This window comes from Lathyrus oleraceus, chromosome 7 (genome assembly GCF_024323335.1).
Source record: "Lathyrus oleraceus cultivar Zhongwan6 chromosome 7, CAAS_Psat_ZW6_1.0, whole genome shotgun sequence".
NCBI lineage: Eukaryota > Viridiplantae > Streptophyta > Magnoliopsida > Fabales > Fabaceae > Lathyrus > Lathyrus oleraceus.
In genome coordinates, this window is record NC_066585.1 from 540,545,424 (window position 1) to 540,617,512 (window position 72,089).

At 30.5% G+C, this 72,089-nt stretch overlaps 1 protein-coding gene across 2 annotated transcripts; it reads left to right on the plus strand.

The window, feature by feature from the left end:
* Nucleotides 1–11,721: 11,721 nt before the first annotated feature.
* Nucleotides 11,722–26,962, plus strand: LOC127107177 (histone acetyltransferase HAC1). 2 transcript variants are annotated; one of them, XM_051044470.1, is made up of 17 exons: nt 11,722–11,914; nt 12,306–12,589; nt 13,043–13,160; nt 13,347–13,644; nt 13,724–14,203; nt 14,346–16,144; nt 17,307–17,603; nt 17,681–17,959; nt 19,813–19,941; nt 20,030–20,230; nt 20,352–20,494; nt 20,616–20,928; nt 21,111–21,250; nt 24,201–24,279; nt 24,524–24,913; nt 26,093–26,310; nt 26,395–26,962. In XM_051044470.1, the coding sequence occupies exons 2-17, from the start codon at nt 12,393–12,395 to the stop codon at nt 26,504–26,506; spliced, it is 5,193 nt and encodes a 1,730-aa protein (XP_050900427.1). In that variant the 5' UTR covers nt 11,722–11,914; nt 12,306–12,392; the 3' UTR covers nt 26,507–26,962. The 2 variants fall into 2 exon arrangements, with proteins under 2 accessions (XP_050900427.1, XP_050900428.1); XM_051044471.1 differs by having other exon boundaries at nt 12,332–12,589.
* Nucleotides 26,963–72,089: the final 45,127 nt, after the last annotated feature.

A 72,089-nucleotide genomic window follows, 5' to 3' on the forward strand; every position in this document is an offset into this window, starting at 1 on the left:
ACTGTTTCTGTAATCCATAATGATGTAATTGAACTTGATTCCGATGTTTCGGATGCTTGCATTTCAATGAATGAGATTTCTGAGTACGACTGTGATATTGCTACTATCACTATTTTCTACCCAACTAATCAGATAAGTGCGCCAGAAGCGCAACCCGTACCACCAGTGCGACGATCTACTATGACCATCACAATCCCTGGTCCTTTACCTTTCACCAGTGAAATTCCGTGGCATTATGGGGGAAGCGTGTATACGCACGATCATAGGGTGGAACGGCCACTGAAAGTAGAAGAGGGTCAGAAGCCTGAACTTGAAGGTCCCGTAGTGGATAATGTCGGTGGAATTGGGCGATTCACCAGGAGTGGTAGACTGTTCTCACCACCGATTACCCAAGCTGATAATGCTGATGCTGTGGCGAAAGCCATGGGCAAGCAAGCCGTGAACGGGGATACCTCTGCACCCCAGGGAAGTTCTGAGCCCACTTTTGCAAAGGATGTGGACGAGCTTCTGAGAATCATAAAGAAAAGCGATTACAAGGTAGTCGATCAGTTGATTCAGACTCCGTCCAAGATATCCATTCTTTCACTCCTATTATGTTCGGAGGCACACAGAGAGGCACTTCTGAAGATTCTTAATGCTGCTTATGTACCTCAAGAGATCTCGGTAAACCAACTAGAAGGGATCGTCGCCAATGTGCATACAAGCAACGAGTTAGGTTTTACTGATTCTGACTTAACACCAGCCGGACGCAATCATAACAAGGCTCTGCACATCTCGATGGAATGCAGAGACACCGTGTTATCGCATGTTCTGGTGGATACAGGCTCCTCTCTCAATGTGCTACCCAAGAGAGCCCTGACAAGGTTAGAAGTAGAGGGTTTGGTCTTGAAACCTTCAGATCTTATTGTGAGAGCCTTCGATGGCTCTAAGAGATCGGTGTTTGGAGAGGTAGAATTGCCAATTCTGATTGGATCACAAACCTTCAACACTGTCTTCTACGTGATGGATATCAGTCCTTCCTACAGTTGCCTGCTGGGTCGTCCTTGGATCCATAATGCTGGGGCAGTCTCTTCAACTCTACATCAGAAGATTAAGTTTCCGGTCAACGGACGAATTATCACCGTCTGTGGTGAGGAAGACATCCTGGTCAGTAACCTGTCTACGTTCAAGTATGTAGAAGTAGAAGGTGAAATCCATGAGACTCTGTGTCAGGCTTTTGAGTCAGTTCAAGTCAAGGATACAACTCCGGTGGAAGAGGTTAAAGCGGGTGCCTCTATCTCATCCTTTAAGCAGGCACGGGCCGTGGTGGATTCAGGTGTTGCTCCCGGTTGGGGGCGTCTGTTGAAATTACCAGTGAAGGAAGATAAGTTCGGGATTGGGTATCATCCAGTTTTGACTTCTACAACACTTCAAGGGCCGATCACTTTCTCCAGTGCTGGCATCATTCAGTATGGTCAAGTCTCTGCAGTCGACGAAGAAGATGGGGATAGTGATTGTGACATTGACAATTGGGTGCGTCCGAGGATCCCGGGAGAAGTCATCAACAATTGGTCTTCTGAAGAGATTATCCAAGTCACTCTTCTTGAAGAGTATTTTTCTTTGTTTATTCATGCATATCCAAGTCTTACGTTCCGCCCAGGGCGTAATGACTCATTGTAGGGCCCGTCTATGTGACACTTGCATTTTTATCATAAATAAAGGACGTATTTTTGCATTCAAATATTTCGTTCCCTGTCTTTCTATTTTTGCAGTTTTTCAAAATAAAAAAAATGGCAATGTTTTGTTTAGTTTTCACTTCTTGTTCACACTCATAAGCACATACCATCACTCGTGCAGATGCACATCACCGGATCCTATTGATAACGGTTCTGCTATGGCTCGCTTCGACTTTGAAAATCCAATCTTTCAAGCTGAAGAAGAGGGTGATGAAGACTGTGAACTCCTTGAAGAGCTTACCAGGTTATTAAAACAAGAGGAAGGGGTTATTCAACCGCATCAAGAGTCTGCTGAAGTGATTAATCTCGGCACCGAGGACGCCAAGAGAGAAATCAAGATAGGGGCTGCTTTAGAAGACAATGTGAAGAAAGGGCTGATTGAATTGCTGCAAGAATACGTTGACATCTTCGCCTGGTCTTATCAGGACATGCCCGGGCTGGACACAGACATCGTGGTACACCGCTTGCCTCTCAAAGAAGGTTGTCCTCCGGTCAAGCAGAAACTCAGAAGAACAAGACCAGAGATGGCTGTCAAGATAAAGGAAGAAGTGCAAAAGCAGTTGGATGCAGGGTTTCTAGCAGTCACCAATTATCCGTCATGGGTTGCAAACATCGTCCCAGTACCTAAGAAGGATGGAAAGGTACGGATGTGTATCGACTACCGAGATCTGAACAGAGCTAGCCCTAAAGATGATTTCCCATTACCTCACATCGATGTTTTGGTGGATAATACAACTCAGTTCTCGGTATTCTCCTTCATGGATGGCTTTTCTGTCTATAACCAAATCAAGATGGCACCAGAAGACATGGAAAAGAGAACTTTCATAACCCCTTGGGGCACCTTCTGCTACAAGGTGATGTCGTTTGGTCTGAAAAATGCCGGAGCAACATATCAGCGAGCAATGGTGACTCTGTTCCATGATATGATTCATCATGAAATCGAGGTTTATGTGGACGATATGATTGCCAAATCTCAGACAGAAGAAGAACATTTGGTGAATTTGCAGAAACTGTTTGAGCGTTTGAGGAAATTCAAACTAAGACTTAATCCGAACAAGTGCACTTTCGGGGTGAGATCGGGAAAATTGCTGGGTTTTATTGTTAGCGAAAAAGGGATTGAGGTGGATCCTGACAAAGTAAAAGCGATACAGGAAATGCCAGAGCCAAGAACAGAGAAGCAAGTATGTAGTTTCTTAGGGAGGTTGAACTACATTGCAAGGTTCATCTCTCACCTAACAACCACGTGTGAGCCAATTTTCAAATTGCTGAGGAAAGATCAGGCTATCAGGTGAAATGAAGATTGTCAAAGGGCTTTCGAGAAGATAAAAGAGTATCTACAGAAACCTCCAATCCTTATACCTCCAGTTCCTGGGAGACCTCTGATAATGTACCTGTCAGTGACCGAGAACTCGATGGGGTGTGTATTGGGACAGCATGACGAGTCTGGTCGAAAAGAGCATGCCATATACTACCTTAGCAAAAAGTTTACCGACTGTGAAATCAAATATTCGCAGCTTGAGAAAACTTGTTGTGCTTTGGCCTGGGCTGCTCGCCGACTGAGACAGTATATGTTGAACCATACTACCTTGTTGATTTCTAAGATGGATCAAGTGAAGTACATCTTTGAGAAGTCGGCTCTCACCGGACGTGTTGCCCGTTGGCAGATGATTTTAACAGAGTATGATATCCAGTATACGTCATAGAAGGCCATCAAAGGGAGTATTCTGTCAGACTACCTTGCTGAGCAACCGATTGATGATTATGAGCCAATGAAGTTTGAATTCCCTGATGAAGATATCATGTTCCTCAAGATGAAAGACTGTGAAGAGCCAGTTGTTGAGGAGGGACCTGATCCAAACGAAAAGTGGACTTTGTTGTTTGATGGGGCTGTCAATGCTAGAGGTAGTGGAATTGGCGCTGTCATTACTACTCCGAAGGGTGCCCACATGCCTTTCACCGCTCGTTTGACTTTTGAGTGCACAAATAATGAAGCTGAGTACGAGGCCTGTATCTTGGGCATTGAGCAAGCCATTGATCTGAGAATCAAGACTCTGGACATCTTCGGAGATTCAGCTCTGGTGATTAATCAAGTGAATGGTGATTGGAATACTCTCCAGCCCACTCTGGTCCCCTACAGAGATTACACGAGAAGACTTTTGACTTTCTTCACAACAGTAAAATTGTATCATATACCTCGTGATGAGAACCAAATGGCAGACACACTTGCTACTCTATCCTCCATGATCAAGGTAATTCGTTGGAACCATGCTCCCAGGATCGATGTGATGCGCCTTGACAGGGCCGTGTATGTGTTTGCTGCTGAACTGGTAGTCGATGACAAGCCCTGGTATCACGATATCAAGTGCTTTCTGAAGAATCAAGAGTACCCTGCAGGGGCATCCAACAATGACAGAAAGACTTTGAGAAGATTGGCAGGCAGTTTCTTCTTGAACAAAGACGATGTGTTGTATAAGAGGAACTTCGACATGGTTTTGCTCAGATGTGTGGACAGACACGAGGCAGACATGTTAATGCAGGAAGTTCATGAAGGTTCCTTCGGTACTCATGCCGGCGGACATGCAATGGCTAAGAAATTGTTGAGAGCGGGTTATTATTGGATGACCATGGAATCAGATTGTTTCAAGTATGCTCGGAAGTGTCATAAATGCCAGATTTATGCTGATAAGGTGCATGTACCGCCGAATCCTCTGAATGTGATGTCTTCGCCGTGACCATTTGCCGTGTGGGGCATTGACATGATTGGAAAGATTGAGCCGACTGCTTCCAATGGGCATCACTTCATCCTTGTTGCCATCGACTATTTCACCAAGTGGGTCGAGGCAGCGTCGTTCGCGAATGTCACCAGACATGTGGTTGCCCGTTTCATCAAGAAAGAAATCATTTGCCGCTATGGGATTCCCGAAAGAATCATTACTGATAATGGTTCTAATCTCAACAACAAAATGATGAAGGAGTTGTGTTAGAACTTCAATATTCAGCATCACAATTCTTCCCCTTACCGCCCTAAGATGAACGACGCTGTTGAGGTGGCAAATAAGAACATAAAGAAGATTGTGCAGAAGATGGTCGTCACGTACAGAGATTGGCATGAGATGCTACCCTTCGCCTTGCATGGGTACCGTATTTCAGTACGTACATCGACCGGGGCAACCCCTTACTCCCTGGTGTATGGTATGGAAGCAGTCATACCTGTTGAAGTGGAGACTCCTTCTCTAAGAGTCATGTTGGATGTCAAGTTAGATGAAGCTGAATGGATTCAGACAAGGTTCAATGAGTTGAGTCTTATCGAAGAGAAGCGAATGGCAGCCATTTGTCATGGGCAGTTGTATCAGAGTCAGATGAAGAGAGCTTTTGATCAGAAGGTGCGTCCTCGTTGTTTCCAAGTCGGAGATTTAGTGTTGAAAAGGATCCTTCCTCCTCATACAGATCACAGGGGCAAGTGGACTCCTAACTATGATGGACCGTATATTGTCACCAATGTTTTTGATGGTGGGGCTTTAATGCTTGCAACTATGGATGGTGAAAACTTCACTTCCCCTGTGAACTCAGACGCAGTTAAAAAATACTTCGCATAAAATAGACCCGCTGGACAATAAAAAAGAGTAGTCCAGGCAAAAATGGGCGTCCCGGCGAACCAAGAAAATGAAAGGGTTCGGGCAAAAATTAGGGACAAAAATAAAAAAAGATTGTACACCCGGTAAGTTGAAAACCTGAAAAGGCAACTTAGGCAAAAATGGGTATCCCGGTGGATCGAAAACCCGAAAAGGGCGATCCAGGCAAAAGTTAGGGATTAAGCGAATGACTGTGTTCTGAGTCGTTCTGAATCTCATCTCGTGCCAATGACTGGAAATTTTTGAAGGATAGGATACAGTGCCAATGACTTGTGGTTTATTCATAACAGATACCCTCGGGGCATTTCCTTAAAATTCCCTGCAGATGATCGTGAATATCTTCCCCAGTGAAGTCGCCAACAGACGAATCCGGTGTCTTATCCCTGCAGAGCTGATCAGAGTGTTGGATTCTTCAATCCCCAGCAGGTTCTCACCACTGTACTTCCCCAAGCATTTGTTTCAGAATATACACTCCCCAGTAGAGTTGACAGTACCAGACTACATATCCCCAACGGGGTTGACAGTGCCAGACTGTATCTTCCCATCAGAAGTGGCTGCTCCTTAGAGTTCGATGCCAGATCGATAATCCCAATGCCAGATCCATGGTTTCTTTCCTTGAAGCAGAACCTCGGTACCATATCAGTGTTTGCTCCCCCTGTTGAGTCATCTCTCGCAAATCGTGGTTGCCAGAACCATTGTAGCTTTCCTCAGCAGCAGGCTTCCAATGCCATTCTTTCCCCGATCAGAGCCTCGGTATGGCCAGAACACCGCATGGCTAGTCATCTCCCCACAGAGTTCATTGTGGTGTGTATCTCCAGCAGCCTGGCCAGAGCACAGAGGATGGTAATCATTTCCCCAGCAGATCCCCTTGCCTCGGCTTGGCATTCTACCCAGCATTTCGCATCCCTGCATGTAGAATCATATTGCATTGCATCCTTCCAAATCGCGTAGCATTTCCATTTTCATGGAGCATTACGCCATTGAAAAATTCAAACATACGCATGTAAGCATAAAACATTCTCGGTATCCCAAGTGATAAGCTAGAAGTTGTTTCCAGTACTCAGACTGAAGATTGTTCATGACTTACCTTTGTTATCCCCAGCAAGTGTCATTGGCCCATGCGCCGCCTCTATTATCATTCCCTATTTCTGCCAATGCTGACAGGCATGAAGTTTTCCGGTATCCAGACCGAAGTGGCATTCATGCCAGTTTTCCGGTATCCAGACCGAAGTGGCATTCAGGCCAGTTTTCTGGTATCCAGACCGAAGTGGCATTCAGGCCAGTGTTCTGATGTTCAGATCGAAGAAGTTTCCGACGTTCAGGTCGATGCGACTTGTGGCATTCAGGCCAGTATTCCGATATTCAGATCGAAGTGGCATTCAGGCCAGTTTTCCGGTATCCAGACCGAAGTGGCATTCATGCCAGTTTTCCGGTATCCAGACCGAAGTGGCATTCAGGCCAGTTTTCCGGTATCCAGACCAAAGTGTCCATAATCTTTATGCCTTTAATTTGAATGCTCTAAATGTATGAGGTATTATGGGTGAATTTGATACTTTTTTTGTGAGCCTTTTGTGAATTTTGATGGAATTATTCATGTGGTTACATTTTGATTTAGGGGCAACTCTGGGTTACCCTATTTTGTTTCTCTAACCTGTCTTTGCGTTGCCATGGCATTGTTTTCCCTGGATTTCACCTTGTTTGTCTAACCTTTCTATTGAGTTTTCGTGAGGGCTCACATACTCTTGCAGGGATACCATCCGGAGGTTTATCCTGATTAATCGTATTGACTGATTTTCTTTGATGGTCTAGCTGGAGAGATCTCAGGGTTGCTAATCCTTTAATTGCTGTAACTTCAGATCTTTATCCGTGTGGTAATTTTTTCCTTTTCTCGTACTTTATCGCTTTCTTAGCTGGAAGACCTCGGTAGGAGGCAATGTTTGGGCCCCTTGGTGGCATTTTACTTTGAGATACATGTTTTGTGTTTTGTATTCATATCCCCACATGTAGCGCGGTTCCTTCGTCAAGGACTGTCTGTTTGCCCTCGAGCATCCCAAACCCTAAAACCCAAAGCAACACGTTTACTCCTTCTACTACAGGCGAGTAAGTCTCCAAAGGTCGAGCATCCGGTAGATTGCGTAGTGACGTCGTTCGTCCAAAACCCAATCCATAACCCCGTAGTTAGCCGAACTACGACTTGCTCTGATTCTCATTCCAGATGAGATACGTAGGCATAAGACGCGATGTCTTAGCGAGCACACATCCCCCAACCCATAGGTCAGCCGAGCTACGAAGACTCTGATTCTCATATTCAGATGAGATACGTATGCAGTGGATGCAACATCCGCGCGAGTCATTTTCATGTAACCCTTTTTTGTTTTTTTTGGCAAACAACACAAGATAAACCCACACCCTTTAGACAAGAACTAAAAAAGTGGATCCCGTAGAGTACTACGGATGCGTAGGGGTGCTAATACCTTCCCTTCGCATAACCGACTCCCGAACCCAAGATTGGGTTGCGAGACCCCGTCTTGTCCTTTCCTTTTTCAGGTTTACTTCGAGCGTTTCCTTCCCCTCCCTTGGGATAAATAACGCATGGTGGCGACTCTTCTGTCATTTTCTTTCGCCGGTTGTTTTTTCGCACACTGTATTTTTCAGGTTGCGACACATCACTTCACACTCCTTAAATGGGGCATAGTGCAAATGAGATATCTTATGCGCGTAAAGAATGATTAACAATATACCTAGCCTGAAAATGCGAGCCCGTGAGCAAGATTATGCCTTGTTGTGAGCATTGGCCATAAATGTGACGCATTAACATTCTCCCCTTAGTTAGGGGTTAAAGACCTTAGATCTTTTATTAAATTATTTCATTCCTAAGGAGTTGGTACTTAGTGATATGATAGTTTTGGATAATCTTAGAGTCGAGAGGACTCATAGGATAAATGCACTCCATTGAGATAGTTGTATCTCACCCCATTCATGTTGATAATTTTTTAGTTTGGGGCAAAGTAAAGGTAAAAGAAAGATGCCATGAAGGTTTTGAAGACTCAGTTGTCTAAGTTGTATTCTGACGCTCTTGTTTTATCATATGTTAATGATATTCGATCTTAGTTGTATTGAAATTTTAGATCTTATCATGTATCATATTTTAAAGTATTTAAGTTGTACATATAATCAAATATCTTTTAGTAACTATGTTGTATTCAATACCACTTATTAACGTTTCGATTTAATGCAATTATAAACATGCATTATGCCGAGGTTTTACATAACGATAATAACCATTAACAAAAAAAAAGAACGATAATAACAATTTAAACTAACTTAAATTCTAAGCTTACCTAATTCATGAAATTGATTCTTCTTTTTAAAATTTAAACAATTTTGATCTCGTTTAATACTTTTACACTTAAAACTAGTAAGAGACCCGTGCGTTCGCATGGGTCGAGTAAAGTCAACAAAATATTAAATAAAATAAAAATAAAAATTATATAATTGTGTTTAAGAAGTTTAAATTAAAAAAAATATGTTTAAAATGATGATTATTATGTAATTAAAATAAATATTTAGTAATATTTGATTAAATATTTTGAAATGGTAACAAATAAAAAATATATTGATTAAAATAATATAAAATGAAATGCATTATATTTTTAAAATTAATGAAATCATCTATTAAAAAATGATAAATTAAAACGGATGATATGAAATTATTTTCTAATATAAAATGATCCACAGCCCACTTGATATGTATTCATGGTCCAAAAGTTCATAATGGTAACAATCAATGTGTAGTTCATGAAATAAAGGTTTTCTACTCCAAGCATCGGGACATTTTCGAACATATTGCAACGACCCAGCTGTTTCACTACTAACTGGTCATAGAAATCGCTCACAGAGGAGTGGAATCATGTCTAGTCTAAGCAAGCTAATTCATGGATACATATCAGATGATTGTTTGTCAGATATGAGGTAAAACTTGCTAAATTTTCTTGCTTGAAATGTGTAAATTGTTTGAGAATGTATTTTGATTTTCCCGCCTATGTTGCAATAAAACATCAATATATTGAGTTCAATATGTTTGTAAAAAGGAATTATACTCATTGAAGATAACTGCTTGCAAGGATTTCACTGTTTGGAAGTTTGCTTTTGTTTCAAAAATTTATAATATATTGTGTATATATATGTAAATCTGGTATATTGATGCTTCATAATACTGATATCGATTTTTCAGTGGGGAAACAACTATGGTAATGATTAAGCACATCTACTAAGAAAATGTGAATGTTAATTCAAGGCTTACAAAGACCGCCAACATCGTAGTGATTGCCAAAAATATGAAAATTGCACCTTCAAATTTGGAAAAAGGAAAGGTTGTTATGAAACCGATTGCCAAAACCGTAGTGGCTGACAAAAATGTTGAGTTTGAAAAATCAAACATTGGAAAAGGAAAGGTTGTTATAAATCATATTAAGGTAGAATATGACATCAACGTCACTAACAATGTTTTAGAAAACATAATGAAGGAAAATCGGAAATAAAAACTGGTTACAAAGAATGCACATGTTGTGCAAAACAAACTTGTTGGAGGTAATGTACTAGGTACGAAAGAGATGAGACAAATTGCTTTTAACAATGTTGTTCTAATTAGAGTTCATCAGGAAAGCGAAATGGGGAACAATGTCTTTGTCTGGGAGATCATCATATTCAATGCAAAAAGCAAAGCAAGAAACATACTGGTAAACATATATGTATAAATGATTTATTCTTGTTAAAATTGGTTATTTAGTGACATTCGGTTATGTGGAGTTGTGATATTTTGCAACACTTTCCTAGGGTGATAGCTAAGAAATGCCTTCGACAAAATCAAAATGAGATAAAATTAATTGATGTTGAAGCTGTCATTCACACGATCACACGTAAGAATAAGTCTAACATATATGTGAAGTACATGGCGCAAGGATGATATGAATATGTTGACAGGAAAAATTTCTACGACGGAGATGCATTGGTTTTAAAAATGGGAAGTTTTTCCCCTTACTTGTATGCTACATTGAAGATGGTTTGATGAACTCTGTTATTTTTGTGTGTTTTCTATAAACAAGTGAATAAAATCATTTATGGGTATGTACTTCAATTTATTTTGCAGATGTTTTGGGTATTTTTTTAGTTGAAGTATAACTTTATGTATGACAAATTATATTAGTCAGTATTTATGCATAGAATACACTTCTCCGATTGGCTTTTTTTTTGTTATCATGCAAAGTTTAACATCTTATTATATCAAAAATTTATATATTCAATTACCTTACTTATATATGCAGCGATATATTCATAATGCAAATATTGAAATAATACGTCGTATAATAATTTGGTAACATTATGCAGTTTGCAAAGTCTGAGTCATCTGCAATATGCATAATCAAGATTGCAAGGTTTGAAATATGAGAAAAAGGGTCATACACTGACATTGTAAATTTATTTTACACTATCAACCAATGACGGCCATGCATCGTCAAATCAGACTGAAAATTTTAAAATACTAGTATGACATGACGAAATGATATATTCTTATTGGATGACAGTGTAAAACTATTTTACACTGTTCAGTGTATCACCGTTAAACCTTTGAAATATTATGCAGATGTAAAATTTCTACACTTAAAATTAATGATGTTTTCATTTTTTAAATATCATTTTTTTTTTGTGAAATATCACAAATCATCGTATATAAATCTATTGTAAAATTTTGTAAATAAAAATATAACTTAAAAAACAAATATCTCATCGACTTTCTCTAAAAAAAAACAAAAAGGAGAACCAAAAATCATTAAATTTAAAATTAAAAGATTAATTTCGTAAATCAAATTAAAATAAAAAACTAAAACTTTAGTTTAACATAAATTCAAAAAAATATTTATTTAATGAACATATAAATAAAAAGACATTAATGTACATATAAACAAAAAGACACGAATAAAATATAAGTTTAATAATTCAATTTTTGTTTTAAATAGATTTAAACTATTGATTAATATAACATATTTGAAAGACGTTTATGGAATAAAATTGAAGTTTTACTTAACACGGGCAAACTGGGCGTAACGGGATTAAAAAACAGTTTTTAAATGTAGTTAAGATAAAAAAAAAGTTTAAATTAAATGAAAATTAAAGTTTAGATCGAAAAAACTGTAACCTAAACAATTCCGGTGCTCGACCAATAGATATCTTTGATCCCGTCCGCCTACTTAGTACTTACGGTTTATTTTTTCTTACTCTTTTTAATTTTAATAATCAATATAATATAAGATATGATCTTTATTTAAAAAAATTACGATATGATGTATTTATCGATTTATCGGTTCTTTTTATTTTAGTTATTATAGTTCGTTCGTGGCAAAATTTCGCACGTGCCTTTGGTTGGAGATGTTGTCACCGACCTTTCTCTCTTTCTCCACGGCAAAAGCATCGTGAATCTTCGTCGTCGCGGTCGTCGATATTTTGCACCTTCTTTTCCAATTTCCTACACTCCCATTTCATTCCGCAACCGATTCTTCACCGTTTTAGGTTAGCCCTAAGTCATCAATCTATTAGGGTTTCCTTCTTCCTTAACTTGTATTTGTTGATTTCGTTTAATATCTAGGGTTTCTTATACTACTCATGCTTGACTGAATTTCTATAATCAATTATCCACAACAACTATAGGGAATTCCTTTTGCATCAATTTACACAAACTTATTTTGCTCATACACTTTAACCAAATTTATAATCATTTTGCCTCTTCTTTTCAAATTTCATATATTCTGATAATATGTTTCTTCCTATCACTTTTTGTTAGTGCCTTTAAAATTAAATTGTTGATTTTAAATTCACATTTAAATGGATTTTGACATTGAATTTGCACATGAAATTGTTGACTTTACATTGATTTCGGTATTGGATTGGCGCTACTCATCAGGTGTTTGGTTTGTACCTGATTACAAGGGCGAAGTACTAGCTGATGGTGTAATGCTTGGAACATTTTAAAGTTATGTGAAGAATAAAGATGAAACTACAGGCACATATTCCAGGACAGATATCTGGACAGGTACCCAATCAAACAGGAACTCAGTTGCCTGGACTCACCCAGCTAAATGGGAATGCCCTCCCATCACAGATGTCATCTTTAGGCGGTGTATCACGATCATCAAATAACATGGACACTGAATTTCTTAGAGCACGGGCATTTATTCAAGAGAAGATGTAAGTTATTTGCTTCTTTAACCCCTCCTTAAGGGGGTAATTTGACTATATTAAGTCCTTTGGCGAATTTTATCAATAGGTGTAATACTTGGAGATTGATATTTCTTGAAACTAGCTATTGACATGCCAATATATGTTATAATTTGGTTCAAAAAGAAATAAATAGTTGGATTTATATAAAAAAAAGGAAAGATATTTTTTTGGCACTTGGTCAATGTAAACATATTTGAACTAGCGAAATCATTCTATCAAAGTTATTGATTAGGACCACTGCAGTATATATGCCATTAAGTCAATTCGATTGCTCTGTCTCTGAGTGCTCCACCTGGTTCGTTTTTTTGACTGGGATATAATATAATGCTTGCATACGATATGTTATGGTATTCTTTTCATTCTTGTCGATTTCACTTTACAGCAAATAATATATATTTACATTCTACCTTCACCTTCCAGCTGTGATGTGTTATTGCACCGGCATCATCATCAGCCAATTGATGATATTCAGAAAAGGAGGATTAAGGATCTTGCAAAACGCCTGGAGGAGGCCATGTTAAAAGCTGCTTCCTCTAAGGTTTTTTCTTGATCTCATGTTAATTATCTTATCACTATTCGGAGGGATTTACATCTTCCTTAATTTTAATTTTTAAATACCCAAGATTTATGATTCTGGAAGTAATAACAAGGTGCATTCAAACTTCTTCCTCCTTAATTTCGAAGATTATTATTGTATTTACAATGTTTTGGACTTGTATTTTAGGAGGACTACATGAACTTGGAAACACTAGAGAGTCGTTTATCTAATTTCCTTCGACGAGCAACTATGAATAATAACAGCCAACAATATCCTCAGTTTATTAGCTCCTCTCCCATTGGTACAATGATACCAACCCCTGGTTTGTCGCATGGTCCAAATTCAAGCATGGTGGCTGCATCTTCTATAGATGCCTCAATGATATCTTCCAGTGGGGGTAATAGCATGGTATCAACATCTTTCAATAGTGTAAATATGTTACCAGCTGGTGGCATGCTCGGCAATTCCATAAATAGATCTGATGGTAATAAAATGCTTTAGTGCTTTACCAATCTTTTTCACTTTTGTTTCCTTTTTTTCATTCTGGAGCATATTTATTGTAGGTTTGTCAAATGGATATCAGCAGTCTTCTACCAACTTTTCTGTTGGCTCGGGAGGGAACATGTCATCAATGGGTGTGCCGAGAATTTCAAGCCAAATGATTCCTACGCCAGGATTTACAGTTAACAGCAATCACTCACATATGAATGTAGATTCATCTTCTAACGGTAATATCTTTTCTAGTGCAGAGTCTACTATGGTATCACAGTCACAGCTGCTGCAGCAGAAACAGCATGTTGGTGACCAAAGTCATGTATTGTCGAACCTTGGCAGCCAAATGAGTAGTGGAATGAGATCTGGTTTGCTGCAAAAACAATTTACAAACTCAAATGGTGCTATAAATAGTGGGCTGGGCTTGATTGGTAACAATGTCCAACTTGCTAATGAACCAGGCACTTCTGATGGTTATGCCCCAACTTATGCTAATTCCCCTAAACACATACATCAGCACTTTGACCAGAATCAGAAACCAGTAGTGCAGGGTAATCTTTCTTACCCGTGTTTAGTTGTGTCACCGTTTTTAGTTAATATTATTTATTGGTATGTCTATCTGTTTGTGTATGTGTATATTTTTTGTCCCTAGAAATTGACATCTGTCATAATGAGTAACACTTTTATTATCAGGTGATGGATATGGAATGAATAATGTTGACCCTTTTGCTTCTGGAAACTTTTATGGATCTGTGGCATCTTCTGGGTCTATGATGAACACTCAGAACACAAATTCAGTAAAACTGCCATCGATACCCAAGACTAATTCATTGATTAGCAGTCACTCAAATTTGCATGGTATGCAGCAGGCTACTCATATGAAATCTCAAGCAGTCAATCAATTGGAAAAGTTTCAGTCTTCATCGGCTTCAAGAGATGCCTTTCTGCATTCTCAACAACAGTATCAGCAAAGGCCCCAGCAATTTCAACAGCTAGAACAGTATTCACAATCACAGCAACAATTTCAGTTGAAACTACATAGTCAGCAGCCTCAGCATTTGGTCAATGACGATGGATTCAATCAGTCTCAGTTGTCTTCCAATCTAGAAAACCAAGTGAAGATAGAGCCTGGAATTGAACACCATAAAGAAGTGCTCAATTCTCATGTTCCTGAACAGTTCCATATGTCTGAGATGCAGAATCAGTTCCAGCAAAATTCATCTGAAGATTGTTCTAGGAGTGCTCAATACCTTTCCTTTCCATCTGGTCAGCACGATTTATCGTCATCAGCACCTCAAAATTCGCAACAAATGTTGCATCCACACCAATTAGTTACAGAATCTCAAAATAAGTTCAGCTGTCTTACAGTTGGTGCACAATCCAATTCTAAACCAGTAGTTCTAAACCAATGGCCTGACTCACAAGATGGTAACCACATGTCTAACAATATTTCACACGACCAGCATCTCCATGTAGATTTTCATCAAAGAATATCAGGAAAGGATGAAGCTCATTGCAATAACTTATCATCGGATGTATCAATGAGTCAAGCTGTTGTTCCTAGTGGCGCAGCTGCTCCACAAGACCCAGGAAGTGATGTCAAAAAGGCACACAAAAATCAACAAAGGTGGCTCTTATTTCTACTTCATGCTCGACGATGTTCTGCTCCTGAAGGACGATGCCAAGAACGCTTTTGTTCTAGTGCACAGAAGTTATGCAAGCACATAGATGAATGCACCGTGCGTCATTGTCCATACCCTCGTTGTCATCATACTAGGGTATTGCTTCATCATTTCATGCACTGCAAGGATCCGTGTTGCCCTGTTTGTGTTTTTGTAAAAAATTACCGGCGTGCATTTCAACTTAAGGCTCAAATTCAGCCAGACTCTGAATCAAGTTTGCCAAGTGTGGTAAATGGATCATGTAAATCTTACAATATTACAGCTATGCCATCCAGATTGATCTCGAATCCTACGTTAGTTGTGGAAACTTCAGAAGGCTTGCACCCATCTCTAAAACGCATAAAGATTGAGCATTGCACCCAGTCTGTTAATCTTGAAAAAGATAATTCTGTTTCATCCTCTATTTCAGCAAATTGTGAATCTCTTGTTTCCAGGGATGCTCAGTCCCAAATCTATCCCAATGCAGAGAAGTCTATCTCAATTAAGTCTGAGCTTACAGAAGTAAAAGCTGAAGTTCAGTCTCATGCTAAGCTTAGCGATATGAAGATGGATTCCAATAATGCAGATAATAAAATTCCCAGTGGTGAGCCTGTCAAGAATGATGATCCTGGTAATTTAGCTAGGCCAGAAAATATGAAAAATGAGAAAGAAATTGGGCAAGATAGGCAAGAAAATGTGATGCAGCACTGTGAAAATGCAGCTGGAACAAAGTCTGGTAAGCCAAAAATTAAGGGGGTCTCTTTAACCGAGTTATTTACTCCAGAGCAAGTCCGGGAACATATTACTGGTCTCCGGCAATGGGTTGGCCAAGTAAGTATTTGTATATTCCCATGTTATCGTTTTCATAAAAAAAGTTAATTTAATGCCATTAGTTTAATAATACTAAACATTTCAATTGTAAGTTAAAATATACTGAAACTTTTTTCCTGATATAATAGTCTATGGACTTCAAAAAGCACATGTTGCTTGCGTGAAATTCATTAGTAACCTCTGGTTTGATTATACATCCTTTATTTTATATTAGTAGACTGGGATGTCACAAGCTGAAAGAAACCATTTAGTTTCAGCCTTGAGGCGGTGTCATAACAAACTAAATAAACTTTGAAATTTAGATTGAACGAAAGAACAAAATAGACCCTGTACTGATCATGTTTATTTTGGTGTCAACAAATTGACAACTCTTTTCATTTATACAAGAGGAAAATTTATATGAATGAGTACAAAGAAAAGTTAACTGAACTCCACTCTCTTAACAAGTCTACCTCTAGGATTCTCTGAAAGGAAGTATGTGCTGAATGTCATGCTGAGATTGATAACTACTAGTCTAGTGACATATATATATTTTCCTTTAAAGCGGCAGGCACTTTACTCTAGCCTAAGGCTGGCACCAAAGAACAACATACAGATCACACTGCTTCAAGAATATACCCTCCTTTCTACAGAAAAAGCGCGTGAATCTAGTTTAGAGAAAAATCAGCAAATCTTTGGGGCATTCCCGAAATTCATCAGTCAATTCCACCCAAATAAATAGCTGGATACTATGAATATTATGCTAATGAATAACTAGGGTTTGTAGTTACTTTTAAGGCTCCAACTCATACTTTGATATACCCTAGGCTGTCTCTGTCTCTTTAATAGCCAGTTTCATGATCTACGGAACATGGTGTTAGTTACATATATGATGTATGTCTATTATGCATTTCATTATTTGAATTATTTCTGTCATCAGTTTGGCTATGTTTTGATTGATGAAAAGAGATATAGTGAAATCGAACCTAATGGAATGCACTCCACGCTATTTAACACGCTAGGTTATGTTGCTTATCTTAGAGTCAAGGTTTATTAACATATTGAAGTCTGGTTGAACATATTCTACTATTTTTATTGCTCATTTTCTATATCTTATGCACACATTTTTTCTATCTGTCTTCTGTACTAACCTGTTACTATTATGCATCATTTTCTGTGACAGAGCAAATCAAAGGCTGAGAAGAATCAAGCAATGGAGCATTCTATGAGTGAGAATTCCTGTCAATTATGTGCTGTTGAGAAGCTTACATTTGAACCACCACCTATTTATTGCACAACATGCGGGGTTCGCATCAAACGGAACAATATGTACTATACCATGGGTACTGGTGATACTCGGCATTATTTTTGTATCCCATGCTATAATGATGCTCGTACAGAACACATTGTTGTTGATGGGACTCCCATTTCTAAGTCAAGATTGGAAAAGAAGAAGAATGATGAGGAAACTGAGGAATGGGTGCGTGCCATATGTGCCATATTGTTGCTTGATTAGTTGTTTATTTGTTTTATTAACCATCAATGTTTTGTCTGCAGTGGGTTCAATGTGATAAATGTGAAGCTTGGCAACATCAAATATGTGCTTTGTTTAATGGAAGAAGAAATGATGGTGGACAAGCTGAATACACTTGCCCTAACTGCTACATTGAAGAGGTAGAACGGGGTGAGCGCAAGCCATTACCCCAAAGTGCTGTTCTTGGGGCGAAGGATTTACCTAGAACTATTCTTAGTGATCATATCGAACAACGATTGTTTAAGCGGCTAAAGCACGAAAGAACAGAGAGAGCAAGGTTTCATGGGAAAAGCTATGATGAGGTGATTAATATATTGGTTATGAGAATTACATTCAGTTCTATTTTTTAATTCATAATTACCTTTTATGTTTTATTTTTTTTATTTTAGCTCTTCACTTTTTTACCTTGTATTTTATATCAGTTAGATTGTTAGGTATCCAGTATCCCTGTAAGTTGAATGGTTAGTTAGTTGGTTGGTTATAACTTATAACTAGTAGAAGGGGAATTTGAGGGGGATTAATCTTTTGAAAAAAAATCTGGTGGGAGAATTCTAGGTCTCTCAAATACCTGGGTGTAATGAAGATTTTCTATAAAGCTCCAATACTCCTAGGTTTAGATATATCGTGTGTCATACACATGTTGAACACTGGAATTTGTACGACATGTGTGAGGAATCTCAAACAAATGTACCAAAAATCCTTTTTTACACTTTGACTAACCTCCAACACTCCTCAAACACAAAATCAAGTGAGAATAAAAACATCTAAATTTAATAAAAACCATAAACAAAAAATCCGGCTTTGAAAACTACTTATTAAAATGATCTAGGCCAATTTCCTGTCCTAAGTGTGGGTGGCACCCACATTAGTCTAGGCAAATAACACGGAACATTAGCGTCGTCATATGCCAGTGGAATAACAAAGATATGGGCTCATAAACTTATCTACTAGGAGGCATAGGTATGAATACAAGATATATGTCGTTTTAAAAAGAATTAAGGTATGTGTACGTTGACAAAGAACACGAGTTATTTATATAATATAATATGATACATCTAAATTGTTCAATTCACAACAAAACATCAAAACGATTTTTTTGAAGGCAACACAATAAAAGATTAACTAACAAGTCAAAAATTGTATTTTGTTACAACAATATAGAAAGTTAGAAACTCAAATGCACAAATACTAGTATATAATTATAATTATTATATTAATATGTGAGAAAGTCATTTATTCCAGTGTTATTCATAGGAGATCACCAAGAATCCGATATGAGAAATAGTGGATAGAGTAGCTGGTAAATAGTGGAAGCCGCAAAGCGGTTGAAATATAAATAATTGTACAAAAAATAAAGCACATAGTCAAACAAATAAAAGCTGCATAAACATAGATTACAAAAGTAGTGAGGTTTTATTCCTTTAGGTATTATCTATAGTACCCACCAACTGACTCACCACTTCAGGTTTATACTTTAAAGTTTTAAAAAGTTTGGCCACTGCTAAAACACTCAACTACGCTTTTCTTTACGTACCGCTATAACTGATATATCAAAACGCGCCACTATAGTGAAAATAGTAGAGTTGACATATCATATTGGCTACCCCGAATTCCGATTTTTTAACAACACTGGTTTATTAAAAAAAGATATATATGAGAAAGCCTCAAATTTCACCCACAGCAGATTAATGAGGAAAAAGAGAGTATCGGCCAGTACCGTACACATAGCGGTATTGGATACATCACGGTTTCACGAGTAAGCATCCTAGGTTTTGGGATTGAGCTTAACTCATGCCCAGACAATTAGGTTGCAAGGTGAGCGCTGTTCAATGTCTAGACCCGGGCATGCCTATATTGAGATCCATGTTATTCTACTCATATAATTTCACACTTTAGATGTTCAATCCTGAGCATGAGAAGGTGTTTTGAGAGTTTCACACTGATTACAAATATGACCTATATCATGCTTATAACGTTTGGGTGGTTCTCACATTGCAAGCCAGTTTTGTGAGGATGATTTAGGCCCAAAAGTTTAAGATGCTATCAGTCTCCTAGATCTGTTATTAGGCCAAGATCACTGTTATTCCACCACTACTTGTCCATGTTCTTGGTTTCTAATGGATTGCCAATTTTGTTTTCATTTGGGTGTTACTAGGTGCCTGGAGCTGACTCCCTAGTCGTAAGAGTCGTGTCATCCGTTGACAAGAAGTTAGAAGTGAAACAGCGCTTTTTGGAAATTTTTCAGGAAGAAAATTACCCAACAGAATTCCCATACAAATCCAAGGTAATCAAAAGGTTGTTTTAAACTACATGGTTGTTATTAAAACCTTATCTATTATCTTTGATAATGATGTCTTAGCTTTCATTTCCAGGTGGTTTTGCTGTTTCAAAAGATTGAAGGTGTGGAAGTATGCTTATTTGGCATGTATGTTCAAGAATTTGGAGCTGAATGTCAATTTCCCAATCAGCGCCGGGTGTATCTTTCATATCTGGACTCTGTGAAGTATTTCAGGCCCGAGGTTAAGTCAGTAACTGGAGAGGCTCTTCGAACATTTGTTTACCATGAAATTCTGGTAATCTTTGGCAGTGTCTTACTTTGGAACCCTCTCTTGGAGAATTACAGCTCTGCCTTTTAATGATACTGTAACCTATATTCTATATAAACAATTTTTCATTTCATTCTATTTCTTGTAGATTGGATATCTCGAATATTGTAAGCTGCGTGGTTTTACTAGCTGCTATATATGGGCCTGTCCTCCATTGAAGGGTGAAGATTATATTTTATATTGCCATCCAGAAATTCAGAAAACACCAAAATCTGACAAGCTTCGTGAATGGTGAGCACAAGAGAGTTGATATTAGCAAAAAAGAAACAGAAACTTGTAATATAATTGTAGTTGTATAATGTGATATGTTTATTCATCTCTAACTTCTGCATCTGTGAACATGTTTCATCAGGTATCTTGCCATGTTAAGAAAAGCTGCAAAGGAGAATGTTGTGGTTGATATCACCAACTTATATGATCATTTCTTCACATCTACTGGTGAATGTAGAGCTAAGGTTACAGCTGCAAGACTGCCATATTTTGACGGTGACTACTGGCCTGGGGCTGCAGAGGATTTGATTTATCAGCTACGCCAAGAGGAAGATGGAAGAAGACAAAATAAAAAGGGAACAACAAAAAAGACTATCACAAAAAGGGCCTTGAAAGCATCTGGCCAGTCAGATCTTTCAGGAAATGCTTCGAAAGATCTGCTCCTCATGCACAAAGTAATTCATCATTTTAAATATGCAACAATATAAATATCTTTTAGCAATTTGATTGTACCTCGTGTGATCATGCTTCCTAACATTATTATCTTCTCCTTACTTCACCGATTTAAACTTTTTTTTTGTTAGGTTTTTTTGTGATAATTTTATTTATACGAAGTTCTTGATCATTCTTTCTCCAGCTCGGTGAAACCATTTCCCCAATGAAGGAAGATTTTATTATGGTTCACTTGCAGCATGCATGTAGCCACTGCTGTATTCTAATGGTGTGTGGCAACCGTTGGGTTTGTAGCCAGTGCAAGAACTTTCAGATTTGTGATAAGTAAGGCTCTTCAATTTTATCTCCATGTTTTGGCTTATGACATGTCAGTTACTATTTGTTAAACTAAATGGATATACCAGTAGAAAATTCTGGCATCTCCATCTAATTAGAAAAGAGTAATTTCAACTACTATTTATCTGCTGTGGATATTTCTACAATAACATTTCTTCATTGTCCCAACATCATATGTCTTATCTCATTAGTATTATTTGTTTTTATCCCTTGTGTGATCTTTCAATTTTTCTTTTATCTATTGCCAACTGAAAAACTTTCAAACTCGACAAATCGATTTTGGCAGTCACACGTTTTGTCTTGCCTCTCTTTAGGTGTTGTTAGAGATAAGTAGTAAGCTACAAGCTTTGTATTTCTCTCTTATTCTAAAATTATAACTAACTTGCTGAGCTGTAAGTTAGTTAGTTACTCATGTCTCTATATAAAGAGATCTTTTGTACTCTTTCAATTAATGAATACACAATATGAAATTCTGAACTGAGCATAACAGAATTCTCTAACAGATTTCTACTATTCTATCATTATAACTAACTTGCTGAGCTGTAAGTTAGTTCCTCATGTCTCTATATAAAGAGATCTTTTGTACTCTTTCAATTAATGAATGCGCAATATGAAATTCTGAACCGAGCATAACAGAATATTTCTACTATTCTATCATGGTATCTAGAGCTTCTTTCTTGATCCAATAACCTGCATCCATGGAGAATTCTTCTCCATTCATCACTGAGGGCTCCTTCGCTCTTCTCATGTCAAACTTTCGCATCTCATCTCTGTGAAACTTGATGACAAGAACTTCAAGCAGTGGAAACAACAAATTGATGGAGTTATTGTCACAAGCTTCAGAGATTCGTCACTGCACCTTCGGTTCCTCAGCACTTTCTTCCTAGTGTCGATCCTATGCCTCACCTAGTTCTCCTATGCCTACCTCCCCTGCCTCTTCTCCCTCACTCTTCTCCCTCACCAGCTCCTGCTTTCTCTGATCTAGCTGAAGCTAGTACTATCTCACCCTCATCCTCAACTGACACTATCTCCTCTGACAGCCCTTTAACTATTCCTACTCATGCCTCTGCACTTCTCATCAACCTCTCAATGTCCATGCTATATAAACTAGGGCCAAGAGTGGTATCCTTCAACCTAGACTCTATCCTACCCTTCTTCTTACTCACATGGAACCTACCTCAGTTAGTCAAGCCTTGACTGCACCTCATTGGTTACAGCCTATGAAAGAGGAGTATCAGGCTCTTTTGAAGAATCAGACTTGGACTTTGGTGCCACCATCTGCCACTAAGAAGCCTATTGGCTGCAAGTGGGGTTTTAGGGTGAAGGAGAACCCTGATGGCTCAATCAACAAGTACAAGGCCAAACTTGTTGCTAAAGGGTTTCATCAGCAGGCTGACAATGATTTTACTGAAACATTTTCTCTCGTTATAAAGCCTGTCAATGTCAGAACTGTTCTGACACTTGCAGTCACAAACAGGCGGACTGTTCAGCAGATTGATGTGAACAATGCCTTCCTCAATGACATACTTGAGGAAGAAGTTTATATGCACCAACCCCCTGGCTTTGAGGTTTCAGATAAGATTCTAGTTTGCAGGTTAAACAAAGCTCAATATGGGCGTAAACAGGCGCCTAGGGCCTGGTTTGACAGACTTAAAGGGTCTTTGCTGCAGTATGGTTTCCAGGCTAGCAAGTTTGACCCAAGTCTGTTTTTACTACACACAAGCAGTCTCAATATTATGATATTGGTCTATGTTGATGATATAATCATCACTGGAATTTCTTCATCCTTTATTGCTACCTTGATCGAGAATCTTAATGACAAATTTGCTCTAAAGCCGCTAGGCAACTTAAACTATTTCTTGGGGATTGAAGTCACCCACTTCCCAAATGGCTCTTTGCTTCTCTCACAAGCCAAGTATGTGAGTGACTAGGCAAAGTAAATATGTCTTCTGCCAAGGGGATGCCTACACCAATGGTTTTTAGCAGCAAGCTTTCCAGAATTGGGTTTGATACAGTAATTTATCCCACTCAGTTTTGCTCTGTTGTTGGTGCTCTTCGATATGCTACCTTAACCACCAGGCTGAAATCTCTTTCTCTGTTAATAAGATGTGCCAGTTTTTATCTAATCCATTGAAGGAGCATTGGAAAGCAGTGAAAAGGATCCTCAGGTACCTAAGTGGCACTCTACACTATGGGCTCCTCTTTCAACCTGCTCCAATCCATCAACCTTTGTCACTTCTAGGATTCTGTGATGCTGACTGGGCATCAGATCCTGATGACAGAAGGTCAACCTCAGGTGCTTGTGTGTTTCTAGGTCCTAATATTATCTCTTGGTGGTCAAAGAAGCAGCCATTGGTGGCCAGATCTAGTGCAGAGGCAGAGTATAGAAGCATGGCTAATCTAACTGCAGAAATGCTTTGGGTTCAGTCTCTTCTCAATGAACTTCACTGCAAGTTTCAGACTCCAAAGATTCTGTGTGACAATCTTAGCCAGTTACATTAGCTCACAATCCCATTCTTCATAACAGAACCAAACACATGGAGTTGGACATCTTCTTTGTGAGAGAGAAGGTGCTCAACAAGAGTTTGGTTGTGGCTCATGTCCCTGCTCAGGATCAGTGGGCTGAAGCCCTAACTAAACCACTGTCTGCTGTTAAATTCCTTCCTCTTTGTGACAAGCTTTAAGGTGTTTAACAAACAAAGTTGATTAACACACCTTCAACTTCTAAGGGGGAATGTTAGAGATAAGTAGTAAACTACTAGCTTTGTATTTCTTTCTTATTCTAAAACTGTAACCAACTTTCTGAGCTGTAAGTTAGTTAGTTACTCATGTCTCTATATAAAGAGATCTCTTCTACCCTTTCAATTAATGAATACACAATATAAAATTCAGAACTGAGCTTAACAGAATTCTCTAACAGATTTTTCTATTCTATCAGGTGTTATGAAGCAGAACTACAGCGTGAAGAGAGAGAAAGACATCCTGTTAATCAGAGGGAAAAACACACTCTTTATCCGGTAAGTAGGTTTATTTTGCGTAAAAAGTGTCTGGTTATAAACCAGTTCATTACTTTTATACTTCTCTGTTAGATTCTATTAGCACTTGACTGTTAATCATTTAATGTCTGCCTAATTCCTGGTTCCAACTCTCAAAAGATAAGGTCTTAGACAAATTATTGAGTTCTAAATTTGAATTTACTTTAAGTTAATCATTTTACTAATTAGTGAACTGTTAATAATTTTAATGAGCTTTATCTTGCAGGTTGAAATTACTGATGTACAAGATGATACAAAGGATAAAGATGATATTCTTGAAAGTGAATTCTTTGACACTAGACAGGCATTTCTAAGTCTCTGCCAGGGAAATCATTACCAGTATGATACTTTAAGGCGGGCCAAGCATTCCTCAATGATGGTCCTATATCATCTTCATAATCCAACTGCTCCTGCGTTTGTGACCACTTGTAATATATGCTATCTTGACATAGAAACTGGTCAAGGTTGGCGTTGTGAAGTTTGCCCAGAGTACGATGTATGCAATTCTTGTTATCAAAAGGGAGACATTGATCATCCTCATCAGTTGACAAATCACCCGTCAATGGTGGATCGTGATGCTCAGAACAAAGAAGCAAGGCAGCATCGAGTATTGCAGGTACTGTACAGGATATTAATACTTCTGTGGATTGTGTTATATCAATGGACATGCTTATATCTCACTTACTTATATTATTCATATATTATTGTGCCATAAATATACAACAAGGGCTTTTAGGGTATTTGCCAATTGTTTAAGTCAACCCTCCTTAATCTAAGTTTGTGATAGAAAGTTACCGTTCAAGGCTGCAGAATTTTAAGACATGTGATGTTTGGTGGTGGTAAAGAGAAAACACACGCAAGCTTAGTTTTATAAAGGTAAAAATGTTATGTTAGACAAGTGATTGCATCTATGAAAGAAAGGGAATCCAGGTTAAACTAAGGAGATGCAGGAAGAGGTAGAGAAAAGTGGCCTCAAATGAATCAAGGGATGCGGGTTTATGAAAGGAGGAAGGGTCGAAATGGAAAAGGCAGGGGACAGATGGAAACCAAGGCATCGGAAGCATTGGGATAAGAGATAAAATTATAGTGAAATTTCAACATTTCATGACAGTTGAGAGAGGGATTTGGGAATCAAGAAAGTGAGGGAGGATGCGGTAAGAGAGGAGTATTTGAGAGGGAGGGAGGTAACTTGTTTGGAAGAGTTTGCAAAAGTTGCTTATGATATGCCAATAAGTTTTCAACTTATTTTCATAAGCTTTTGAGTGGGTTGTAAAATCATATCATACTGAGCTCATGCAGAATTTTCTCTTATTTCTATGTTGGTTGCGGAAATTGCTTATGCATAGACTCTCGAATGCTAAGTGGTCATTCAATAACCTTTAATTAAGTTGCTTACTAAAATGTTCCTTTTTACTAAAACAAGAGGAACATGTTAAAACTACTTAATTTGAACTTAGAGTTCTACTGAAACTTTATGGCACAGAAACTTGGATTTCATGATGTATATCAATGACTGGCATAAAATGGATGATTAATGACATGATAATTCTTAATTTGTTCAACATTTTAAATTAAAAAGAATCTAAGACAAAAATTGTGTAAGCCATATTATTAAATCGTATATGACCTGTTGTGTTTGAAGCATCATCACTTTCTTTCAGTCAGTGTCATGTTTCTAAATTTTTGTTGGTATTATGTTTATAAATTTTTGTGATGCTATTGTTTGCTTATCATCATCATACGTGCTGTGAAATTTCTGTAATAAATTCTGATTTAAACGGTTGTGTAATTACAGCTAAGGAAAATGCTCGATCTTCTAGTGCATGCATCCCAATGTCGTTCTGCACATTGCCAATATCCTAATTGTCGCAAAGTGAAGGGACTGTTCCGCCATGGTATGCATTGCAAAACACGGGCTTCCGGAGGCTGCGTTCTTTGCAAGAAAATGTGGTATTTGCTTCAACTTCATGCTCGGGCATGCAAAGAATCTGAATGCCATGTGCCACGATGCAGGTTTGTGGAGCATTATACTGAAGTTAGTGTTTCGATTTATTATTGAATGTTCATGTGTTAATGTGTGGTTTGGGATAAAACCAGGGATTTAAAAGAACATCTAAGGAGGTTGCAGCAGCAGTCTGATTCACGGCGAAGAGCTGCTGTAATGGAGATGATGAGGCAGAGAGCTGCAGAAGTTGCTAACAATGCTTGATGAGCAATTTGTACATAGAAATACAGGGGCGCTTGAAAGAAGAAATGTTGTACACAGTTTCACCTATGCTTGGACAGCAGTGGTTGTTTTTGTGAATGCATAGGGTATACGTAGCCTACCAGCCTTGCAGGTTTGCTTGTCAATCTCCACATGATTGACGGCCCGGATTAAGTTGAACCGTATACTGCATGGGACTGACCAAGGTCCAGCGGGGGGGATTCAGTGATTCTTTAATTTTGAGAAGTTATTTGTATTATTATTAATGTCAAAGGCCATTCTTGGGTGGCAGGTGTACTATAGTCCTAATTAGTTTCACTTTTCTTTACAAATATTTGTGGGAGGGAGGATGCTTTTAATTCTTCTTAGTTTTACCCTTTTCAAGATTCACTGCATTTTGTAGAATCATTTTATTTAAACAAGAAAGTAAATAATTAGATTCATACCGTATTTTCTGAACCATTTTTTTTACTAATTCTAACAAAGATAAATTGACGAGCTATATGAGCAGTAAATTTTCGTAACTGAATGAAAACCTGTTTTGCTTTTCTCGGAATTGTTATTGGAAATAAACTTTTTGACAAAAATCAGTTTTCTAGAATATAACACAAATAAGAATCAAAAGGGGTGTCATAAGAGTACACTACTAAATTAAACTAGTCCAAGGCACTATGACATGTTTTAAAGTTGAGGTTTGCGAAGAATCACCTTGTAAAATTTAAAATTATCCTTCAATAATTCGGAAATGTACACTTCCTAAATATCTTATATATACCACATTCTTTTGTTTTAAATTAGTTTGGAGATATATTTAACAAAAAAAACGAGAATATACTTTCCTAATTATTTTTAGGCAGTTTTAATAATTATTTTTAATGATTTTCTACATTATGGATAATTTATAATTATTGTAATAAATTTATTATCAATTAAATCATATATTAATTTAATAAGATTAAAAGGATATATATATATATATATATATATATATATATATATATATATATATATATATATATATATATATATATTTGAATAAACCAGGAATCCATAATATTTTAAATGACAATTATAAATCATAATACTATCCAAAATACAAATACTATAAAATACTATTAGGTATATCTGACCACCCTGTTTCTTCTATATCTCTTGTATTGTAATGCCGTATGTGGCTCAGATAGAATGACATAGACAATGGCTCTCTTAGAAGTGTTTTTCAAAATTTTTTATTTTTCTATACCCGCTCACATAATGACCTTTATACGATAACATGCAGGTAAAACATCACCGACATGATCTTCCATAGTCTTCTCCTCCTCTAATATCTCTTGACGAGTCGATCTAAGTAGATCTCCATGAGTATCTGGTGTCATATAAGGATGTGACACTCTAAAATATCATTTGATGTAATTAAATGCATTACTCAATTGCCGAGGAGCTGACACACTCTGTGCTTCTTCCTTTGGTACTAGATGATTATAAAAATTATTTTACATCGCATCAACATCTCTATGGACCATATCAGGATGAGCAAACACGAAGGGGTCTCTTGAAACATCTTGTAAATATCCGAATTGGCGCATGACTCAATCAGGATACATCAGGTGTGTCCCACAAACTAACTATCAAGAATATAAGGCTGCATCATCTAAGGGATGTGTATGACGGTGATTGTCATACGACATGTATCATATATCATCTGCTGCAGTGCGATCAAAGGGATCATACTTGATAGTTGTCATGCAGTTTCCATATTCTCAGTGGAAAAGATTAAGGTATACTTTTCGCACCCTTAGTATTGTTGTAACAACCCGTATAATATTTATCTAGAATAATATCATACAAGTGTTAATAATTGGTACTGATCCAACATAAGTGCCTAATGGCATCAATATATATATATATATATATATATATATATATATATATATATATATATATATATATATATATATATATATATATATATATATATATATATATATATATATATATATATATATATATATATACATGTCCAAACTAAAAACATCAATGGAACATGTTATACAATAGTGCCTAAACAATAAAAAATCTAAGAACTATGTGCAATATCTTCATTGCACACAACTCCACAACGGAAGATCATGATAAACAACATCCCTTGAAACATCCATAAACAGGTTCTCTTAGATTCAACCTGCAAGGATTACCTGAAAAATAACAACAATAATGGGATGAGATAATAATCTCAGTGAGTTCTCCTATCCTATGGGTCCACTCGGCTCTACAGGGTTCCTACTCGATTCTAACTCAAGTATTCACCTTCCGTTACTTGTGCATCACTCGCACCTTGTAACTAGGACTTGCTAATAGGGGGATAAACATAATGTATGGAAACATGTCACTTGAGTTCACATAACTCAATAAATCATTATTCGGATTCACACAACATCGATCCCCAACCGGACCTACGTCTAGGCCAAGGCTTGGTTCCCGCATGTTCGTATGATTCGACTTTCACGGTGGATATCAGGTTCCCCTATGGGACTCAAACCCACTTTTAAGAACCATCCCTTGTATGGGACTCAAACCCACTTTTAAGAACCATCACTCATATGAGACTCAAACCCACGTTGAGTATCTTTCACCAAATGGGACTCAAACCCACTGTTAAGAACCATCACTCGTATGAGACTCGAACCCACATTGAGTATCTTTCACCATATGGGACTCTAACCCACTTAGGTGACCACCTTTCCTCGATGTCTGTCATGGTTGGGACTCAAACCCAATTGAGGCGCGAATTATTGGTGCCACATCCCCACTTACCGCTTTACCGAAGCCTTTTTAAGTGGTATGTGCACGATTACAAATAATTCCGAATACATGATTAATTCTCAATAACCAATAGGGACTTCGGAGCAATGCTCCTCACCAAAATAGGACCTTTGGAACAAATGTTCCTCACCAAAAATATCAAACGATTCTCATGACATCATATTAATTCTCATGGCATCATAACATGATCCATTCTCATACATAAATCACACATGTTCCATACAAAGCATATTGATTCACTTACCAAGTGAATACTTGTCCACGATACACACCTAGGTACCGTTGCATCCAAGCATCACCGTATACTCATTTCCATAACCTAGATTGTCTTTCTAAGTTATTAATCAAGTTATTCTCCTAGGTTTCCTCACTCATCTTTGTAAGGTTTTTAATCATGTTATTTCACCTTCAACATAACAATAATATTTAACTTTCATCATAATATAATTCATAGCATTTATAAATCACATAATATTTTATAACATGGAACAATAATAATAGTCCTTTACGTTATCTTTCTAACGCACCCGTCTGTGTCCAAAACGGAGTAATAGCCCTCAATTAATTCATTAATCTATCTTAATCAAGATTTAGATTAACATTTATTCATTGCATAAGTATTCAACAACAACATCCTTGGCCTAGTGGTAAGGCTTGTACCATACCAAGGAGGTCATGGTTTTGACCTCCATTGGTGACATATTTTAATTCATCAAATAATTAATTCATGTCAATAGATTGATCAAATGAATCAATAGATTGAATGTGAATTTATCTCAAAAATTTCACTAAATCAATCGATTGGTTGGAACTCCATACTCACAAAAAAACACCTCTTATAAACATTCTTCCTTTCATAATTAATCATACCCAACCATTCTAAAACATATATTATCATGAATCATGTGGTTAACCTCCATAATTCAACAAGTTCATCACAAATTCTCATAAATCCTAACCATTCTAAAACATATATTATCATACGATTCAGAGTGAAGATGACATGAAGATGGTGGTGAAGATGATGATTCTCCATGGTTTTTTCTTCTTTTCCTCTAAGCTCTTCTTTCCTCTTTCTCTCTTCTTCTTTCTTCTCTTTCTTTTCTTCTTCCTTTCTGATATCTCTCACTCTCTCATACTTCTTCTTATCATTTTCTTCTTCTTTCAATCCCCACCACACAAAATACATAATTAATATATATATATATATATATATATATATATATATATATATATATATATATATATATATATATATATATATATATATATATATATATATAATATCAAGTTGTAATAAAAATATCTCAATTGATATTTTATCTTCCAGCACCAATCGACCAATTATGAATGTTATCAAAAATGTCCTTTCTTGTATTTATTAATATTGGTATGTCTCTTTTATTAATAATTAATCTCTTCAGAGTTCACTGGTTACTCTATTGATCTCAACTGACAATATTTATAGCACATAGGATCTCCAATTGTTACACTGATAATATATAGAGTACATAAGAACTCAATTGGTCTTGACTGACAACTAATTGAGCATTTAAGCAAATTTGGGATATTACAATTGTTCACACACCCTTGTGAAAAATAAAAAATACTCCTATAATTCGAAGATGTGTTTCCTGATGCATCTCATCCACACCACATCCATTCGTAAGTCACTCCCTTGTTTTGTCAAAGATTAGTATGGATATACATCTCCATAACGAAATACGAATATATATATATATATATATATATATATATATATATATATATATATATATATATATATATGAATGAGGAAATTCAAAGAAATGGAGGATGCTAACAAAGTCGAGATAGAGGTGAAGGACGAGGCAACAATCGAGGAAATTTTGGACGTGGAAACTATGGACAAGTTTCAAATTTCACTAGTGATATATATGAGAAAGTAGAAACCTCAACAACAAGATATGGAAGAGGATACATAAACACATGGATTCATAAATATTAAAATCAATGCTACAATTTTCAGAAGTTTGGCCATTACACTTCAGAATGTTGATCTTTCAAGAATAAAGTCGAGGAGAAGACTAACTATGTGGAAGGAAAGAATGAGAAGTTTGAAACACTACTGCTAGCACATGGAAATAATGAAGGAACCCAAGAGAGCTCATGGTACCTTGACACTGGTGCAAGCAACCATATGTGTGGAAAAAAGGAGCATGATAGTAGAACTTAATGAATCACTCAATATGAATGTCTCATTTGGCAATGATTCTAAGGTTATAGTGAAAGAAAAATGTAATATATTAATTCGTTTAAAAGATGGAAGACATCAATTTATTTGAAATGTTTACTACGTTTCAAACAAGAAGAACAATATTTTGAGTTTGAGATAACTTTTAGAAAAGGGTTATGATATTCACATGAAATATTTAAGTCTCTCCATCAAAGATTGGAAGAATAATGTATTCATAAAGGTACAAATGTCGAGGAATAATATGTTTTTGTTGAATATCCAAAATGAAGTGGCAAAATGTCTTAAAATATGCTACAATGATGCATCATAGCTTTGACATCTTCGATTTGAGAGCTTAAATTTTAGAGGCTTAAGTTTGATGTAAAAACAAAATATGAGAAAAGGTCTACCACCAATCAATCATCCAAATCAGCAGTGCAGACGGTGCTTACTCAGAAAACAATTAAGGCCGAGTTTTTCAAAAGAGTCAAGCTCAAGAGCCAAGAAGCCATCAAGCTTATACATACTGATGTGTGTGGGCCAATCAAGCCAAGTTCACTAGGAAAAAACAATTATTTACTTATTTTCATCGGTAATTTTTCAATAAAAACTTGGTTTATTTCTTGAAGCCGGAATTATAAGTATTTACTACCTTGAAGAAAGAAGTCCAAAGCTATTGTGGAGAAAGAAAGTGGTTGAGAGATAAAATCTATGCAAACAAACCAATGTGGTGAATTAACTTCAAAGGAGTTTCAAGAATTCTGTTAGGAGAATGGAATTAGACGTCCCCTAACAGTTCTAAGACCCCAAACAAAAAAATGTTGCAGAAAGAAAAAAGAGAATAATTTTTGACATGGCTAGAAGCATGCTCAAAAGTACGAAACTTCCAAAAAAACTTTGGGAAAAGGAAGTGTCGCGTGTAATATATCTATCAAATTGATCTCCAAATAGAAGTGTATGGGGAAAGAAGTCACAAGAAGCATAGAGCGGAAGAAAGTCTGATATTTCACACTTGCGGGTCTTCGGGAGTGTAACACATGTTCATATTGCAGATGAGAAAATAACCAAACTTAACGAAAAGAGAGAGAAATTCATCTTTGCCGGTTATGACCAAAGCTCAAAGGGCTACAAATTGTACAACCCAAACAACAATAAGATTGTAATCAATCGAGATATGGTTTTTAATGAAGAAGGAGAATGGAACTTTGGTATTGAGAAAAAGGAATATAGTTTATTTCCATAATTTGAAGAAGAAACATTTAGAGAAGTTCAACAAGAGTCTCACTCACCAACACTATCCACTTTTGAAGACACTAAATTAAAGGATCGTGACACCTATACAAAGTCTGCAAGATATATATAAAAACGCAGAGGCATTATCACCACGATGACTTGAATATACCTATGAAGAAAATGAAGATATGAATAATCCCACACTATTGTGTTTTTCTATAAATTATGAATCAATAAACTATGTAACTCTTCAAGATGAGAGATCAAGAAAAGAAATGGACAGAAAAATAAAATCCATGAAGAAGAAGGACATATGAGAACTCATTTCACTTATGAAAGAGCATAAGGATATGAGCGTGAAAAAATGTGCAAGTCAAGGAAGAATATCACGGGAAAAGTTAAAAGAGTCCGATGAAAATCGACGTAATCACGGCAACCACCAAGGAAAATCTTGCTGTTCTTAGGTGAGTTGCTCCAAGTTCATTTGAGACTCTCACACTGTAATGTTTAATCCATTCGATTTTAATGGCTTATAGTTTTTGTTTTTTATTTATCAATAAAAATAATCTTTAGGTTATTTTATGTGATGAATCTAACCTTATGCCAACATTCATACCAAAAGAAACCATGATGGTCCAACCCAATATATTCATGCTACAAAGCAAATTAATAAGAATATGAATGTGTTTATTTACATCTTATTTTAAATTTGAAAAGTCTTATCTCTAATTAATGATTAAGAATACACTGAATATATAAATGCAAGAGAAATACTTTAAAACAAGGGTGATGCTAACTTGTGTCCCGGACACAAGTTAAGAATCAAATGAAGAAATGTTATCTTGGAAATTGTATATTGATTTTAATAAAAATATTTAATTTTTTAATTATTTTTTCCAATACAAACTTTCTATAAATAACTTTCTTAACTTGTGCACTTAGGGCACAAGTTAACATTGCCCTTTCAATTAATCAAACTATCCATACCTTATAGAGAAGCATCTACGAATACTTCTGCATTTTTAAGATATCCCGCGAACAAAATTAGTGCCATAAAGTACCACGTTTCCAAACTGCATTTTATAGAATTATTATGTTTATATTCTTTAATATATGAAAGAAAATCAAATTTAAATCAATATTAACTATTTTGTCCTAATCTAGATTCATTTTATGAACTATGATGTCATTTATCGTGTCTCAAGTACTTAAATAGACAAACATAATAAATTGTTGAAACTATTTTGAAATGCTAGGTTTTTGGGAACAAAAGCTTCTTAAAATATAATCGTGTATTTGCATAATGAATCAATACTTATTAAGTTAATATAGAAATAATGAAAGATTGAAAACAATTTTTAGATGATATATTAGAAATTTAAGAGGTGACGATTTAGGGCTCGTTTGATTGAGTTTTGATTTTCTATTTTTAAAAATGATTTTATAAATTAGTTTTAAAAAATTGTTTTTAAAAAAACTAATGGAATAAAATCTGTTTGGTAGCTCTGTTTTTAAAAATCGTTTTAAAAATTTAAAAGTTAAAAACTTGTTTGGAAAAATTGTTTTTGGTTTCTAAAATCTAAAAATTGAAAAATTTATAGTTTTTAGAAACTATTTTATAAATCAATTTTAAAAGAGTTTTGAAGAAAAACAATAAAATAAAATATGTTTGGTAATTCTACTTTTAAAAATCGTTTTAAAAAATGTACCACTTTTCCTTGTTTTTTCCTCTTCATAATTTCCAAAACTAAAAACCAAAAACCAAAACCTCTAAAACCTGTTTTAGTTTTTTAGTTTTTAAAACTCTCAATAGAAAATAGTTTTCAAAAACAATTTTATAAAATTAGACTACCAAACAAATTTTCTTATTTTCAAATTTTAAAAACTAAAAAACAGTTTTACAAAATCAAATCAAACAGGCCCTTAATGAACACGATTATAGCATCGAGAATGTTAAAGCGAGTATTTATTAAATTACTAAAAACATGGAAAAATGGAAACAATTTTTAAAGAATGCATAAGAAATTTAAAGGAAAACAAATTAATGCGGACCATTATTTAGGTTTTTTTTACAAAAATAATCCACTTTTTAAAGGAAATTCCCAAAATACTTTCAATTTCAAAAAAATTCCCAAAGTACCCCACTTTTAGGAGGAGTCTTCAATTGAATTGGCGACTCCTCTTAAAACTTGAACGGAGGCGCCAGTTGGATTGACGCCCCTGCGTAGGTTTTAAGAGGAGTCGCCAATTTAATTGGAGACTCCTCCTAAAAGGGGGTACTTTGGATTTTTTTTTGAAACAGGAGGTATTTTGGGAATTTCCTTGAAAAAGTGGGTTATTTTAATAAAAAAACCTCATATTGTATTATGGTATATAATATGTAAAAAAAATTAATTTTTTTCTTCTTCATCACCAAAGTTTATGTTTCTTCATCACTAAGCAAAAAAGTTAAAAAACTAAAAAATCAATGATTCATATTATATATAAATGGATAACAATTGAAATTACAAAATCAAGCTTAATATTATTTGTATTCGCCATATTTACATTGTATTATGGTATATTATATTTAAAAGATTCTATAATTTTCTTCTCCATCACCAAACTTTAGGTTTCTTCATCACAAAGTAACAAAGTTCAAGAACTATAAATAAATTAATTATATTATATATAAATGGTTAGTAAGCGAAATTACGTAATAAAGGCCAATATTATTTGTATATGTCATATTCACAATGTATTATGGTATATTATATGTAAAAAAAATAAATATTTTTCTACTCCATCACCAAATTTTAAGTTTCTTCATCACTAAGAAACAAAGTTAAAAAACTAAAAATGAATGATTCATATTATATAAAAATGGGTAACAATTGAAATTACAAAATCAAACTCAATATTATTTGTATTCGCCATATTCACATTGTCTTGTGCCATATTATACGTAAGAAATTCTTTAATTTTTTTCCCCAACACCAAATTTTAGGTTTCTAAATCAGTAAGTAACAAAGTTAAAGGACTATTAATTAATGATTCATATTATATATAAATGGTAAATAAGTGAAATTACGTAATAAAGCTTAGAATTATTTGTATTTGTCATATTCACATTGTATTATGGTATATTATATGTAAAAGAAAATTAATATTATTCTTCTCCATCACCAAATTTTAGGGTTCGTCATCACAAACAACAAAGTTAAAAAACTATAAATGAATGATTAATATTATATATAAATGGGTATCAACTGAAATTACAAAATCAAGCTCAGATTTATTTGTATTCGCCATATTGACATTGTACTATGGTATATAATATTTAAAAAGTTCTATGATTTTCTTCTCCATCACCAAATTTTAGGTTTCTTCATCACTAAGTAACAAAGTTAAATGACTATAAATTAATGATTCATATTATATATAAATGGTTAATAAGTGAAATTACGTAATAAAGCTTAACATTAATTGTATTTGTCATATTCACGTTGTATTATGGTATATTATATGTAAAAAAAAAATTAATATTTTTCTTCTCCATCACCAAATTTTAGGTTTCTTCATCACTAAGCAACAAAGTTAAAAATCAATAAATGAAAGATTCATATTATATATAAATCACCAATTTTATTTGTATTTTCTATATTCACATTGTATTATGGTATATTATATGTAAAAAATTCTATAATTTTCTTCTCCATCACCAAATTTTAGGTTTCTTCATCACTAAGCAACAAAGTTAAAGGACTATAGATGAATGATTCATATTATATATAAATGGTGAATAAGTGAAATTACTAAATAAAACTTAATATTATTTGTATTCTCCATATTCACATTGTATTATGGTATATTATATGTTAAAAATTCTATAATTTTATTCTCTATCATCAAATTTTAGGTTTCTTCATCACTAACTAGCAAAGTAAAAGTTCAATTTCATTTTTATTTATCATATTCATATTGTATTATGGTATATAATATGTAAAAAAATTAATATTTTTCTTTTTCATCACCAAAGTTTAGGTTTCTTCATCACTAAACAAGAAAGTTAAAAGACTAAAAAATAAATGATTCATATTATATATAAATGGATAACAATTGAAATTACAAAATCAAGCTTAATATTATATGTATTCGCCATATTTACATTGTACTATGGTATATTATATTTAAAAAATTATATAATTTTCTTCTCCATCACCAAATTTTAGGTTTCTTCATCACAAAGTAACAAAGCTAAAGGACTATAAATAAATTAATCATATTATATATAAATGGTTAATAAGAGAAATTACGTAATAAATACCAATATTATTTGTATATATCATATTCACAATGTATTATGGTATATTATATGTAAAAGAAAATTAATATTTTTCTACATATCACCAAAATTTAAGTTTCTTCATCACTAAGAAACAAAGTTAAAAACTATAAATGAATGATTCATATTATATATAAAAGGGTAACAATTGAAATTACAAAATCAAGCTCAATATTATTTGTATTCACCATATTCACATTGTATTATGGTATATAATATGGAAAAAATTCTATAATTTTCTTCTCCATCACCAAATTTTAGGTTTCTTCATCACTAAGTAACAAAGTTAAAGGACTATAAATTAATGATTCATATTATATATAAATGGTTAATAAGTGAAATTACGTAATAAAGCTTAATATTATTTGTATTTGTCATATTCATGTTGTATTATGGTATGTTATATGTAAAAAAACTTAATATTTTTCTTCTCCATCACCAAATTTTAGGTTTCTTCATCATTAAGCAACAAAATTAAAAATCTATAAATGAATGCTTCATATTATATATAAATGGGTAACAATTGAAATTAAAAAATCAAGCTCAATATTATTTGCATTCTCCATATTCACATTGTATTATGGTATATTATATGTAAAAAATTCTATAATTTTCTTCTCAATCACCAAATTTTAGGTTTCTTCATCACTAACAAACAAAGTAAAAGGACTATAAATTAATGATTCATATTATATTTAAATTGTTAATAAGTGAAATTATATAATAAAGTTCAATTTTATTTTTATTTATCATATTCATATTTTACTATGGTATATAATATGTAGAAAAATTAATATTTTTCTTCTTCATCACCAAAGTTTAGGTTTCTTCATCACTAAGCAAGAAAGTTAAAAAAATAAAAAATGAATGATTCATATTATATATAAATGGATAACAATTGAAATTACAAAATCAAGCTTAATATTATTTGTATTCGCCATATTTACATTGTACTATGGTATATTATATTTAAAAAATTCTATAATTTTCTTCTCCATCACCAAATTTTAGGTTTCTTCATCACAAAGTAACAAAGCTAAAGGACTATAAATTAATTAATTATATTATATATACATGGTTAATAAGAGAAATTACGTAATAAAGACCAATCTTATTTGTATATGTCATATTCACAATGTATTATGGTATATTATATGTAAAAGAAAATTAATATTTTTCTACATATCACCAAATTTTAAGTTTCTTCATCACTAAGAAACAAAGTTAAAAAACTATAAATGAATGATTCATATGATATATAAATGGGTAATAATTGAAATTACAAAATCAAGCTCAATATTATTTGTATTCGCCATATTCACATTGTATTTCGGTATATAATATGTAAAAAATTCTATAATTTTCTTCTCCATCACCAAATTTTAGGTTTCTTCATCACTAAGTAACAAATTAAAAGGACTATAAATTAATGATTCATATTATATATAAATGGTTAATAAGTGAAATTACATAATAAAGCTTAATATTATTTGTATTTGTTATATTCACGTTGGATTATGGTATATTATATGTAAAAAAAAAATATTTCTCTTCTCCATCACCAAATTTTAGGTTTCTTCATCACTAAGCAACAAAGTTAAAAATCCATAAATGAATGATTCATATTATATATAAATGGGTAACAATTGAAATTGCAAAATCAAGCTCAATATTATTTGTATTCTCCATATTCACATTGTATTATGATATATTATATTTATAAAATTCTATAATTTTCTTTTCCATCATCAAATTTTAGGTTTCTTCATCATTAAGTAACAAAGTTAAAGGACTATAAATTAATTAATTGTATTATATATAAATGGTTAATAAGTGAAATTACATAATAAAGCTCAATAATATTTCTATTTGTCATATCCACATTGTATTATGGTATATTGTATGTAAAATTATTTTAATATTTTTACTACTCCATCACCAAATTTTAGGTTTCTTCATATCTAAGAAACAAAGTTCAAAATCTATAAATGAATGATTCATATTATATATAAATGGGTAACAATTGAAGTTAAAAAATCAAACTCAATATTATTTGTATTCGCCATATTTACATTGTCTTATGGTATAGTATATGTAAAAAGTTCTATAATTTTCTTCTCCATCACCAAATTTTGAGTCTCTTCATCATTAAGTAACAACGTTGAAGGACTATAAATTTATGATTCATATTATATATAAATGGTTAATAAGTGAAATTATGTAATAATGCTTAATATTATTTGTACTTCTCATATTCACATTGTATTATGGTACATTATATTTTAAAAAAATTAATATTTTTCTTCTCCATCACCAAATTTTCGATTTCTTCATCACTAAGCAACAAAGTTAAAAATCTATAAAGTAATGATTCATATTATATATAAATGGGTATCAATTGAAATTACAAAATCAGGATCAATTTTATTTGTATTTGCTATATTCACATTGTATTATGGTATATTATATGTAAAAAATTCTATAATTTTCTTCTCCATCACCAAATTTTAGGTTTCTTCATCACTAACTAACAAAGTTAAAGGAATATATATTAATGATTCATATTATATTTAAATTGTTAATAAGTGAAATTATGTAATAAAGTTCAATTTTATTTTTACTTGTCATATTCATATTGTATTATGGTATATTATATATAAAACAATATTAATATTTTTGTTCTTCATCACCAAATTTTAGGTTTCTTCATCAATAAGCAACAAAGTTTAAAAAATATAAATGAATGATCCATATTATATATAAATGGGTAACAATTGAAAGTACAAAATCAAGCTCAATATTATTTGTATTCGGGATATTCACATTGTATTAGGGTATATTATATTTAAAAAATTCTATAAGTTTCTTCACCTTAACCAAATTTTAGGTTTCTTCATCACTAAGTAAGAAAGTTAAAGGACTATAACTTAATTAATTATATTATATATAAATAGTTAATAAGTGAAATTACGTAATAAAGCTCAATATTATTTGTATTTGTCATATTCACATTATATTATGGTATAATATATGTAAACTTTTTTTAATATTTTTCTACTCCATCACCAAATTTTAAGTTTCTTCATCACTAAGAAACAAAGTTAAAAAACTATAAATGAATGACTCAGATTATATATAAATGGGTAAGAATTGAAATTACAAAATCAAGATCAATATTATTTGTTTTCGCCATATTCACATTGTCTTATGCTATATTATATGTAAAAAATTCTATAGTTTTCTTCTCTATCACCAAATTTTAGGTTTCTTTATCACTAAGTAACAAAGTTAAAGGACTACAAATTAATCATTCGTATTATATTTAAATGGTAAATAACTGAAATTACGTAATAAAGCTTAATATTATTTGTATTTGTCATATTCACATTGTATTATGGGATACTATATGTAAAAAATATATATTTTTCTTCTGCATCACCAAATTTTAGGTTTCTTCGTCACAAACGACAAAGTTAAAAAACTATAAATGAATGATTCATAGTATATATAAATCGGTAACAATTGAATTTACAAAATCAAGCTCAATTTAATTTGTATTCGCCATTTTCACATTGTATTATGGTATATTATATGTAGAAAACTCTACAATTTTCTTTTCCATCACCAAATTTTAGGTTTCTTCACCACTAAGTAACAAAGTTAAAGGACTACAAATTAATTAATTGGATTATATATAAATGGTTAATAAGTGAAATTACGTAATAAATCTCAATATTTTTGTGTTTGTCATTTTCACATTGTATTATGGTATATAATATGTAATAAAAATTATTATTTTTTCTACTTCATTCACCAAATTTTCGGTTTCTTCATCAGTAAGAAACAAAGTTAAAAAACAATAAATAAATGATTCATATTATATTTAAACGGGTAACACTTGAAATTAAAAAATCAAGCTCAATATTATTTGTAGTAGCCATATTCATATTATCTTATGTTATATTATATGTAAAAAATCTATAAATTTCTTCTCCATCACCAAAGTAACAACGTTAAAGGACTATAAGTTAATGATTCATATTATATATAAATGGTTAATAAGTGAAATTACGTAATAAAGTTAAATTTTATTTTTATTTGTCATATTCAAATTGTATTATGGTATATTGTATGTATAAAAAATTAATTTTTCTCTTCTCCATCATTAAATTTTAGGTGTCTTTATCACTAAGCAACAAAGTTAAAAAACTATAAATGAATGATTCATATTATATATAAATGGGTAACAATTGAAATTACAAAATCAAGCTCAATATTTTTTGTATTCGCGATATTCACATTGTATTATGGTATATTATATTTTAGAAATTCTATAATTTTTTTCTCCATCACCAAATTTTAGGTTTCTTCATCACTATTTAACAAAGTTAAAGGTCTATAAATTAATTAATTATAATAAATATAAATGGTTAATAAGTGAAATTACATAATAAAACTAAATATTATTTGTATTTGTCATATTCACATTGTATTATGGTATATTATTTGTAAAAAAAAAATTAATATTTTTCTACTCCATCACCAAATTTTAAGTTTCTTCATCACTAAGATACAAAGTTAAAAAACTATAAATAAATGATTCATATTATATATAAATGGGTAACAATGGAAATTACAAAATCAATCTCAATATTATTTGTATTCGCGATATTCACATTGTCTTGTGCTAAATTATATGTAAAAAGTTCTATAATTTTCTTCTCCATCACCAAATTTTAGGTTTCTTCATCACTAAGTAACAAAGTTAAAGGATTATAAATTAATGAATCATATTATATTTAAATGGTAAATAAGTGAAATTACGTAATAAAGCTTAATATTATTTGTATTTGTCATATTCACATTGTATTAATGTATATTATATTTAAAAAAAGATTAATATTTTTCTTCTCCCTTACCAAATTTTAGGTTTCTTCCTCACAAACAACAAAGTTAAAAAACTATAAATGAATGATTCAAATTATATATAAATGGGTAACAATTGAAATTACAAAATCAAGCTCATTTTTATTTGTATTCGCCATATTCACAGTGTATTATGGTATAGTATATGTAAAAAATTCTATAATTTTCTTCTCCATCACCAAATTTTAGGTTTCTTCATCACTAACTAACAAAGTTAAAGGACTATAAATTAATGATTCATACTATATATAAATTGTTAATAAGTGAAATTACGTAATAAAGTTCAATTTTATGTTTACTTGTCATATTCACATTGTATTATGATATATTATATGTAAAAAAAATTAATATTTTTGTTCTCCATCACCAAAGAGTAAAACCGGTATGAACCAACACGTGAGGGCCTACAACATTGTATTGGAATCACCGAAAAGAAAAAGGTTGCCTAAATGTGGCTGCAAAGTATGTAAGGAGATGTTTGTCTAAGCTACAAGGTCTGACAAGACGAACAAATCTGCTCTTGGTTCACAAAAAGGGTACAAGATGGAGCACAAAGGTATAGTGTATTTGGCTCAAAGAATAAGTATGTCACATGGAGTGAATGAAGGTAGAATATGAAGGTATCATGGAATGAATGGAGTGAAGTGACCGAAGTCACAGAATAAAGTATCTGGTGATAAGTGACTAGAGAAGTATTGTTTGAAATCGAAAGTCAAGGTATATTGGAATCCATAGGAGAAATAGAATTTGTACCATAGAGGGAAAGGTGGCATGAACCACAAGTGAGAGGTCTAAGACGTGGTATCACTATATGGTTGGCCGAAAAAGAAGGAATTAAATGTTTGATTACATAGTACAAACAACTCTAGGTACAAAAGTGGACTATTCATTAGGCGTCCTAAAAGGGTATATATGGAGTTCCAAAGAAACTGTATCTCGATGTCAAAGGAAAAGTATGTCACTGGGTGAACGATTTATGATCGAAGGTGAGTAATGAATTGCGAAAGATATGGGTGGTGCCCTAAGGCGAAGGAGGAATAATTAGAAGTATGCTCGCCAAGGATTCGCGTCCTCGTGCCAACGTATTCCCATTATGCAATGAGAAAATCAGGGAAATCGTAGTTCGGAACTACGAAAAGAGTGAAAGGGAGATATACAATGATGAAGAATATAACTTGCACCAACAGAATGGTATTGAGGGAGCTCACGAAGATAACTGGCTTCGAACTCAAGAGTAAAACTGGTATTAACCAACACGTGAGGGCCTATAACATCATGTTGGAATAAATGAAAAAAGAATGAATTAAGTGTTTAATTGCATAGCACGAACAACTCTTGGTTCATAAGGCAGACTGTTCATTAAGCATCCTAAAAGGATGAGAGTGAGACCCACAAGAAAGTATTGTTGGATGCAAGGGAGAATGTATCACTTGCTGGGGAACAAACAATTTGAGATCAAAGAGAAGAATTATCTTAGATCCATGAAGGAATAAACTCTGAATCGAAGAGTAAAGGTAAACCAACAAGTGAGGGGCCCGAGGTATGGTATCACTGTAGTGGAATAACCAAAAACAAAGGAATTAAGTGTTTGTTACATAGTACAAACAACTCTTGATTCACAGGACGGACTGTTCATTAAGCGTCCTAAAAGGATGTGACTAGAATCCAAGGAAGAATGATATTTGATCTCAAAAAGATGGTATTGATTGATGAAAGAGTGATGGATTAATAAATAGGGTAGCTCACGAAGAAACCGGGTTATCCTGCCTACGTACAATGAGGAAATCAGAGCTTTCGTAGTTCAGCCCACTAGGGCTTAAAAGAAATTGATTGGAGGCAAGAGGAAATGGAATGGTTGAAATTGAATTGATTTGAATGGAATGATTGAGAATTGAATAGAATTAAGAATGGATAGACTTGATAGCTACTGGATGAGAATCACAGTAAAGTCTATGGGTAAAGGCAGATACGATAAGCAACGAGCCAAACATCTCGCACCCAAAGATATCCAGAATGAGTGTAGGAAAGCTCCAGTCTCATTCCTTCTTTACCACTTAAGGTTCGTGGCATGTAATCCTTGTCTTAAACTTTAAGTAGAGAGAGATGAATCTTTGTAGTTGTTTCTTGCATGGAAGATGAAGACTTTATCAATCGTTAGATTCAAATTGCACTAAAGTCTATGAATGGAGGTGAATACGATGAGCGCTGGGTCATACATCCCATACCCAAAGATACTCAGAATAGGGGTAGGAATACTCCAGTCCTACTCCTTCTCCATTACTTAAGGCTCGTATCGTACAACTTGATTCATGATTGATAAGTTATTGATGTAGTCCTTGCTTTTGTTGTATTTTTCCTTGTGAAGATAAACTTGTTAATCGTATAGTTAGAATCGTGCTAAAGTCTATGAATAGAGGTGAATATGATGAGCGCTGGGTCATACGTCCCATACCCAAAGATACTCAAAATGGGGGTAGGAATACTCCAGTCCCACTCTTTCTCTATTGCTTAAGGCTCGTGTCACACTCTTCTAACTTTGATTTAACAAGTGTTGAAGTTTTCCACCTTTGATGCGCTTGAATAATCCGCTGCTTGGTATGACTGAGGATGTCTTGATTGAAGATCTTGTCTTGAGGCCTTAAGCTCCACAGCTTGAAAGAAAAGTCCTACTAAGTGACCAAGGGTCTTTTGGTCACTCAATTAGAATGGGGGGTTATACAAGTTCAAAGGATTTAATTAATCAAAATTGCTTTTGAGCAATTTAATCGGGGGTTTGGTTTTAGTTTTGTGGGGAACTAAGTTTGGATCTAATTGAAGTTAGTAATTGTTAGAAATTAACCTAAGGGATCATGCATTAGAAATTGATTGAATATTCTAAGTTATATTAGAAATCCTAAGGGAGCATGTCAAAATATTGATTAAAATCATGATTAAAATTCTATGTTAAGTCCTACAATGATTGAATTCTAATCCTAAGGGGAACATGCAATTTTCAACACAAAATACCAAAAATAAGCCCATAAGGGAAAAATGGTCATTTTCTAAAATATGTCTAATTCTATGGTCTAAAAGGGATTCTATCCTAAAGTTGAACTTTACCCTAATGTTGGGAAATGTCAATATCCTAAATTTAATCAAGCCTATTTGTCCCTAATTAGAAAATTCTAACTAAAACCTAATTAAAATTCTAATTAAAAGTCCTAATTATTTCTAATGAAAATTCTAATATCCTAAAAATCAAGATTTAATTCCTAATTACCAATTATCAACCTAATTAATCTAATGTGGACCTAATTACTCTAATTACAAATTATAAAAGCAACCAAGAAAAATAAAAGAATGAAATTAAATGGGGGTGTAAACTAGGGGTTGTAAACTGAGTTCAAGTCATTGGGCTACGAAATGAGCCCACATATGGTTTTTTTGCACAACCAGCCAATTCAAAAAAATGGGGTGCATTAGTGAAATAGGAAATGGGCCTTCTGAGCCAAAACCGTGTCCAAGCTCCCCACAACAGGGAGGTGCAACAGAAATTGCATGGTGAATTCGCAACAACATTAATGGGCCTCTTGAAGCCTAATGTTCATTTTTCATTGTCATTGGGGAGGTGCATTAGTAATTTAGGGTGTATGGCCAGTAATTCCATGGGCCTTAAGGAAAATGAGCCCAGATCACTCTTCTATTGACTTGTCCAAGTCAACAGAAGTCAAACTGAAAGTTAAGCGTGCGCTCGTCTTCACCTCTCCGTTCATTGAGATTCGCCGCGCCGGTGTTCGTCGCCGGCGCCGGTGTTGGCTTAAACCTAACCACCGCCACCATTAGATGCGCCGTGTCGTGCTAATCACGACTATGGAAACGGTTTTGGGAAACGATTCTCATATTGGTCGAATCACTCATCTAAAGGGAGGAACCCTAGCCTTCCTAAGTCAAATTAAATGTCGCTCAATGAAGATCCATTCCTAACACCATGAGGCTTTCACTCCCTATCCTCAATGCTATGCTCTAGTACACTCAAAGCAAGAAACGACAATGAATTATAAATGACATACCGGAGAAGATGATCGGAGAATTCGCCGCTAAGTTTTCTGATCTTGATTCTTCGTTCTTCTTCTTCTTTTTGTCTCCTTCTTCTGGAACTTTTGAATTGATAGCCGAGTGAGAGTGGAGTGGTCTAGCTCAAGCTAAATTGAAGCTTCAATGGCTTTTCTGTGAGAGAATAAGAGAGCTTTGGTGAGGGTGATGAGAGAGGTTGCAGAGAGAGTGCATAAGTTCGCAAGGTTCAAAAAGTGATGAAAATGAGAGAGATGAACTGTTTAAATAGAGTTTAGGTTTAGAAGTGTTTAGGCCTGGAGTTAGGATTGGAGTCTGTTAGGAGTTAGTTGCATTCAAGTCACTGAATTCATGGTGAAACTCAGTTAGTTAGAATCAACTCAGTTAGTTAAGTGACCTTTTGACTGGATGTGTAGGTTAATGTTTAAGTGGAAATGAATTGAAAGAGCTTGAGCAACTGGTTGAACAGGTCACCTCAAAATGTGAGCTTGAGCTTTGTGTGCAAATTAGGATGAGATTGAATTGTTTCTAGTGACCTGCTATCCCTATTGCAGGTTATGATTAATTGCTTCACTTTTTCTTTTGAATTGTGGATGTTGGTAACATAGGTTTGGTTCAGTGTTTCACAAGTCTTTTTCATTTCTTTTGTTGCAGCAAGCATTCCTAGATTTGGCCCACCATCACAACTCAAAGCTTAAACATGGTTGAATTAATGATGCAAGCTTAAGGCATGTTTAGCCTACTGTTTCCATAACTGGTTTTTGGCAGTGCATATGGATGAACTCTGTGGAAACCTTCTTCCAACTCAGCATAAGGTAAGTTGTTATGTTTGATTTTGCACAAGTTGACACTAATTGGTTTTGTCTAGTCTGTGAACTCATGTTGTGCCCTTTGCCTAAAGAATTGGTGTGGCTCCAATTGGCTTTGCTTAAGACCAACTGTTTATAGGTTTTGCCCTATGGTTTGATGATCTTAGTAGCAGCTTGATACATGTTTTCCATGGTTGTGGTCTGCAGGTTCCATTTGACCTTGGCAAGGTTTTTAGAAGGGTGTGGATTTAGTTTAGGTTTTGTTAAATGTTGAGCATTGTTGCAGGTTGAAAAATGAAATGACTTTACTTTGGTTAGAAATGATGTGTAATGGTTTTGGCATGTTAGTGGGGTTGATTGCTTGGACTGCTGCAAGGTTTGTAATTGTGTAGGATGTTTGGTTGGTTCAAGGTTACACATGTTTATTTCCAGTACTTGTTTTGCTTCTTATGCCCACATTGGTTCTGCTGTAGGAAATTCATTGAGCCAATGGTCATGGTTTGGATTTCAACACACTTGAACTTGCTTTACCTTGATGTCTGCTGGCTCTCCATACCTAGTGACAGGTTCAATCTGATAACTCAAAAGGAAGGCAAGGTAAGATTGTTCCATTCATGCTGCAGGTCAAGGTAAGATTATCTCTCATGCCAGATTGTTACACTGAACATCACTGCTACTTGGGATGTTGATGCCTTGACTTGAGTGCATTGCAAACTTCATGGCTGAATGTTTCTGTCTTGGTTTTGCAGCAGGATAACTAGCTTGGTTCAGCTTGTATGCACCCTGGTATGGACAATAACATCATGGTTAATATGGATTGATGCTTCAATGTGTGAAGTTGTTCTTGCATTGCAGGTTCACATTGTTGCTGATCCCAGGTACATTTTAAGTTCTGCTGCAAAATGTCGGCCAAACTTTGAGTGTGTTGCAGGACTGTACATTGCTAGCAGGATTTGGTTCAATATCACAAAATGGACATGATACATTGATGCTTCAACTGCAACAAGCATTATGGTTTGGTCTGTGGTCTGTTTTTGTGATTCTTATTTGGTCTTGTTGGATTATTTCTGCAGGAGTTTCTTCTATGAGCCATCACCAGTACAAACTGCAAGTGTGGTTATGGCATGTGTGATGTTTAAGTGTTGTGACATGATTTTGGTTAATTATTTTGGATTGACCATTCAACTGTATGCTTTTCCACTGAACTGTTTTTGGATTATTGGGCAGGATGCTGATGTGTTTGGAGCAGGTTGGCTGCAGGTCAGGGCTTGATGTTAGGCTTGGTGCAGCAGGGTGATTGAGGTCTGCAGTTGGCCTTGGGCTTGTATGAAGTTTACTGAGGTTGGTTATGCTGGACCATTTATGCAGGGAGGTTTCCATGTAGCTCTCATGAGACATTATCACCATCACAGGCTTAAAGGTCAAGTGTAGGTTCAGTGCTGCTGGAAGGTAATGGGCAAGGCAAAGCAAATTATAACATGAACTGCTTGCAGCAACATGGCTGTCATATGGTTTCCCTTGGCTAGGTCATGTGTTTTCAAAGGTTTGATGTATTGTATTCTTGGTAAGAGCTATGAGTGGTAAGCAAAGGATTATGTTGTGTTGTTAGAGAACTTTCTAGACCTGGTGTGGGACAGGCCAAGGCTAATGGCTGTTGATTCAAAGATGTTCAAATAGCATGGTGTGCACAAAGTCTCTTACTTGCAAATGAAGTAATCAAGGGAAAGCACCACCAAGCATGAAGATTGGATGAAGAACCAAGGCAAATTAGGTTAGGTTAGGTTTTTGGTGGTCAAAAAAAGGGGAGATTGACTTTGGTCAAAGTTGACCAAAAAGTCAACTATTGACCAAAGTCAACAATTGGTCAAAACTTCATTTTTTTGGCATTTTCTTTGTACATGGACAATGGATTGATGATCATGGTGAAATTTAGGGCACTAGGGTTTAGGGTTGACTTTGGTCAAAGTTGACCAAAAAGTCAATTGTTGACCAAAGTCAACAATTGGTCAAAGATGTCAAATTTTATATTTTCTTGTACGGAATCATATGTAATGGTTTAAAATTACATGAAATGGATTGAAATGGTTTGAAAAATGATTGAAACTGGTTTCCAAATTGTCTGGTTTTATGACTTGGATGTTGGACTTCTGAAAAATAACTTGACTAATAATGTACATGAACAAAGCCATCAAATGAGACCAAAAGGTTAGGGTTTTGACAAAGTGTCCATGAACCAATGACATGACCAACAAGTGGCTTGAAACATAAGGGGTTTGATTGTTCAGGTGACCAGGATCAAAGATGTGTCCACAACCAAATGAATAACACTATTAACTTTGAACTAAGACCAATGCTCCAAGAAAGGTACACAATCAAGCCACCCAGTTCATCTGATTACCATCTCCTGATTAGGGCTTTAGAAACCAAGATGAGGCCTAGGGAAGCTCCAAGAGATCCTGCCTTGAGAAATTAGGGTTTTGAAGACCATATGTTGCCTAGATCACAACTTTGTTGAAGTCAAACCTTCACCACCATCATTAGGGTTTCACATGCTATGCCGATGATGTGATCAACCCATGCCTTTGGACTTTGATACCTGTGTGAGCCCTAGCTTCCTGGGCCCAAGTTTCTTTTGAATCCATGAGGAATGATGCATGTAGATGAGTCATGGATGTATGCAAGTCATTTCCTGATAAAGTGATCAGATACATAGGTGAGAAAGGGAAGGGAAAAATTAGGGGTACAACAATATATAAATGGGTAACAATTCAAATTACAAAATCAAGCTCAGTATTATTTGTATTTTCCATATTCACATTGTCTTACGCTATATTAATTGTAAAAAGTTCTATAATTTTCTTCTCCATCACCAAATTTTAGGTTTCTTCATCACTAAGTAACAAAGTTAAAGGACTATAAATTAATGTTTCATATTATATATAAAGGGTAAATAAGTGAAACTACGTAATAAAGCTTAATATTATTTGTATTTGTCATATTCACATTGTATTATGGGATATTATATGTAAAAAAAATTAATATTTTTCTTTCCCATCACATAATTTTAGGTTTCTTTGTCACAAACGACAAAGTTAAAAAACTATAAATGAATGATTCATATTATATATACATCGGTAACAATTGAAATTACAAAATCAAGCTCAATTTAATTTGTATTCACCATATTCACATTGTATTATAGTATCTTATATGTAAATTTTTTATAATTTTCTTCTCCATCACCAAATTTTAGGTTTCTTCATCACTAAGTAACAAAGTTAAAGGACTAAAATTAATGACTCATATTATATATAAATTGTTAATAAGTGAAATTACGTAATAGAGCTTAATATTATTTTTATTTGTCATATTCACATTGTATTATGGTTAATTATATGTAAAGAAAAATTAATATTTTGCTTCTCCATCACCAAATTTTAGGTTTCTTCATCACTAAGCAACAAAGTTAAAAAACTATAAATGAATGATTCATATTATATATAAATGGGTAACAATTGAAATTAGAATGTCAAACTCAATATAATTTCTATTCGCCATATTCACATTGAATTATGGTATATTATATTTAAAAATTCTATAATTTTCTTCTTCATCACCAATTTTAGGTTTCTTCATCATTAAGTAACAAAGTTAAAGGACTATAAATTAATTAATTATATTATATATAACTGATTAATAAGTGAAATTACGTAATAAATCTCAATATTATTTGTGTTTGTCATTTTCACATTGTATTATGGTATATTATATGTAAAAAAAATTAATATTTTTTCTACTTCATTCACCAAATTTTAGGTTTCTTCATCACTAAGAAACAAAGTTAAAAAAATAAAAATAAATGATTCATATTATATTTAAATGGGTAACAATTGAAATTACAAAATCAAGCTCAATATTATTTTTAGTAGCCATATTCACATTATCTTATGGTATATTATATGTAAAAAATTTATAATTTTCTTCTCCATCACCAAATTTTAGGTTTCTTCATCCCTAAGTAACAACGTTAAAGGACTATAAATTAATGATTCATATTATATATAAATGGTTAATAAGTGAAATTACGTAATAAAGTTCAATTTTATTTTTATTTGTCATATTCAGATTGTATTATGGTATATTGTATGTAAAAAACATTAATATTTTTCTTCTCCATCACCAAATTTTAGGTTTCTTCATAACTAAGAAACAAAGTTAAAAACTATAAATGAATGATTCATATTATATATAAATGGGTAACAATTGAAATTTAAAAATCAAGCTCAATATTATTTGTATTCGCGATATTCACATTGTATTATGGTATATTATATTTAAAATATCCTATAATTTTCTTCTCCATCACCAAATTTTAGGTTTCTTCATTACTACGTATCAAAGTCAAAGTTCTTTACATTAATTAATATTTGTATTTGTCATATTCACAATGTATTATGGTATATTATTTGTAAAAAAAAAATTAATATTTTTCTACTCCATCACCAAATTTAAAGTTTCTTCATCACTAAGAAACAAAGTTAAAAAACTATAAATGAACGATTCATATTATATATAAATGGTTAACAATTGAAATTACAAAATCAAGCTCATTATTATTTGTATTCACGATATTCACATTGTCTTGTGCTAAATTATATGTAAAAAATTCTATAATTTTCTTCTCCATCACCAAATTTTAGGTTTCTTCATCACTAAGTAACATAGTAAAGGATTATAAATTAATGAATCATATTATATATAAATGGTAAATAATTGAAATTACGTAATAAAGCTTAATATTATTTGTATTTGTCATATTCACATTGTAATAATGTATATTATATGTAAAAAAGATTAATATTTTTCTTCTCCCTTACCAAATTTTAGGTTTCTTCCTCACAAATAACAAAGTTAAAAAACTATAAATAAATGATTCATATTATATATAAATTGGTAACAATTGAAATTACAAAATCAAGCTCATTTTTATTTGTATTCGCCATATTGACATTATCTTATGGTATATTATATGTGAAAAGATCTATAATTTTCTTCTCAATCACCAAATTTTAGGTTTCTTCATCACTCAGTAACAACGTTAATGGACTATAAATTAATGATTCATATTATATATAAATGGTTAATAAGTAAAATTACGTAATAAAGTTCAATTTTTTTTATTTATCATATTCACATTGTATTATTGTATATTGTATGTACAAAAAATATTTTTCTAATCCATAACCAAATTTTAGGATTCTTCATCACTAAGCAACAAAGTTAAAAATCTATAAATGAATGAGTCATATTATATATAAATGGGTAACAATTGAAATTACAAAATTAAGCTCAACATTATTTGTATTCGCCATATTCATAGTGTATTATGGTATATTATATTTGTAAAATTCTATAATTTTCTTCTCCATCATCAAATTATAGGTTTCTTCATCACTAAGTAACAAAGCTAAAGGATAATAAATAAATTTATTATATTATATATAAATGGTTAATAAGTGAAATTACGTAATAAAACTCAATAATATATATATTTGTCATATTCACATTGTATTATGGTATATTATATGTAATTTTTTAAAATATTTTTACTACTCCATCACCAAATTTTAGGTTTCTTTATCACTAAGAGACAAAGTTAAAAAACTATAAATGAATGATTCATATTATATATAAACGGGTAACAATTGAAATTACAAAATCAAACTAAATATTATTTGTATTCGCCATATTCACATTGTCTTTTGGTATAACATAGGTAAAAAGTTCTATAATTTTCTTCTCCATCACCAAATTTTAGGTCTCTTCATCACTAAGTAACAATGTTAGAGGACTATAAATTAATGATTCATATTATATATAAATGGTTAATAGGTGAAATTACGTAATAAAGCTTAATATTATTTGTATTTCTCATATTCACTTTGTATTATGGTACATTATATGTAAAAAAAGTTAATATTTTTCTTCTCCATCACCAAATTTTAGGATTCTTCATCACTAAGCAACAAAGTTACAAATCTATAAATGAATGAATTATATGATATATAAATGGGTAACAATTGAAATTACAAAATCAAGCTCAATTTTATTTGTATTTGCTATATTCAAATTGTATTATGGTATATTATATGTAAACAATTAGATAATTTTCTTCTCCATCACCAAATTTTAGGCTTCTTCATCACTAACTAACAAAGTTAAAGGAATATAAATTAATGATTCATATTATATTTAAATTGTTAATAAGTGAAACTATGTAATAATGTTCAATTTTATTTTTATTTGTCATATTCACATTGTATTATGGTATATTATATGTAATATTTTTTTTAATATTTTTCTTCTCCATCACCAAATTTTAGATTTCTTCCTCACAAATGACAAAGTTAAAAAACTATAAATGAATGATTCATATTATATATAAATGGGTAACAAATGAAATTACAAAATCAATCTAAATTTTATTTGTATTCGCCATATTCACAAAGTATTATGGTATATTATATGTTAAAAATTCTATAATTTTCTTTTCCATCACAAAATTTTAGGTTTCTTCATCACTAACTAACAAAGTTAGAGGACTATAAATTATTTAATTAATTTATATATAAATGGTTAATACGTGAAATTACGTAGTAAAACTTAATATCATTTGTATTTGTCCTATTCACAATGTATTATGGTATATTATATGTAATTTTTTTAATTATTTTTCTACTCGATCACCAAATTTTAAGTTTCTTCATCACTAAGAAACAAAGTTAAAAAACTATAAATGAATGATTAATATTATATATAAATGGGTAACAATTGAAATTACAAAATCAAGCTCAATTTTATTTGTATTTGCCATATTCACATTGAATTATGGTATATTAGATGTAAAAATATCTATAATTTTCTTCTTCATCTCCAAATTTGAGGATTCTTCATCACTAAGGAAGAAAGTTAAAGGACTATAGATAAATGATTCATATTATATATAAATCGTTATAAGTGAAATTACTAAATAAAGCTTAATATTATTTGTATTTGTCATATTCACATTGTATTATGGTATATTATATGTAAAAAAAATTAATATTTTTCTTCTCCATTACCAAATTTTAGGTTTCTTCATCACAAGGCAACAAAGTAAAAAAACTATAAATAAATGATTCATATTTTATATAAATGGGTAACAATTGAAATTACAAAATCAAGCACAATATTATTTGTACTCGCCATGTTCACATTGTATTATGGTATATTATATGTAAAAAAACTGTATAATTTTCTTCTCTATCACCAAATTTTAGGTTTCTTGATCACTAAGTAACGAAGTTAAAGGACTATAAACTAATGATTCATATTATATTTAAATGGTTAATAAGTGAATAAACGTAATAAAGTTCAATTTTATTTTTATTTGTCATATTCACATTGTATTATGGTATATTGTATGTAAAAAAAATTAATATTTTTCTTCTCTATCACAAAATTTTAGGTTTCTTCATCACTAAGCAACAAAGTTAAAAAACTTTAAATGAATGATTCATATTATATATAAATGGGTAACAATTGAAATTACAAAATCAAGCTCAATATTATTTGTAAATGCGATATTCACATTGTATTATGGTTATTATATTTAAAAAATTCTATAATTTTCTTCTCCATCACCAAATTTTAGGTTTCTTCATCACTATGTAACAAAGTTAAAGGTCTATAAGTTAATTAATTATATTATATATAAATGGTTAATAAGTTAAATTACATAATAAAACTCAATATTATTTGTATTTGTCATATTCACATTGTATTATGGTATATTATTTGTAAATTTTTTAAATATTTTTCTACTCTATCACCAAATATTAAGTTGCTTCATCACTAAGAAACAAAGTTAAAAAACTATAAATGAATGATTCATATTATATATAAATGGGTAACAATTGAAATTACAAAATCAAGCTCAATATTATTTGTATTCGAGATATTCAAATCGTCTTGTGCAAAATTCTATGTAAAAAATTCTATAATTTTCTTCTCTATCACCAAATTTTAGGTTTCTTCATCACTAAGTAACATAGTTAAAGGATTATAAATTGATGAATCATATTATATATACTTGGTAAATAAGTGAAATTACGTAATAAAGCTTAATATTATTTGTATTTGTCATAATCACATTGTATTAATATATTATATATAAAAAAAGATTAATATTTTTCTTCTCACTTACAAAATTTAGGTTTCTTCCTCACAAATAAAAAAGTTAAAAAACTATAAATAAATGATTCATATTATATATAACAGGGAAACAATTGAAATTACAAAATCAAGCTCATTTTTATTTGTATTCGCCATATTCACATTGTATTATGGTATATTATATTTAAAAAATTCTATTATTTTCTTCTCCATCACCAAATTTTAGGTTTCTTCATCACTAATTAACAACGTTAAAGGAATACAAATTAATGATTCATATCATATTTAAATTGTTAATAAGTGAATTTATGTAATAAAGCTCAATTTTATTTTTATTTATCATATTAACATTGTATTATGGTATATAATATGTAAAAAAAATTAAATTTTTTCTTCTCCATCACCATATTTTAGGTTTCTTCCTCACAAACAACAAAGTTAAAAAACTATAAACGAATGATTCATATCCTATATAAATGGGTAACAATTGAAATTACAAAATCAATCTCAATTTTATTTGTATTCACCATATTCACATTGTACTATGGTATATTATATGTAAAAAATTCTATAATTTTCTTCTCCATAACCAAATTTTAGGTTTCTTCATCACTAATTAACAAAGTTAAAGGACTATAAATTAATTAATTATATTATATATAAATGGTTAATAAGTGAAATTACGTAATAAAGATCAATATTATTTGTATTTGTGATATTCACATTGTATTATGGTATATTATATGTAATTTTTTTAATCTTTTTCTACTCCATCACCAAATTTTAAGTTTCTTCATCAATAAGAAACAAAGGTAAAAAACTAGAAATGAATGATTCATATTATATATAAATGACTAACAATTGAAATTACAAAATCAAGCTCAATTTTATTTGTATTCGCCATATTCACATTGCATTAAGGTATATTATATGTAAAAAATTCTATAATTTCCTTCTCCATCACCAAAGTTTAGATTTCTTCATCACTAAGTAACAAAGTTAAAGGACTATAAATGAATGATTCCTATTATATATAAATGGTAAATAAGTGGAATTACGTAATAAAGCTTAATATTAATTATATTTTTCATATTCACATTGTATTATGGGATATTATATGTAAAAAAAAATTAATATTTTTCTTCCCCATCACCTAATTTTAGGTTTCTTTATCACAAATGACAAAGTTAAAAAACTATAAATGAATGATTCATATTATATATAAATCGGTAACAATTGAAATTACAAAATCTAGCTCAATTTAATTTGTATTCACCATATTCACATTGTATTATGGAATCTTATATGTAAAAAATTCTATAAATTTCTTCTCCATCACCAAATTTTAGGTTTTTTCATCACTAAGTAACAAAGTTACAGGACTATAAATTAATGACTCATATTATATATAAACTGATAATTCCTTAAATTACGTAATAAAGCTTAATATTATTTGTAATTGTCATATTCACATTGTATTATGGTATATTATATATAAAAAATTAATATTTTTCTTCTCCATAACCAAATTTTAGGTTTCTTCATCACTAAGGAACAAAGTTAAAAAACTATAAATGAATGATTCATATTATATATAAATGGGTAACAATTGAAATTACAAAGTCAAGTTCAATATTATTTGTATTCGCCATATTCACATTGAATTATGGTATACTATATCTAAAAAATTCTATAATTTTCTTCTCCATCACCAATTTTAGGTTTCTTCATCACTAAGTAACAAAGTTAAAGGACTTAAATTAATTAATGATATTATATATAAATGGTTAATAAGTGAAATTACGTAACAAATCTCAATATTATTTGTGTTTGTCATTTTCACATTGTATTAAAGTATATTATATGTAAAAAAAATATTTTTTCTACTTCATTCACTAATTTTAGGTTTCTTCATCACTAAGAAACAAAGTTAAAAAACAATAAATAAATGATTCATATTATATTTAAATGGGTAACAATTGAAATTACGTAATAAAGTTTAATTTTATTTTTATTTATGGTATATTATATGTAAAAATATCTATAATTTTTTAACCATCACCAAATTTTAGGTTTCTTCATCACTCAGTAATAACGTTAAAGGACTATAAATAAATGATTCATATTATATATAAATGGTTAATAAGTGAAATTACGTAATAAAGTTTATTTTATTTTTATTAGTCATATTCATATTGTATTATGGTATATTATATGTAAAAATAATTAATATGGTATTATATTTATAAAATTCTATAATTTTCTTCTCTAAGCAACAAATTTAAAAATCTATAAATGAATGATTCATATTATATATAAATGGGTAACAATTGAAATTACAAAATTAAGCTCAATATTATTTGTATTCTCCATATTCACATTGTATTATGGTATATTATATTTATAAAATTCTATAATTTTCTTCTGGATCATCAAATTTTAGGTTAATTCATCACTAATTCACAAAGTTAAAGGACTATAAATTAATTAATTATATTATATATAAATGGTTAATAAGTGAAATTACGTAATAAAACTCAATATTATTTCAATTTGTCATATTCACATTCTATTATGGTATATTAGATGTAAAGTTTTTTTAATAATTTTCTACTCCATCACCAAATTTTAAGTTTCTTCATCACTAAGAAACAAAGTTAAAAAACTATAAATGAATGACTCGGATTATATATAAATGTGTAACAATTGAAATTACAAAATCAAGCTCAATATTATTTGCCATATTCACATTGTCTTTCGCTATATTATATGTAAAAAATTCTATAATTTTATTCTTCATCACCAAATTTTAGATTTCTTCATCAATAAGTAACAAAGTTAAAGGACTATAAATTAATGATTCATATTATATATAAATGGTGAATAAGTGGACTTACTTAATAAAGCTTAATATTTTTTGTATTTTTCATATTCACATTGTCTTTCGGGATATTATATGTAAAAAAATATTAAAATTTTCCTTCCCCATCACCTAATTTTAGGTTTCTTTGTCACAAACGACAAAGTTAAAAAACTATAAAGGAATGATTCATATTATATTTAAATTGGTAACAATTGAAATTACAAAATCAAGCTCAATTTAATTTGTATTCGCCATATTTACATTGTATTATGGTATCTTATATATACAAAATTCTATAAGTTTCTTCTCCATCACCAAATTTTAGGTTTCTCATCACTAAGTAACAAAGTTAAAGGATTATAAATTTATGACTCGTATTATATATAAATTGTTAATAAGTTAAATTACGTAATAAAGCTTAATATTATTTGTATTTGTCATATTAACATTGTATTATGGTATATTATATATATATAAAATTAATATTTTTCTTCTCCATCACCAAATTTTAGGTTTCTTCATCTCTAAGCAACAAAGTTAAAAAACTATAAATGAATGATTCATATTATATATAAATGGGTAACAATTGAAATTACAAAGTCAAGCTCAATATTATTTGTATTCGCCATATAGAATTGAATTATGCTATATTATATTAAAAAGTTCTATAATATTCTTCTCCATCACCAAATTTTAGGTTTCTTCATCACTAAGTAACAAAGTTAAAGGACTATAAATTATTATATTATATTATAAATAATGGTTAATAAGTGAAATTACGTAATAAATCGCAATGTTAATTGTGTTTGTCATTTCACATTGTATTATGGTATATTATATGTAAAAAAAACATTTTTTCTACTTCATTCACAAATTTTAGGTTTCTTCATCACTAAGAAACAAATTTAAAAACAATAAATAATGTTCATATTATATTTAAATGGGTAACAATTAAAATTACAAAATCCAACTCAATATTATTTGTAGGAGCATATTCACATTATCTTATGGTATATTATACGTAAAAAAATCTATAATTTTCTTCTCCATCACCAAATTTTAGGTTTCTTCATCACTCAGTAACAACATTAAAGGACTATAAATAATGATTCATATTATATATAAATGGTTTATAAGTGAAATTACGTAATTAAGTTCAACTTTATTTTTATTTGTCATATTCACATTCTATTATGGTATATTATATGTTAAAATAATTAATATTTTTCTTTTCCATCACCAAATTTTAGGTTTCACATCACTAAGCTCAATATTATTTGTATTCGCCATATTCACATTGTATTATGGTATATTATATTTATAAATTCTATAATTTTCTTTTCCGTCATCAAATTTTAGGTTTCTTCATCACTAAGTAACAAAGTTAAAGGACTATAAATTAATTAATTATATTATTTATAAATGGTTAATGACTGAAATTACTAGTAAAGGTCAATAATATTTGTATTTGTCATATTCACATTCTATTATGGTATATTATATGTAAAATTGTTTTAATATTTTTACTACTCCATCACCAAATTTTAGATTTCTTCATCACTAAGAAACAAAGTTACAAAACTATAAATGAATGATTCATATATATATAAATGGGTGACAATTGTTATTACAAAATCAAACTTAATATTATTTGTATTCGCCATATTCACATTGTCTTACGCTATATTATATGTAAAAAATTCTATAATTTTCTTCTCCATCACCAAATTTTAGGTTTCTTCATCACTAAGTAACAAAGTTAAAGGACTATAAATTAATTATTCATAATATATATAAATGGTAAATAAGTGGAATTACGTAATAAAGCTTAATATTATTTGTATTTTTCATATTCACATTGAAGTTTTGGATATTATATGTAAAAAAAATTAATATTTTTCTTCCCCATCACCTAATTTTAGGTTTCTTTGTCACAAACGACAAAGTTAAAAAACTATAAATGACTGATTCATATTATATATAAATCGGTAACAATTGAAATTACAAAATCAAGCTCAATTTAATTTGTATTTGCCATATCCACATTGTATTATGGTATGTTATATGTAAAAAATTCTATTAGTTTCTTCTCCATCACTAATTTTTAGGTTTCTTCAACACTAAGTAACAAAGTTGAAGGACTATAAATTAATGACTCATATTATATTTAAAAAGTTCTATAATTTTCTTCTCCATCACCAAAATTTGGTTTCTTCATCACAAAGTAACAAAGTTAAAGGACTGTAAATAAATAAATTATATTATATATAAATGGTTAATAAGCGAAATTATGTAATAAAGACCAATATTATTTGTATATGTCATATTCACAACGTATTATGGTATATTATATGTAAATGAAAATTAATATTTTTCTACATATCACCAAATTTTAAGTTTCTTCATCACTAAGAAACAAAGTTAAAAAACTATAAATGAATGATTCATATTATATATAAATGGGTAACAATTGAAATTACAAAACAAACTCAATATTATTTGTATTCGCCATATTCATATTGTCTTACGCTATATTATATGTAAAAAATTCTATAATTTTCTTCTCCATCACCAAATTTTAGGTTTCTTCATCACTAAGTAACAAAGTTAAAGGACTATAAATTAATTATTCATATTATATATGAATGGTAAATAAGTGGAATTACGTAATAAAGCTTAATATTATTTCTATTTTTCAAATTCACATTGTAATATGGGATATTATATATACGAAAAAATATTTTTCTTACCCATCACATAATTTTAGGTTTCTTTGTCACAAACGACAAAGTTAAAAAACTATAAATGAATGATTCATATTATATATAAATCGGTAACAATTGAAATTACAAAATAAAGCTCAATTTAATCTGTATTCGCCATATTCACATTGTATTATGGTATCTTATATGTCAAATATTCTATAATTTTCTTCTCCATCACCAAAATTTAGGTTTCTTCATCACTAAGTAACAAAGTTAAAGGACTATAAATTAATGACTCATAATATGTATAAATTGTTAATAACTGAAATTACGTAATAAAGCTTAATATTATTTGTATTTGTCATATTCACATTGTATTATGGTATATCATATATATAAAAAATTAATATATTTCTTCTCCATCACCAAATTTTAGGTTTCCTCATCACTAAGCAACAAAATTAAAAAACTATAAATGAATGATTCATATTATATATAAATGGGTAACAATTGAAATTACAAAGTCAAGCTCAATATTATTTGTATTAGCCATAATCACATTGAATTATGGTATATTATATTTAAAAAATTCTATAATTTTCTTCTCTATCACCAAATTTTAGGTTTCTTCATCACTAAGTATCAACGTTAAAGACTATAAATTAATTAATTATATTATATATAAATGGTTAATAAGTGAAATTATGTGATAAATCTCAATATTATTTGTGTTTGTCATTTTCACATTGTATTATGGTATATTATATGTAAAAAAAAAATTCTAGTTCATTCACCAAATTTTAGGTTTCTTCATCTCTAAGAAACAAAGTTAAAAAATGGGTAATAAGTGACATTACGTAATAAAGCTCAATTTTATTTTTATTTGTCATATTCACATTGTATTATGGTATATTATATGTAATAAAATTTAAGCAACAAAATTTTAGGTTTCTTCATCACTAAGCAACAAAGTTAAAAATCTATAAATGAATGATTCATATTATATATAAATGGGTAACAATTGAAATTACAAAATTAAGCTCAATATTATTTGTATTCTCCATATTCACATTGTATTATGGTATATTATATTTATAAAATTCTATAATTTTCTTCTCCATCACCAAATTTTAGGTTTCTTCATCACTCAGTAACAACATTAAAGGACTATAAATTAATGATTCATATTATATATAAATGGTTAATAAGTGAAATTACGTAATTAAGTTCAACTTTATTTTTATTTGTCATATTCACATTCTATTATGGTATATTATATGTAAAAATAATTAATATTTTTCTTTTCCATCACCAAATTTTAGGTTTCTCATCACTAAGCTCAATATTATTTGTATTCGCCATATTCACATTGTATTATGGTATATTATATTTATAAAATTCTATAATTTTCTTTTCCATCATCAAATTTTAGGTTTCTTCATCACTAAGTAACAAAGTTAAAGGACTATAAATTAATTAATTATATTATTTATAAATGGTTAATAACTGAAATTACGTAGTAAAGCTCAATAATATTTGTACTTGTCATATTCACATTCTATTATGGTATATTATATGTAAAATTGTTTTAATATTTTTACTACTCCATCACCAAATTTTAGGTTTCTTCATCACTAAGAAACAAAGTTACAAAACTATAAATGAATGATTCATATTATATATAAATGGGTGACAATTGAAATTACAAAATCAAACTTAATATTATTTGTATTCGCCATATTCACATTGTCTTACGCTATATTATATGTAAAAAATTCTATAATTTTCTTCTCCATCACCAAATTTTAGGTTTCTTCATCACTAAGTAACAAAGTTAAAGGACTATAAATTAATTATTCATAATATATATAAATGGTAAATAAGTGGAATTACGTAATAAAGCTTAATATTATTTGTATTTTTCATATTCACATTGTAGTTTTGGATATTATATGTAAAAAAAATTAATATTTTTCTTCCCCATCACCTAATTTTAGGTTTCTTTGTCACAAACGACAAAGTTAAAAAACTATAAATGAATGATTCATATTATATATAAATCGGTAACAATTGAAATTACAAAATCAAGCTCAATTTAATTTGTATTCGCCATATTCACATTGTATTATGGTATCTTATATGTAAAAAATTCTATAATTTTCTTCTCCATCACCAATTTTTAGGTTTCTTCATCACTAAGTAACAAAGTTGAATGACTATAAATTAATGACTCATATTATATTTAAAAAGTTCTATAATTTTCTTCTCCATCACCAAAATTTGGTTTCTTCATCACAAAGTAACAAAGTTAAAGGACTATAAATAAATAAATTATATTATATATAAATGGTTAATAAGCGAAATTATGTAATAAAGACCAATATTATTTGTATATGTCATATTCACAATGTATTATGGTATATTATATGTAAATGAAAATTAATATTTTTCTACATATCACCAAATTTTAAGTTTCTTCATCACTAAGAAACAAAGTTAAAAAACTATAAATGAATGATTCATATTATATATAAATGGGTAACAATTGAAATTACAAAACAAACTCAATATTAGTTGTATTCGCCATATTCATATTGTCTTACGCTATATTATATTTAAAAAATTCTATAATTTTCTTCTCCATCACCAAATTTTAGTTTTCTTCATCACTAAGTAACAAAGTTAAAGGACTATAAATTAATTATTCATATTATATATGAATGGTAAATAAGGTGAATTACGTAATAAAGCTTAATAGTATTTCTATTTTTCAAATTCACATTGTATTATGGGATATTATATATACAAAAAAATATTTTTCTTTCCCATCACATAATTTTAGGTTTCTTTGTCACAAACGACAAAGTTAAAAAACTATAAATGAATGATTCATATTATATACAAATCGGTAACAATTGAAATTACAAAATAAAGCTCAATTTAATCTGTATTCGCCATATTCACATTGTATTATGGTATCTTATATGTAAAATATTCTATAATATTCTTCTCCATCACCAAATTTTAGGTTTCTTCATCACTAAGTAACAAAGTTAAAGGACTATAAATTAATGACTCATATTATGTATAAATTGTTAATAACTGAAATTACGTAATAAAGCTTAATAATTTGTATTTGTCATATTCACATTGTATTATGGTATATCATATATATAAAAAATTAATATATTTCTTCTCCATCACCAAATTTTAGATTTCTTCATCTTTAAGCTACAAAGTTTAAAAACTATAAATGAATGATTCATATTATATATAAATGGGTAACAATTGAAATTACAAAGTCAAGCTCAATAATATTTGTATTACCATAATCACATTGAATTATGGTATATTATATTTAAAAAATTCTATAAGTTTCTTCTCCATCACCAAATTTTAGGTTTCTTCATCACTAAGTATCAACGTTAAAGAACTATAAATTAAGTAATTATATTATATAATACTGGTTAATAAGTGAAATTATGTAATAAATCTCAATATTATTTGTGTTTGTCATTTTCACATTGTATTATGGTATATTATATGTAAAAAAAAATTCTTCTTCATTCACCAAATTTTAGGTTTCTTCGTCTCTAAGAAACAAAGTTAAAAAATGGGTAATAAGTGCCATTACGTAATAAAGCTCAATTTTATTTTTATTTGTCATATTCACATTGTATTATGGTATATTATATGTAAAAAAATTTAAGCAACAAAATTTTAGGTTTCTTCATCATCACTAAGCAACAAAAGTTAAAAATCTATAAATGAATGATTCATATTATATATAAATGGGTAACAATTGAAATTAAAAAACTTAAGCTCAATATTATTTATATTCTCCATATTCACATTGTATTATGGTATATTATATTTATAAAATCCTATAATTTTCTTCTCCATCACCAAATTTTAGGTTACTTCATCACTCAGTAACAACATTAAAGGACTATAAATTAATGATTCATATTATATATAAATGGTTAATAAGTGAAATTACGTAATTAAGTTCAACTTTATTTTTATTTGTCATATTCACATTCTATTATGGTATATTATATGTAAAAATAATTAATATTTTTCTTTTCCATCACCAAATTTTAGGTTTCTCATCACTAAGCTCAATATTATTTGTATTCGCCATATTCACATTGTATTATGGTATATTATATTTATAAAATTCTATAATTTTCTTTTCCATCATCAAATTTTAGGTTTCTTCATCACTAAGTAACAAAGTTAAAGGATTATAAATTAATTAATTATATTATTTATAAATGGTTAATAACTGAAATTACGTAGTAAAGCTCAATAATATTTGTACTTGTCATATTCACATTCTATTATGGTATATTATATGTAAAATTGTTTTAATATTTTTACTACTCCATCACCAAATTTTAGGTTTCTTCATCACTAAGAAACAAAGTTACAAAACTATAAATGAATGATTCATATTATATATAAATGGGTGACAATTGAAATTACAAAATCAAACTAAAAATTATTTGTATTCATTCACATTGTCTTACGCTATATTATATGTAAAAAATTCTATAATTTCCTTCTCCATCACCAAATTTTAGGTTTCTTCATCACTAAGTAACAATGTTAAAGGACTATAAATTAATTATTCATATTATATATAAATGGTAAATAAGTGGAATTACGTAATAAAGCTTAATATTATTTGTATTTTTCATATTCACATTGTATTTTTGGATATTATATGTAAATTTTTTTAAATATTTTTCTTCCCCATCACCTAATTTTAGGTTTCTTTGTCACAAACGACAAAGTTAAAAAACTAAAAATGAATGATTCATATTATATATAAATCGGTAACAATTGAAATTACAAAATCAAGCTCAATTTAATTTGTATTCGCCATATTCACATTGTATTATGGTATCTTATATGTAAAAAATTCTATAATTTTCTTCTCCATCACCAATTTTAGGTTTCTTCATCACTAAGTAACAAAGTTGAATGACTATAAATTAATGACTCATATTATATTTAAAAAGTTTTCTATAATTTTCTTCTCCATCACCAAAATTTGGTTTCTTCATCACAAAGTAACAAAGTTAAAGGACTATAAATAAATTAATTATATTATATATAAATGGTTAATAAGCGAAATTATGTAATAAAGACCAATATTATTTGTATATGTCATATTCACAATGTATTATGGAATATTATATGTAAATGAAAATTAATATTTTTCTACATATCACCAAATTTTAAGTTTCTTCATCACTAAGAAACAAAGTTAAAAAAGTATAAATGAATGATTCATATTATATATAAATGGGTAACATCTGAAATTACAAAATCAAACTCAATATTATTTGTATTCGCCATATTCATATTGTCTTACGCTATATTATATGTAAAAAATTCTATAATTTTCTTCTCCATCACCAAATTTTAGGTTTCTTCATCACTAAGTAACAAAGTTAAAGGACTATAAATTAATTATTCATATTATATATGAATGGTAAATATGTGGTATTACGTAATAAAGCTTAATATTATTTCTATTTTTCATATTCACATTGTATTATGGGATATATATATATATAAAAAATATTTTTCTTACCCATCACATAATTTTAGGTTTCTTTGTCACAAACGACAAAGTTAAAAAACTATAAATGAATGATTCATATATATATAAATCGGTAACAATTGAAATTACAAAATAAAACTCATTTTAATCTGTATTCGCCATATTCATATTGTATTATGGTATCTTATATGTAAAATATTCTATAATTTTCTTCTCCATCACCAAATTTTAGGTTTCTTCATCACTAAGTAACAAAGTTAAAGGACTATAAATTAATGACTCATATTATGTATAAATTGTTAATAACTGAAATTACGTAATAAAGCTTAATATTATTTGTATTTTCATATTCACATTGTATTATGGTATATCATATATATATAAAATTAATATATTTCTTCTCCATCACCAAATTTTAGGTTTCTTCATCACTAAGCAACAAAGTTAAAAAACTATAAATGAATGATTCATATTATATATAAATGGGTAACAATTGAAATTACAAAGTCAAGCTCAATATTATTTGTATTCTCCATAATCACATTGAATTATGGTATATTATATTTAAAAAATTCTATAATTTTCTTCTCCATCACCAAATTTTAGGTTTCTTCATCACTAAGTATCAAAGTTAAAGGACTATAAATTAATTAATTATATTATATATAAATGGTTAATAAGTGAAATTATGTAATAAATCTCAATATTATTTGTGTTTGTCATTTTCACATTGTATTATGGTATATTATATGTAAAAAAAAATTCTACTTCATTCACCAAATTTTAGGTTTCTTCATCTCTAAGAAACAAAGTTAAAAAACAATAAATAAATGATTCATATTATATTTGAATGGCTAATAATTGAAATTACAAAATCAAGCTCAATCTTATTTGTAGTAGCCATATGAACATTATCTTATGGTATATTATATGTAAAAAATCTATAGTTTTCTTCTGCATCACCAAATTTTAGGTTCCTTCTTCACTCGGTAACAACGTTAAAGGACTATAAATTAATGATTCATATTATATATAAAGGGTAATAAGTGCCATTACGTAATAAAGCTCAATTTTATTTTATTTGTCATATTCACATTGTATTATTGTATATTATATGTCAAAAAATTTAAGCAACAAAATTTTAGGTTTCTTCATCATCACTAAGCAACAAAAGTTAAAAATCTATAAATGAATGATTCATATTATATATAAATGGGTAACAATTGAAATTAAAAAACTTAAGCTCAATATTAATTATATTCTCCATATTCACATTGTATTATGGTATATTATATTTATAAAATCCTATAATTTTCTTCTCCATCACCAAATTTTAGGTTACTTCATCACTCAGTAACAACATTAAAGGACTATAAATTAATGATTCATATTATATATAAATGGTTAATAAGTGAATTTACGTAATTAAGTTCAACTTTATTTTTATTTGTCATATTCACATTCTATTATGGTATATTATATGTAAAAATAATTAATATTTTTCTTTTCCATCACCAAATTTTAGGTTTCTCATCACTAAGCTCAATATTATTTGTATTCGCCATATTCACATTGTATTATGGTATATTATATTTATAAAATTCTATAATTTTCTTTTCCATCATCAAATTTTAGGTTTCTTCATCACTAAGTAACAAAGTTAAAGGATTATAAATTAATTAATTATATTATTTATAAATGGTTAATAACTGAAATTACGTAGTAAAGCTCAATAATATTTGTACTTGTCATATTCACATTCTATTATGGTATATTATATGTAAAATTGTTTTAATATTTTTACTACTCCATCACCAAATTTTAGGTTTCTTCATCACTAAGAAACAAAGTTACAAAACTATAAATGAATGATTCATATTATATATAAATGGGTGACAATTGAAATTACAAAATCAAACTAAAATTATTTGTATTCATTCACATTGTCTTACGCTATATTATATGTAAAAAATTCTATAATTTCCTTCTCCATCACCAAATTTAGGTTTCTTCATCACTAAGTAACAATGTTAAAGGACTATAAATTAATTATTCATATTATATATAAATGGTAAATAAGTGGAATTACGTAATAAAGCTTAATATTATTTGTATTTTTCATATTCACATTGTATTTTTGGATATTATATGTAAATTTTTTTAAATATTTTTCTTCCCCATCACCTAATTTTAGGTTTCTTTGTCACAAACGACAAAGTTAAAAAACTAAAAATGAATGATTCATATTATATATAAATCGGTAACAATTGAAATTACAAAATCAAGCTCAATTTAATTTGTATTCGCCATATTCACATTGTATTATGGTATCTTATATGTAAAAAATTCTATAATTTTCTTCTCCATCACCAATTTTAGGTTTCTTCATCACTAAGTAACAAAGTTGAATGACTATAAATTAATGACTCATATTATATTTAAAAAGTTTTCTATAATTTTCTTCTCCATCACCAAAATTTGGTTTCTTCATCACAAAGTAACAAAGTTAAAGGACTATAAATAAATTAATTATATTATATATAAATGGTTAATAAGCGAAATTATGTAATAAAGACCAATATTATTTGTATATGTCATATTCACAATGTATTATGGAATATTATATGTAAATGAAAATTAATATTTTTCTACATATCACCAAATTTTAAGTTTCTTCATCACTAAGAAACAAAGTTAAAAAAGTATAAATGAATGATTCATATTATATAAATGGGTAACATCTGAAATTACAAAATCAAACTCAATATTATTTGTATTCGCCATATTCATATTGTCTTACGCTATATTATATGTAAAAAATTCTATAATTTTCTTCTCCATCACCAAATTTTAGGTTTCTTCATCACTAAGTAACAAAGTTAAAGGACTATAAATAATTATTCATATTATATATGAATGGTAAATATGTGGTATTACGTAATAAAGCTTAATATTATTTCTATTTTTCATATTCACATTGTATTATGGGATATTATATATATATAAAAAAATATTTTTCTTACCCATCACATAATTTTAGGTTTCTTTGTCACAAACGACAAAGTTAAAAAACTATAAATGAATGATTCATATTATATATAAATCGGTAACAATTGAAATTACAAAATAAAACTCATTTTAATCTGTATTCGCCATATTCATATTGTATTATGGTATCTTATATGTAAAATATTCTATAATTTTCTTCTCCATCACCAAATTTTAGGTTTCTTCATCACTAAGTAACAAAGTTAAAGGACTATAAATTAATGACTCATATTATGTATAAATTGTTAATAACTGAAATTACGTAATAAAGCTTAATATTATTTGTATTTTTCATATTCACATTGTATTATGGTATATCATATATATAAAAATTAATATATTTCTTCTCCATCACCAAATTTTAGGTTTCTTCATCACTAAGCAACAAAGTTAAAAAAACTATAAATGAATGATTCATATTATATATAAATGGGTAACAATTGAAATTACAAAGTCAAGCTCAATATTATTTGTATTCTCCATAATCACATTGAATTATGGTATATTATATTTAAAAAATTCTATAATTTCTTCTCCATCACCAAATTTTAGGTTTCTTCATCACTAAGTATCAAAGTTAAAGGACTATAAATTAATTAATTATATTATATATAAATGGTTAATAAGTGAAATTATGTAATAAATCTCAATATTATTTGTGTTTGTCATTTTCACATTGTATTATGGTATATTATATGTAAAAAAAAATTCTACTTCATTCACCAAATTTTAGGTTTCTTCATCTCTAAGAAACAAAGTTAAAAACAATAAATAAATGATTCATATTATATTTGAATGGCTAATAATTGAAATTACAAAATCAAGCTCAATCTTATTTGTAGTAGCCATATGAACATTATCTTATGGTATATTATATGTAAAAAATCTATAGTTTTCTTCTGCATCACCAAATTTTAGGTTCCTTCTTCACTCGGTAACAACGTTAAAGGACTATAAATTAATGATTCATATTATATATAAAGGGTAATAAGTGCCATTACATAATAAAGCTCAATTTTATTTTTATTTGTCATATTCACATTGTATTATTGTATATTATATGTCAAAAAATTTAAGCAACAAAATTTTAGGTTTCTTCATCATCACTAAGCAACAAAAGTTAAAAATCTATAAATGAATGATTCATATTATATATAAATGGGTAACAATTGAAATTAAAAAACTTAAGCTCAATATTATTTTATATTCTCCATATTCACATTGTATTATGGTATATTATATTTATAAAATCCTATAATTTTCTTCTCCATCACCAATTTTAGGTTACTTCATCACTCAGTAACAACATTAAAGGACTATAAATTAATGATTCATATTATATATAAATGGTTAATAAGTGAATTTACGTAATTAAGTTCAACTTTATTTTTATTTGTCATATTCACATTCTATTATGGTATATTATATGTAAAAATAATTAATATTTTTCTTTTCCATCACCAAATTTTAGGTTTCTCATCACTAAGCTCAATATTATTTGTATTCGCCATATTCACATTGTATTATGGTATATTATATTATAAAATTCTATAATTTTTTTTTCCATCATCAAATTTTAGGTTTCTTCATCACTAAGTAACAAAGTTAAAGGATTATAAATTAATTAATTATATTATTTATAAATGGTTAATAACTGAAATTACGTAGTAAAGCTCAATAATATTTGTACTTGTCATATTCACATTCTATTATGGTATATTATATGTAAAATTGTATTAATATTTTTACTACTCCATCACCAAATTTTAGGTTTCTTCATCACTAAGAAACAAAGTTACAAAACTATAAATGAATGATTCATATTATATATAAATGGGTGACAATTGAAATTACAAAATCAAACTAAAAATTATTTGTATTCATTCACATTGTCTTACGCTATATTATATGTAAAAAATTCTATAATTTCCTTCTCCATCACCAAATTTTAGGTTTCTTCATCACTAAGTAACAATGTTAAAGGACTATAAATTAATTATTCATATTATATATAAATGGTAAATAAGTGGAATTACGTAATAAAGCTTAATATTATTTGTATTTTTTCATATTCACATTGTATTTTTGGATATTATATGTAAATTTTTTTAAATATTTTTCTTCCCCATCACCTAATTTTAGGTTTCTTTGTCACAAACGACAAAGTTAAAAAACTAAAAATGAATGATTCATATTATATATAAATCGGTAACAATTGAAATTACAAAATCAAGCTCAATTTAATTTGTATTCGCCATATTCACATTGTATTATGGTATCTTATATGTAAAAAATTCTATAATTTTCTTCTCCATCACCAATTTTAGGTTTCTTCATCACTAAGTAACAAAGTTGAATGACTATAAATTAATGACTCATATTATATTTAAAAAAGTTTTCTATAATTTTCTTCTCCATCTCCAAAATTTGGTTTCTTCATCACAAAGTAACAAAGTTAAAGGACTATAAATAAATTAATTATATTATATATAAATGGTTAATAAGCGAAATTATGTAATAAAGACCAATATTATTTTTATATGTCATATTCACAATGTATTATGGAATATTATATGTAAATGAAAATTAATATTTTTCTACATATCACCAAATTTTAAGTTTCTTCATCACTAAGAAACAAAGTTAAAAAAGTATAAATGAATGATTCATATTATATATAAATGGGTAACATCTGAAATTACAAAATCAAACTCAATATTATTTGTATTCGCCATATTCATATTGTCTTACGCTATATTATATGTAAAAAATTCTATAATTTTCTTCTCCATCACCAAATT

Bases quoted from the DNA above. Each gene is read 5' to 3' on its own strand.
- LOC127107177 (XM_051044470.1), top strand. From the start codon at position 12,393: ATGAAACTACAGGCACATATTCCAGGACAGATATCTGGACAGGTACCC. The intron at 17,960-19,812 runs GTGATTAATATA...GGGTGTTACTAG, and splicing joins ATGGGAAAAGCTATGATGAG to GTGCCTGGAGCTGACTCCCT. The intron at 20,929-21,110 runs GTAATTCATCAT...TTCTTTCTCCAG, and splicing joins ATCTGCTCCTCATGCACAAA to CTCGGTGAAACCATTTCCCC.